The 71,522-nt window shown below is 34.8% G+C and overlaps 7 protein-coding genes across 11 annotated transcripts; 6 read left to right on the forward strand and 1 right to left on the reverse strand.

Moving 5' to 3' along the window:
* LOC109724087 (peroxisomal membrane protein 11-3-like) lies at positions 5,078-6,140 on the forward strand. The gene has a single exon (XM_020252754.1). It carries the CDS (start codon positions 5,141-5,143, stop codon positions 5,924-5,926), a length of 786 nt encoding a protein of 261 aa, XP_020108343.1. The 5' UTR covers positions 5,078-5,140; the 3' UTR covers positions 5,927-6,140.
* Positions 11,505-17,947, forward strand: LOC109724086 (lysophospholipid acyltransferase LPEAT1). Of its 3 annotated transcripts, none has more exons than XM_020252753.1 (9): positions 11,505-12,305; positions 13,015-13,134; positions 13,238-13,275; positions 13,784-13,848; positions 14,084-14,152; positions 15,286-15,419; positions 16,157-16,297; positions 17,105-17,168; positions 17,598-17,947. In XM_020252753.1, exons 1-9 carry the CDS (start codon positions 11,748-11,750, stop codon positions 17,615-17,617), a joined length of 1,209 nt encoding a protein of 402 aa, XP_020108342.1. In that variant the 5' UTR covers positions 11,505-11,747; the 3' UTR covers positions 17,618-17,947. The 3 variants fall into 3 exon arrangements, with proteins under 3 accessions (XP_020108342.1, XP_020108341.1, XP_020108340.1); XM_020252752.1 differs by having other exon boundaries at positions 11,507-12,305; positions 17,105-17,248; XM_020252751.1 differs by lacking the exon at positions 17,598-17,947 and having other exon boundaries at positions 11,507-12,305; positions 17,105-17,506.
* LOC109724426 (nicotinamide adenine dinucleotide transporter 1, chloroplastic-like) lies at positions 18,520-25,690 on the reverse strand. Its single transcript, XM_020253243.1, has 9 exons — positions 25,168-25,690; positions 24,953-25,048; positions 20,999-21,105; positions 20,171-20,219; positions 19,946-20,055; positions 19,618-19,712; positions 19,447-19,535; positions 19,234-19,328; positions 18,520-19,084 (listed from the first exon to the last, which is right to left on the reverse strand). The coding sequence occupies exons 1-9, from the start codon at positions 25,235-25,237 to the stop codon at positions 18,848-18,850; spliced, it is 948 nt and encodes a 315-aa protein (XP_020108832.1). The 5' UTR covers positions 25,238-25,690; the 3' UTR covers positions 18,520-18,847.
* On the forward strand, positions 41,182-43,881 carry LOC109723826 (anaphase-promoting complex subunit 11). 3 transcript variants are annotated; one of them, XM_020252311.1, is made up of 3 exons: positions 41,182-41,380; positions 43,040-43,375; positions 43,503-43,881. In XM_020252311.1, the coding sequence occupies exon 2, from the start codon at positions 43,080-43,082 to the stop codon at positions 43,356-43,358; it is 279 nt and encodes a 92-aa protein (XP_020107900.1). In that variant the 5' UTR covers positions 41,182-41,380; positions 43,040-43,079; the 3' UTR covers positions 43,359-43,375; positions 43,503-43,881. The 3 variants fall into 3 exon arrangements, with proteins under 3 accessions (XP_020107900.1, XP_020107901.1, XP_020107902.1); XM_020252312.1 differs by having other exon boundaries at positions 41,197-41,380; positions 43,099-43,375; positions 43,503-43,728; XM_020252313.1 differs by lacking the exon at positions 41,182-41,380 and adding an exon at positions 41,400-41,461 and having other exon boundaries at positions 43,099-43,375.
* On the forward strand, positions 46,041-46,673 carry LOC109724344. The gene has a single exon (XM_020253137.1). The coding sequence runs from the start codon at positions 46,077-46,079 to the stop codon at positions 46,578-46,580; it is 504 nt and encodes a 167-aa protein (XP_020108726.1). The 5' UTR covers positions 46,041-46,076; the 3' UTR covers positions 46,581-46,673.
* Positions 51,181-56,238, forward strand: LOC109723918. The gene is made up of 6 exons (XM_020252429.1): positions 51,181-51,378; positions 51,747-51,971; positions 52,085-52,143; positions 52,531-54,264; positions 55,324-55,453; positions 55,553-56,238. Exons 2-6 carry the CDS (start codon positions 51,872-51,874, stop codon positions 56,224-56,226), a joined length of 2,697 nt encoding a protein of 898 aa, XP_020108018.1. The 5' UTR covers positions 51,181-51,378; positions 51,747-51,871; the 3' UTR covers positions 56,227-56,238.
* Positions 61,927-63,423, forward strand: LOC109723752. Its single transcript, XM_020252228.1, has one exon. It carries the CDS (start codon positions 62,009-62,011, stop codon positions 63,119-63,121), a length of 1,113 nt encoding a protein of 370 aa, XP_020107817.1. The 5' UTR covers positions 61,927-62,008; the 3' UTR covers positions 63,122-63,423.

Consider the following 71,522-nt stretch of genomic DNA (forward strand, 5'->3'; position numbering starts at 1 on the left):
ATACCATTAACAATTTTTTTTAGACTTGTTTTGTTATGGTGACTAATAGTATCATTTTTTATATAACGAAAGGTTCAAAAAATTTAAAGATGCTTATAAATTTTTTTCCTCCTATAGTGATTTAAAATAAAATTGTGTGGTTAACTATATATTTGCATATAAATTTTTCGATATTCATGGTCACTAATTTTCTTGTTTAAATCTAACCATAATAGTTTATATATATATATATATATTTCTAATAGCCCAAAATAACACGGTAACTTACGTGACGTATTTTTCTAATTTATTTAATAAGCATATAGTATTTAAAAGGTGAGGAATGTTATGAATACGTAAAATAAATACCATATTCAATCTTTAATTTTAAATAAAATAAGTTATTTCGCAGATAAAATATGTTTTTTTTTTCTAAATTCTAAATACTAAGATTTCTAAAAAGGCAAAAAAAAGAAAAAAAAAACAAATTTATAACTTGTAACTATAAATAAAAAAAATTCATATCGAAAATATTATTAATGAATATTTTATTTCAACATTCAAATCCACTCCGACCCTACGACTGATTGAAATACGTCAAATTAATGACGCTCCATATCAATCCTAGTTACATTGTATCTGCCCTTTTTATTCCTTTGATAAAAAGAATTAAGCAATGATGTTCCTACATATTTTATAACTTACTAATCGAGCAAGATACTAATGTTCTTTAACTAATCGATTTTTTCTAATGATTAAAAATTTTTTGAAACCCTTTAAAATTTATATCTTACTTATAAAACTAGTGTAGTAATTCAAACGATGCGACGAATAGATAATTAAAAAAAATAAAAAGTAAAGATGAAGAAAGAGAAAATAACGATGAAAGAAACGACGATAAAATGTGAGATTCAGCCTGTCAATGAAGAAAGGTAACAACTGAAGGAAATGGAAGAGCAACAGGTTGGTCCAATGCAGATGTGTGATTCAATTCGGTTCAAACAAAAAAGAATTCGGTTTAGTTCAAATTAAGAAAGAGAAAAACATGTGGAGAATTTGAGTCTGTTCGGAAGTGCCCACACTCAATAATTATTGATTCGATTCAAGTAAAATAAGAAATAAATTCGATTCAATTCAACCAAAAAAGAAAAAAATATGTGAAAAACTTAAATCGATTCGAGATGGAGTCCATACCCAACAATAAAAAAAATATTATTGACAAATTTTGAAAACATAATATATAGATAAATAGACATAAAGGTATAGATATCCGGATAGCATTTTTCGATTTCTTTTGTTTGAGAAATAGGTAGCATGGTACCAACCGCCAAGTTCTTTGCTACTTGCGTCAGGGACGATCTGTATTTTTTGTTTTCAAAAATAATAACTTAAACTTGCCAATGTATCATCAAAAACATATTTGAGTAGGGTTGTCAATGGGTCGGATTCGGAGCGGATTTTCAAAAACTCGAACTCGAACCCCATTCCAAACCCGAAATCCGAACCCGAACCCGAATCCAAACCGGAACCCGAACCGAACCCGACGGATCTTAAAAATCTATATTCAAACCCGAACCTGACTAAAAATCCGAAACCCGAACCTGAGCGCGAACCCAAAAATCCGAATCCGAAATAATTATTTCTCTTTTCAATATTTCAAAATATATTATATTAAATTTAAAATTCTAAAATATAAATTCAAATATAACATCAAATATTTATATACATATTATATATAATGTAAAATAAATTCGAATTCGGATCAGGTTTGGATCGGGTTCTGGTTTGGGTCGGATACAGTCGAAATTCATATCCATATTCATATCCGTATCAGCTGAATTTTTAATTTTGACATCTATATTCAAAACCATATTCATTTAATATCAGGTAAATTTACTCTTTACGAATTTGGATTCAAAAAAAAAAATTCAGCTGATACGGATATGAATATGGATATGAATTTCGACTGTATCCGACCCAAACCAGAACCCGATCCAAACCTGATCCGAATTCGAATTTANAAAAAAAAAAAACCGAATATCCATAGCCACTGACATCCCAATATTTGAGGATCGAGATGGCACCAAGAAAATAAAAGGGAAAATTTCTTCAATACCCTTCCAAGTAGTTCTAATTTCATGAATATCCTTCAAAATTTTAAAACTTTATATTTGTCCTCCAAAAGTATGAAAAAGTTTCAAAAATACCCTCGCTGCTAGCAATCTGTTATATTGGCTTCAAAATACCAATTTTACCCTCTATTTTTAATTTAATCACCACTCTCATAATTTTTTTTTGAATATATGGAGACCCCCTCAATTACTACCCATTGTGAAATACCCTCATAAATTTAACTTTTTAATTAAAGTCTTCTTAAATTTTATTTTCTTAAATTAAATGATTTTTTATTATTAAATTAGAGATTTTATCTAATCCATTAATGATTTAAACAAATTTAATAATTTTAATAACTTCCTACTATATAAAATTAAATAAGTTTCTATTCAAAAAAGAAAATTAATAAAAACTTCAAGAATTTACTTAAATGACCTGTAGTTGATAGTTTTAATATAAATATCAAAAATAAGTGAAAAAACTTTAATTTTTAAACAAAAAAATAAGGGTAAAATGGTAATTTCATATTTTGAAATAAAATAAAAAATACTATGTTGACGGAAGTTAGCAAAAAATTAACGATGAGAGTATTTATGAAAGAAATATTGTATTTAGAGGGGTATTTGTGAAATTTTAAAAATTTAAAAAATATTTATGATATTTCATAACTTTGTGAGGGTATAAATGAAATTAACCCAAAATAAAAATTTCCGTTCTGATCGATGCACGCCACCGTTGGAAAGCGTGTCCTCTTCATCCTTAATTGGCTGACGTACGTCCGAATTGTTCCAACTCCCAAGAAAGTCCGGATCTCCTGTCAAAGGCATAGTCCACCAGACCACCACGTTGGTCGTAGACCTTCTTACTTATTTTTCTCCTTTTAAGATACTGTTTGTTATTAAAAGGGGAATAGTTTTTTTATAGAATTATATGCATATAGTTTTTTATAAATATATCGAATAGCTCAATTTTATACTTTTATCACTATAAAATTTTGGCTAAATTACAGAAAATTTTCCTGTAATAACCCGCTTTTTCACTTTTCCTTCCTGACATTTAAAAGCCTACACTTTGCCTCCTTGTAAAATGAAAAATGTTCACAGGAGGGTTACGGTGTGTAAAATGACCATTTTGCCCCTCGCCATTGTTGTCTTCTTCCTGAGCTTCCTCAGCATCCCCTTCGATTCGCCGCTATTTCCACCTCAATCGGCCACGATTCCTCTCCAATTTTTTCTCCACCTGCTCCCCTTCTCCTCCTACACCGTCGCCGCCCATCGATTTCGGCGACAGTAGGGAGGATACTAAGATGGGTGTTGATGAAGAGGTAGGCAGGGACAACGAGGGCGAAGGCGAGGCGGCGGAGGAGGACGAAGGAGATGTGGGTGAGGGCGAAGTAGTGGAGGACGGCGAGGCGGCGAGGCGGCGAGGCGGCGAAGTGGCGAGCCGGAGGGAGCGAAGCATCAGAGAAGAGGCAGAGGGGTATTTTCGGTATAAATAAATATTTTTTAACAGAACCTCTAACGGAACCCTAACGGTAGGGGTGAAGTGCACATTTTTTATTTTACAAGGGGGCAAAATGTAGGTTTTTAAATGTCAGGGGAGGAGAGTGAAAAAGCGGATTATTACAAGGGGGTTTTCTGTAATTTAGCCTAAAATTTTTTATATTTTTAAATATACTTATGTTGTTATGATTTATTAAAAAAATATAGTTAATATTTAATTCTGACTTTATAGGATAAAATATTTTTTTGATTCAATATTTCTATATAATTTTAACAGTCGAAACTTTTTGAGGTATATATCCGTAAGAGCAAAAATATCATTTTACTTATCTGCTGTTAAAAAATAAACAATACTCTAACGGTAATAAATCAGAGAAGCGAATATGAATATCACTGAAATTTTTCAAGAATAAAAATTAAAAATAGAATTTTATGAGAATATATTTGCCTTGAGATAATACTAATAACTCACAATAATTTTTATTTGAATTTGATTTAGTTTGAACGACTCTAACATTTATTATTGAAGTGCCCTCCAACGGTCTCACGAATTTTTTAAACCTGACACCCTTCAAGAATCAGGTGGAGTAGCATCTTTTGTTTTACTTCTTTGAATTCCTTTTTTTTTTTTTTAATCTTACATTTTAAGTTTACCAAACATGTCTTAATTCATCCAATCATTTTTTTTCTTTTTCAGTTATTTTATAATTTTTTAGGAATTTTTTAGCTCACCTATTTGAGACATGAATCAAAAAAAGATACATTGATATTGGTAATTATTATTTATTTTATAGAAATTAAATTTTGATTTTCATTCTTGTCTGGGATGAGAATGACGCAATCCATTTATACTTCAATTCGGTTTTAAACTCCGAATTGATTCATTCAAGAGTAAACCGTTTAAAACCTATTTGCATAAACACCTTCCTTGTTTCTTCCTCTATCACACTATTTTCTTAAATAAAACTCTCTTTCAAAATCCAAATATTCATTTCGATTTTCATTCCAATAATGAACTAAATATTTTTTTAATGTTTCATTACACCATTTTTCATTCCAATACAATTTAATTTAATTTTTTATATTTAATTTGAAATTCACCTGACCATAGGTGGTCAAATTTTATGTCAAATAACCAGCTTATAAATTATATAGTTTAATTAAATAATAATTTTTTAACAAAAATCTTATTAATTAAATAAAATAAAAAAAATTTAGTTACATGGCAAAACTATTATCATTAATTATTATTTACATTCGATTAAAACAGGTAAAAAAGTTAAGATAGTTTTGTTATATCCTTCTCTCCCTCTCTTTTTCTTTTTTTTTTCCCACCAAATTTTTAGGTTTTTCAATTTTTTTTAAAATTATTTTCTAGAGTGAAATTGGGCGGTCCATAGATGACGTGGTGCACAAGATCCAGCCAAATTATTGCTCACTGACTTTCCTGCCTCGCAGTTAACACACCTCTCTACCCCAAAACGTACCCCAAACCCCGTCTCCACTTCGCCGATCTCCTCTTCCTCGTCCTCGTCCTCGCGTCCATGGCGGATCAATCCCAATCGTCCCCAAACCCTAAACCATTACCTCCTCCTCCTCCGCCCCCGCGCGCCGCGGCGGCGGCGGCGGAGCGCGACTTCCTCCTCCACCTCGAGGCCTACCTCGCTCGCCGCGATGGCGTCGACAAGCTCCTCAAGATCGCCCGCTACGCCGCCAAAATCGCCCTCTCCTCGCCCTCAGGCGCCGGAACCCTAGCCCCGCGCCTCAAGGCCTTCGAGTCCAGCGTCGGCCTCAGCCGCAAGGCCTTTCGCCTCGGCAAGTTCGTCCAGGACGTCAACGCCCTCCGCTGCCCCTCCGCCGCCGCCCCCTCCGCGGCGGATCGCCTCCTCGCCGCCGCCGCGTACGGCGGCGAGGGCCTCTACTACTTCGTGGAGCAGTTCGTGTGGCTCGCCAAAGCGGGGCTCATCCCCGCCGAGCTCGCCCCGCGGCTCCAGAGGATCAGCGCGTGGGCCGAGCTCGTTGGGTACGCGGGGAGCATCGCGTTGAAGTTGAAAGAAGTGAAAAAGATCCGATCTACGATCGAATCGAAGACCCCGATCTCAAAGTCGGGGAAATGCGACGGAATCGAAGAGGAGGAGGAGGAGATGAAGAGATTGAGAGAGAAGTTGCTTCTTAAGCATCTTTCGATCGTCCAGGATCTCGCCGACGGATTAATGGCGCTTGGAGATGTGAGGGAAGCGAAAGGGTTTCTAGCGAGTCCTCTGCTTATGGCCTCAGCAGGTCTTCTTTCGGCGCTCATTAGCACTCACAAGAATTGGATAGCATGCTAAGGTACAGGATTTTTAGCTCTTTTAAACTGTTGATAGAGATAAAGCTCCTATCTTTTGAATGAATTGTCGGAGCCGGAGTAGAAACAATTACATAATCTCGTATAATAACTCATGTATATTGAATAATATTGGATGATTAGAGAAATATAGATGGGCATGCTTAAATAACATCGGTTTATGATTCTGTAGCTATGACATTACAGTGATTCTTTAACTCTGTGCATAAGTTAGGTGTTATATCAAAATCATAGCTTGTTAGGGATATGCTTGATTAGTTCTTCATGTTGCGCTGTTTGCGACCTGGAATTGTGGGGATCAAACTGTACCTATGTTAGTTTGTGCATGTGAGCTTTATTTACTGGCTTATAAGAGGCCAAATGAGTTTAATCACTTGGTTCTGGAAGTAGAAAGTAGAGAAAAAAAAATGGATGGATTAGTAAATAAAGTCAGGGCGAGAGCTTTGTAACTTAATGATCGTATGCTTACTTGTCGTATTGCTTTTGTGCTGCATAAAATTGGGTTGAAAAGAGATAAACAATTGGAGATAAGGCGCTATAGTTATGTCTCATTCATTTATTAACATGCACAAAATTTATCATTCTGTTTCTATTTCGACAAATTGGAGTAGGAATAATATGAGATCATTTTGTTGCGTATATAAGCTTGATAGAAAACTGATGTTATTTTGTGGTTTGGTAAAAGCGAGTCTAGTTAGCTTTTGTTGTTTTTCTGTGTTGTAAAACTAGACTATAGAAGTCATATGACCATTCGAGAAAATGGTAAGCATTACCTAGTTAATTGTGGATGTTCGTATAGTCTCTACTTGTCTATTTTGCTGGCGGCAGGACATTCCTGGCAAAGTGTTATGACCTATCCAGAATCTCAGTTAAGAAAACAAATAGAATTAATGAATGTAAGCATAACTTGTTATGTGAAAATGATAAATGAAACTGACGAAGAAACAGGAGAATTACGGGATCTTAAGAATACACAAAAGCTACTGCTTCAAACATTGACTGACGTAACGTGTTTCACAAAGTGTTTTTCTCTTTAATTTTGGTGCATGAATGGAATTAGTGGAAATACTAGAAGCAAAATATGATTGCTTCGAGAAAGTTAAATATCATGCCAAGAACAAGAAAAATTGCTAATACTTCAACAATCTGATGGAGGTATTGTAATTGTATCCACTCGGGTTTATATGAAAAATCGGAATCTGTTGAAAAATTCCTGTTGTGAGCAAGCTATGTATAGTTCTCAAGTCATTTCTTGTATTCCTTTTCTCTACTTCTGCATTTTATTTCCATCTACTAAAAAACAATTGTCTACTTCACTAACCACATAGTACTCCATATGCTTTTTCGGTTTTTCGTTTTTCATTTTTCTTTTTGAGTTTGAAAGGAGCCACAGAGTCGCTAATTACAAAAACCTTCAAGAGAGAGCACCTGAAATGTGAAAAGATTATACAGTCCGAAGCACCCTTGTCAATGCTACGTATATGGGTGCCTTGCTTGTTATAGTTACTGTGTAATTTATTTGACAGTTGGAGGAAAGTTTATGTGCTCTGCAATTTATTTACTTGCAAACTTAGAGCTATGGCATGCATCTTTCAAAGGGAATCATGAACTAAGAATGATCATATTTTGATAGAGCATGCATATGTTCATCTGTTGCAGCTTCTGTTCATTCTCTAGTTTCTGAAGTATTGTCTCCAGTTAACTGCTTATTGTTTCATACTTTCATTTAGAAAAGATGAATATTAGATCCTCATTGCTGCTTTGGTCACAGACAAAAATTGATATTATTAAGATGATTCAGTAAGCACATTACTGTCACACAGCATTCTAGAGGAGCAAAATGTTTCTTTTCCTCTGTAGTATTTTCCTTTCATTAGCTTTTGCTTTAGATGTAATCCTGTAAATGGAGAAAAAAAAAACACAGATTAATTAGTCTCATATGAGAACACTCCTAAGAATTTTATAACTTTGATAGATATTCAGTTTAAGGCATTTTAAGCATTAGAGGCAGAACTGGAATACATAAAAGTACAAGCCGCGTGATCGAATGCTGATGAGGTGATCTTAGTTATATAGACGAGTTATAATTCATTTTATCTCAAACTTCAATTATTATTTATCAGTATCAACAAGCGACCATAGTTTTGTCTCATTAAAAGGTAAAAGCAAGTCGCACGGTCAAATACGCAATGTCAATACTCCGCGAAAATGAACCTTTCAACATTTTCGCATGTTTAGGGTTTAGGGTTTAGGGTAGACTCCGTGTATGTCCACCTATGGAGGTTAAGAATCCCGAGCAAAAACAGATTATTCATTTGGATTCTCCTTCGCAAGAGAGTACTTACCAAGGACAGGTTGATCCGCCGAGGGTACGCAGTGGATAAGTTTTTGCGTGTTCTGTGCGATATTCCCAGAAACCACCGATCACCTTTTTCGGGAATGTGTCTTTGTCAGATATCTCCTAATCAGTGCCGGAAATTCTGATACAAGCGATTTGGAATCGGGGGATGTAAGGCGGCTTTGGACGGAAACAGCTAACATGCATAATGGCGAGTTGAGGACAAAAAGCCTGACCTATCTAGCGGCAATCTGGTGGGTGGTATGGACGAAACGTAATAACATTATTTTTCGCGATACGCGGCCCAACGCTGCCCGGGCCTTCGAACGTGTCACGTACTTGATCAAAGACTGGGCTAACGCACTTTGACTCTGACCGCGCACCCTGTTTTGGTACCTTATTGGGCGACCGTTTTTAGTAGTTTTTAGTAAGGTTTATCCACAGTTGTCTACCTTTTTTTTTTTTTTTTTTTTTTTTTTTTTTTTTTTTTTTTTTTTTTTTTTTTTCAGGACCCATCAGGAGGCCTTAGTTGCCTCCATCATGTATGCTTAGTTCATTTAGCCTAATGAATGAAGCAGGTAGCTTCGCTACCANCGATCGCGATGGTGACGCTGGTGCCGCTGAGGTTGGTGCTCGGGATCGTTGTTCTGGTGGTGTACTACTTGATCTGCCGAGTATGTACGCTGTTCTCCGTTCCGAATCGCGAGGATGGGCAAGAGGATTACGCCCACATGGTGGGGTGGAGGAGGGAGGTGGTGGTCCGATCGGGGCGGTTCCTCTCGAGGGTGATGCTCTTCGTCTTTGGGTTCTGTTGGATCCGCGAGTACGATTTGAGGTCGGAGGTATGAATTGGTGATCTTGATACCTAAAAGATATCTTTTTTGCATTGGTAACATAATGGCATTGCTGTTCTTGGAGAAATTTAGTCTCTTTTTCCCCCTTTTTCGTGGGAGATCTTGATTAGTTGCTCGCTTGCTTATTAATGTTGAGATTACAGAAGGTTTTTGTGCTTTTCATTTTTTTTTTTTTTTTTTTTTTTTTCAGGACCCATCAGGAGGCCTTAGTTGCCTCCATCATGTATGCTTAGTTCATTTAGCCTAATGAATGAAGCAGGTAGCTTCGCTACCATTTCTCAAAAAAAAACATTTTCGCATGTTCTCATGATAACGAAACGTCCTTCTTACCCCATCCTACCAATTACCTTATTATAGACCTTTCAACATCTTATGTATTAAGAAAATGAGTCTTTTTCTCAATGTCTAGTTGTCTACATCTTAGTGTGAACAAATATTTTATCGGGTCGACCCATTAACTGTCCATTAGCATATCTCGCAAAATTCAATATTGGAATATTCGAATCCGATTTTAATCCAAATAGTCACGCAATTTCAAACAGAAGAGGTAAGAATAAGATGTTAGTAAACTTAAAACATCTTCTAATTTATTCAAATTTAGGGCTAGAGATCAGTGAGCCGAGATGAGCTCAGTATGTATGTTTTTCTTGTCTTAAATTTTGAGAATACTTTTCAATACTATTTACTTTCTATCAACAGTTTATTCTATCAATACGTTTCAATTTTATCCGAGTCTTTTTATTTTGTTTAATTTGTACGTTTGAATACCAATCCATCAATATAATCTTATGATATTTTTTATATAAAAACAAAAAGTGCTTTTCTTAAATGAAAAGCTTGGGTAGAAAGAGAGCGTTTCCTCCGAGTAATAAACACAGTAGTGAAAGCGGCATATTCTTTCCCTCTATGGGTGCGTTTGTTTCGCGCTATCTTTTTAAAATTTCTAATAATTTAATAGGAATAAAAAAATATAACGGTGTTTGACTAAACACGTTAAGTAATATAGTTGGTAATATTAGATTTACTTGAAAATGAGATTCATCCTAAAATATTAATCTCATTTTCTTGAGGGAGGGTGGGTATCCTCATATTAATGGATTGGGATAATCATAATATGTCTAATCTCTTTTTTTCTTCCTACCCGCCAGCTAGTTGGTATTATTTTTCTTTACACTCTAACCTAATATCTTTCTCTAAACTTATTTTTTTCTCTCTAAACTTCAATTCTTTTTCTCTCTCTAAACTAAGCTCTCTCTCCCCCTCTTTTTCTAAAATCTCAACTCTCTCACTCCCTTTAATCTCGACTCTATTTCTCTTTCTATTTCTTTAATTATGCTCTCTCTCTCTCTCTAACCTATGTTCTCTCTCCCTTTTTCTAAAAAGATGTTGAAATTTTTGGCGGCATTATCTAAAATTAATTAAAAAAATAAATAAATTAATTGTATATTTTTTGTAAACTTAAATAATATAACTAAATAATATAACCGTGCGAACCAAATACAGGAATGCCATATTCTTAGTAATAGGATGAATAAGAATAAGATTCTCGGACATTTTTTTATTGCTAGTAATTTTTCATAGTGCGAATCAAACGCACCCTAAATACTTAATTGTTCAGTCATTACTAAGATATATCATCAGCATAATCAACTTATAATATACTTATAAACTATTTTATATTCTAAATTTTATTTGACTTTGTAAAGATGTTAATCCACATAATATTATTATTGTTTATATAAAAGAGAGATTTTATAAATATTCAAAAAATATATATTATTGTAAACTTTTAAAGAGCACAAATAAAATTAACTTTGTATTACACTTGAATCAGGGTATTATTATCAAATTTCACCGGATCAAGGGGGCGTTTGGTTCAGTGTAGAACAAATCAAAAAATTATTTTTAGATATGAAAAATATTTTTCTATTTATTTGATTCGACGTAAAATAATTTTTTCATAAAAATATTTTTATGGATTTGAAAAAAAAATAAAATTTTTATGTTTTATTATTTTTCAGTAAAAGTAAAAATAAAAATAAAAATAAAACCTCAAACTGAGTAAAATTTTTTTACATTCATTTTTCTCACTAAATCAAACAAATATTAATTTTTTCTAATTAAATAAATATTGATGAAAAAAAAATTTTCTACAAACTAAACGCTATAAAATATTAAAACATTTTATAAAAAAATATTTTTTACGATTTTATAATGAACCGAACGACCCGAACCAAATTTAATGGATTCTTTCTTTAATATCTCTTATTATCGCGAATCTTATCATAATAATAATAATTATTACTTTTAAAAAAAAAATACGAGATAACACAGGGAGATAACGATCTCCACCATCAGTTGCACGTAACGCGCCCGGCACGTCTCATCACGGCCCAATCAACGGCCGAGATCGGGACACGTCACCCGTTCCCTCGGCTCATCCCGTTCCCCCACGACCTTCGCGAACCACCCCCATCACCCATCACCGTTCCCTCGTGCCCATAGATTCCCTCTCTCCCCCCTTCCCCATGGCTACCCTTTCGAATCACCTCTAGGGTTAAGGTTAGGGTTAGGGTTAGGGTTTGGGTTTGGGTTTGGAGTTCCGCTCTTCAATGGCGTCCGAACTCAAGGTCCTCGGCGGCGGTGACGCTAACGGATCCGCCGACGCCCACGAGGACTGCCCCGGCCTCGGCGGCGGCGGCGGAGGAGACAGTGGGGCGAAGGACGAGAGGCCGCTCCTGAAGCCGAACCCCTCCTCCTCCTCCTCCAATGGCGGCGGCGGCGCCGCCGCCGCCGCCGCCGCCGCAGTGATCGCCGAGAGCGTGGAGGAGCTCAACAAGAAGTACGGGCCCTACGTGCGGCGGGACACGTACGGGACGATGGGGCGCGGCGAGCTCCCCGCGGCGGAGAAGCTCCTCCTCGCGATCGCGATGGTGACGCTGGTGCCGCTGAGGTTGGTGCTCGGGATCGTTGTTCTGGTGGTGTACTACTTGATCTGCCGAGTATGTACGCTGTTCTCCGTTCCGAATCGCGAGGATGGGCAAGAGGATTACGCCCACATGGTGGGGTGGAGGAGGGAGGTGGTGGTCCGATCGGGGCGGTTCCTCTCGAGGGTGATGCTCTTCGTCTTTGGGTTCTGTTGGATCCGCGAGTACGATTTGAGGTCGGAGGTATGAATTGGTGATCTTGATACCTAAAAGATATCTTTTTTGCATTGGTAACATAATGGCATTGCTGTTCTTGGAGAAATTTAGTCTCTTTTTCCCCCTTTTTCGTGGGAGATCTTGATTAGTTGCTCGCTTGCTTATTAATGTTGAGATTACAGAAGGTTTTTGTGCTTTTCATTTTTTTTTTTTTTTTTTTGAATTCTCTCAAATGATGAGGCTAGTTCCGAAGGACACGATTAACTCATGAAAGGTATCATTAATCTGTTGCAGAAGTTCATATCAAAGTTAGTTAGATTCAATAGTTTGAATAGTCCAAGCAAAAGCCTTCCAGATTCGAATTTACCAGTATAAACAATTATTTTTATTCATATAAAGTGTCGAATTAACTAACTTTTAGGTTGCTTTGATAGCACTTGCACCACCTTCAGTAGGCATGTTGCACTGTTCACATATTTCTTCTGTGGATCAGTGCCACTACTTTTCGAAATAGTGTTCACCTATGATGAGATTTATCATATTCTAGAACCTTTAGATTGCTTATTACTCCTTACTTTCATTCATCTTTTCATGCTTATTAAAAACCTATCTAACAACTAAAATTTTAGTAAACAGGTTTAGATGTGTGAAATAAGTTAATTCTAGCATCCAAGCATTCTCGTAGTGTGATTTTCCATCTCTTATTGTGTAAAAAGGCACTTATTTTTCTTTTCAGGATGAGCGCGGAGAGCTGTCTGAGGAATCAGAAAGACCAGGCGTAATTGTATCTAATCACATATCTCATCTGGATATTCTCTATCATATGTCTTCTTCCTTTCCAAGTTTTGTTGCAAAGGTAGTTTCCTATCATCCTCATTATATTTTGCCGCATGCTATCCCAAATTTCGATATCAGACTTTGTTCTTGCATGTTTTCATGTTAAACAAAACTGGATAAAGAGATCGGTGGCTAGGCTTCCCTTAGTTGGTCTTATCAGGTAACAAGCATTTTATTTGCTGCTCATAATTTATATTATTGTAAATGCGTCTCAATTTTTAACATGTGAATCATTAATTAAGTACGCCTTTTTTGTTTGAAATTTTATTTTGTGCATTTGTTGTATTTTTAGCCAATAGCTCAAGATTAAAATCTTTCCAGTGAATGCTCACTGAATTTCAGATCAGTTACGCTATGTACTGTTCGGGCAGTGCATAGTCATCTGAAGTGTACTTAGTTACTTTCATCTCCATCATGTGTCCTGCCGCTCTATAGAAGTTCATATTGACCCTTTATACTATCCCTTTGCCAAGTTATCATCTGGCATGAAGTTGTGATGCCCTCATTTACCATCTGGCTAAAGATAATCTTGCTTCCTTATATGGCCTTACTGTTTCATGCTGTGTTTGATGCGTTTTCAAGCTTATCTATCCTAATGCATATGTTGAGCATGAATGCATGATTGAGCTGGATGTATCTAACGGGTTTCTTGTTGCTTCTTTATGTAGCAAATGCCTTGGTTGCGTCTATGTTCAGCGAGAATCTAAAACTTCTGACTTCAAAGGTGTTTCAGGTAAATTTGAATTCCAAAAAATTGTAGAATCTTTCAGGTGAATTTGTGTTCTTTTGTGTTTATCAAGATTTTTTGCCCATCATGAGTTTATTCGTGTAATATGATATTACTAGAAGAAATATTAGATGCCTCATTAATTCTCACTTGGCAATGATGTCCTAATAAACTTATCTACTGTTTGGATGACCTTACTACAAAATAATCATGTACTAATTAGTGCCTTTACTGCCGGCAGGTGTTGTGACAGAGAGAATTCGAGAGGCCCATGAAAACAAGCTTAGTCCAATGATGTTGCTCTTTCCTGGTTAGTGTTCATTGGCAGCTCATTTAGTCATCTTTTTACGCTGTTTTAATTATTTCATTGTCTTGATTTGGTCTTTTTTTTCATTGATGTTGAACTTATTCATCTATTTCATTGACTACAAGTGCAAAAGTGATGGCATTCTGTGATGCTGCTAGAATGCAGCGTCACGAACTGGCTGCAATGCAGTTATTTGGTTAGCATAAATACCACCGAAATATCTTTGATGCTATGGAGAAGAAGACTAAATAATGAAATGCAACTATTCAAAGTTATAAAAGAGTCATGTAGCTTGCGGACAAATTTTGGGGTATTAGAACTCTAGCATTATCAATCCAATAAAGAAAGGAGTCCTCTAATAAAATCTATGTTGATATTTTGAATATTCTAGAGAATGCAGCTGTCATCTGAAATTTTAAATTTTCATGTTTGGTAGAATGAAACACCAACTTACTAAACAAATATGTTTTTTTTGTGCCAAAAGTGCTTAAAGTTTGATGGAGGTCATGCAGCTCAGAGGGAAGCAAGTCCGCATGATTCATTCAACTGTGGCATTTTATGGTGAATAATACATTTTCTCCAATATAGTATCAATTATAGGTTTTATTTATGTGAACGAGAAACAACTAATCTGAGTAATCATCTGGCATGATAAAAAGTTAATGGGTGGAGTTGAAGCCCATGAGCAATTGGTGATTGAAGATCGTTTATGTGTAGGAGATTTTTGAGGCTGACCATGAGCAATGAGCATTAAGTTTGAATACTTAGCTAATACATGAAATGTCCAAGCCAAGTAGTTTGCTAAATTAGACGGAATCTTGGTTTATGTGTATGGAATGTGCAAAGCACACCCATGCAAGTCTTATAATTGTTTCATTTGGTAGCACAAGTAATCCTGCCACGACCTAAAATTAGTGATGACTACGGAAAGGAACATTAGGTCCACGAAGTAACTATAAGATTTTCGCTCTTTACAAGATCTGTAGAATCTTGCCCATATCCATATAGGTGGATTATAAATGCATCACCTAAAAGGAAATATATCATCTTGATTCTAAATTACTCCTTTTATTATCTTTATATCTTCTCTTTTCCCGTTTAGATTGTGCCTTAACTACCAGATTTACAAATTTCAGAGGGCACAACAACAAATGGGGGGTATCTTCTTCCATTCAAGACTGGTGCTTTCTTAGCAAAGGTCCCAGTGCTTCCAGTAATTCTAAGATATCCTTACAAAAGATTCAGTCCAGCATGGGATTCCATATCTGGGGTAAGAATTCTATGTACATTCTGGCGGTGAACTTTTAAATAATAAAATTGCATTAGTCAAAGAATGAAAGAGATCATTCTCTATTGGCTTTTTATAATATTTTTTACATTCTCAGGTGATGTTATATTGAGCTTGTTTAGCAATATGTAAAGATATAGATAGATTTTATCCACAAACACTCAGAAGGATTGGATATTAATCATGCCAACAAAATAAGTAGTAGGACTTCCATTTTAATTGTCTAGTTTATTTAGTAGATTAAAAAGTTGGTTTTTATTAGTCATTTTCAAGGTTGCGTGAACGTGTGATTATAGTCAGACACCTCATTCAGTTTTGTTCTACTCTGATAGGCTAAGTTGTGAGTACCAAAATATTCTTTATCAGCTTTACTTGAGAAAATACTAGGTCAAAGGGGCTAATTATTACTGAACCAGTATTTATAATTTTCACATTAATGCTGAATTTTGTGTGTTTAGCCTTTCTGCATATTCTGAACCCCTAAGTTTTGTGCTAGTCAAACTTTTGTTGTACGCAGATAATCGTGGATCACAGATGATAGTTTTAAGATCAGAGCTGATAGTTTTAGTTTTTCATTGGGAGATATTTAAAGTTTGTGAACCCACACCATCAATTTAAATAGTTTTTAAAATCTTTGTTCGGTAGTATATCATGGTTTCTTATATCATGTTACCCTGTTCATATATCAAGTTTCATCTTCTTCCTTTTAAAACTTGCAGGTGCGGCATGTGTTTTTGCTTCTTTGTCAATTCGTCAATCATATTGAGGTGATCCGTCTGCCTGTATATTATCCTTCAGAGCAAGAAAAAGAGGACCCCAAACTCTATGCTAACAATGTCCGGAGACTGATGGCTACTAAGGTATGAATACTGATACTTTACTTTTCATCAAGAGAGGGACATAAGGAAATGCAACTCTCTTTCTGCAATATGATTTGAAAAGAGCTTTGGGATTTATTAGTAGGCTTGAAAAGAAAGTTTTTTTTTTTTTTGACGCATCTAATTTTTATATTTGTAACTTCGACGACTCAAGATATTGTGAACATATGTTTGAAACCTCTTTATTCTTAGTATTTCAATCGTCTTGATCAATAGTCCAAATCGTCAAGGCAGCAGAGCGATTTGTAGACAGGGGACCCTTTATTAATCTAGGTGGTGCTTGGGCGGTTAGGCAGATTGCCAAATAAATAAAGATTCCCACTTAAACAATTTATATAATAACTCTAGAAACATTCAGAGAATACTGTGCTTCATTCTTTTCCGATTATTAAGCAGTTATCATGTACCGTAAATGTTGATATTTTACTACTGCGAACTATGTAATATGTATCACTCTGTCATGCAAGTGTTACAGAATCATTTGTTAAAGAGAAATATCACTGCGCTATGAAGTACATATTTAATTCAATAATACAAAGCCTATAACTCATGATCCTTCTTATCCTCATCAGCAGGCCTTTGTCAGTAATATACTCATATAACTACAGCAAATAACTGATAAAATCTTATGTGCATTTCTATTGCTATAGTATAAACCACTTCTGTCGTCATGTGTGTGCATTTGTCTTATTACTGTCTTGATAATTCCGTTATTCCGACATGTCCGACGAAATGTGTAGTAGCAGTTATTTCATTCCTTATCTAATGTTTATTCTTTTTCTTCTGCAGGGTGATTTGATCCTTTCAGATCTTGGGCTGGCCGAGAAGAGAGTCTACCATGCTGCGCTGAATGGTAATTGTCTACCTCGTGTATTACATCCGAAAGATGAATGAAAAATCTCCTGACCTGGCGCACAGGATCAGTACAAAACAGTTGAGTTGCCTGTTACCGTGCATATTAACTGTATTAGCAAGTGTGATCTCTTTTCTTTATTTAAGAGGATGGTGTCGTTAGCATTTATTATGCTGTAAAAAAATCCCCTACCCATCTGGTCTAAATTGTTCGCAAATCGGTTGACAAGCGAATTCTTCAATATAGGCAAACCATGCTTTTACTTGTATATATGTTTGTACGGTTCTGGATAACTCTTTACGCCCAATCTTTCGATTTTCGACACCTTATAATGCTTTTGGATTGTTATCACTATCTTTTTTGAATCTGTTGGTGATTCTGTTGTATCTGCATCAGTTAAACTAAGTCATCTATTTGCCCTTCCTGCAGGTTTGATATGTCAAAGCTAGTTTGGTGTGTGTGCTCTGTATATTCTCCTTAGTTCTATTAAAAGAATCAAAAGAACAGGGAAAAAGAAGAAAAAAAAAAAAGAAACAGCATGTGACAATTGAGTTATTGTTCTTTTGGTACCCTTATGAGCCCTTCTCTCAAACATTCTTAGGGAACTTTCATGAGCGATGATAATGTGATATTCCTTAGTCGGAGAGTTCCAATTAGGGAGGGAAAATATTTATCTCCAAAACTTAGATTTTATTTTGCTGCTGAGGGGAGTTGTTGGTGAGATTATTCTGTCAAAGCTTATGTTTAATGCATTAAATTTATTTGATTTATTGTTGTTCTGAGCTCAATAATCTTATAGTGATTATTTTTTAGCTAAAATAGAAGCTTGTTGCTTTTTGCTCTCATAATCTCTGTGCTGTTATATCTGTGCTATAATAGGTTTGTGCGATACTGTTTTTCCTCCCAAAGTCCAAGGACCCTCGGTTGATCCGTAGTATCTATTCGGTGCTCCTATTTTACTATTTGGAGTCCTATTTATGATTTGAAGCATCTATTCGGTGCTCCTATTTTAGAAGTAAAGGAGTTGTCCTCTCTGTCACTGATCAATGAGACAGTTATAGATGACCTTAGATGTGCTAAGATGGACCCAGATATCTGGGTATTCTCAGGATAAAAATAACTAGGGTTAACAATCCAGTAACCTCCTGCTTGTGAATAAAAGCATTGTCCCTCACATGTGAATACCAAGTATTGGGGTGGAACCTAGAAATATACTTTTCCATTTTTTGGCAAGGAGTTGGAACTCTGGAATTTATATCTTAGTTAATCTAGCGTAGTTTGTGCAGGAAAAAACACAAACAAGACTGGTTAGTTTCACACAAATTCACAAAATCAATCTTTCATGCACAAATAAATACGAAATTACTTTATTTAGCACTTTTTTAAGTTATAAAATGAATTCGACCAGAGAGTAAATAAATCACGATCATATATCAAACATATTTTTCGTCATTATCGATATTCCTTTGTTCTCCGTGTAACCGCCAATCCTACTTCAATCCATATCACAGTTCAACAAATTTGGAGCTAATTTCCTTAATCATTGCTCTACTTCATATGATTTTTATCTATGCAAATATAGTAATGGAAACAAAATGTGCACCCAAGAGACGTCAATGAACAAAAACTTGGGCCCTGGCTCACCGAGACAGTTTCTTTTCTGGATAGAACCTAAAAGATTAGAGGGTTTGCGTGTGTGGTTCAGGAGGGAACAAATCGATCAGCGTTCTGTGGATCATCTCAAAGCTGGTGAAAGTAATAACAGCTGCTGGCGTGGTTCGCAGCAGATTAGTCGCACAGCCGCGGTAGAAACCAGGAATTCCTTCCGTCTGAAACACTTTCTTTATACAGTCGATTACGCCCGTATAGTGCGTCGCTGAATGGAACCCTTGTTCCTGGAGCCTTGAGCGAACCACCTAACATATGTGATAACATGCATACAAAGCAAGTCCGATTACTTTTGACTTTTTATGCGGACAAAGAGATTCAACTGGTACCAACTCAAAACTACGAAAACTCTTTATCTTTTATTTGGTGAAAACGCATGAGGTTTGAGTGAAATTACCTCGTGAGGGTATGTCAATGTCGATGCAGCTATTTTTGAGATAGATGAAGCAAGAGCAACATCACCAGCACTTAATGAATCAACCGAAGTGTTATCTGCTACAATAACAAATATCAGGATTGCAAGAGCAAACTCATAGCCAGCTAAGAGTTTTCAGTTTCTTTTAACATATAAAAAGCAAGAAGATTGATAGTCTTGCTAAATGAATAATACCTTGCTTTGCCAGGTAAAGTTTAATCTTCTCATAAGTTGGAAACTGGATAGCAACATGACTGATACCCGCTAAGGCAGGCACAAGACCACTGTTAAATTCACCATGTCAGCCACTAAACCAGTGTAAAAAGTAATATACTGAATGTTTTATTGTCTAAAAAAATAACAAACCTGTACAATCCCCGGATGCCTTCTTCACGGGCTATTCTCCTCAAAGCAGTCAGTGTACCTTTGTATACGTCTACTCCAAATCTCAATCCCTGAGTCTAATGAGAAAACAGACAAGAGTTACCACAACAGAAATCTGATGCCAAATAATTTTTGTTAATACTGCTGCATTCATCATTTTGATATACATGATTTCTATATACACAAATCATTTGATAATTGATAATAAAAAAAAAAATTTTGATGAGAACATAACTTTCGTCTAACATTCAAGGATTGGGAGGATATAAAAAAAAAAAATTTAAAAAAACCTACAGAGAATGACATATACCTGAAACCTTGTCTTCACAACCCAAAGTGGATTTGTAGCAATTGTTGTTGCAGCTCCAGCGCCAGATGCAGCAATCATGTTGGCACCTATAGAAAGTTGGTGGCTCCCATCTACAGAATCACAGAAGGTTTAACAAAACAGATATGTATTAAAGTTAATCTCATTGTAAGGTAAGTCTAAAAGATGTTTCTCAGCAGTGACCAAAAGATAATTGAATAGACTAACCACTTGAAGAAAGCAAGCTTTTGAGCTGCTCATACACAGTAAAATAGACCTGCGTATTCAGAGGCAATGAGTAGTCTTAGAACACAAAAGTAGCAGCCGCCAGTTTAACACAAGCTGTAAACTGACCAGCAGAGAGGATGCAACCAATCAAATGCTCTAGAAGTTACAAAACAGAAAATAGTATTTAAGCTGACCAGAATTATTAAAAAGAAAGAGATGCCCTTCCATCTTTTGTATCTATTGTTTTTCATACTAAAAAGTTGACTAAAAGTAAATTCAAACTAAGAAAAGGCTATAATTTTTTCTACGGCCATGTTAATTTCAGAGTGTTAGACTCAAAAAGTCTTGTTGTAATCAACTGAGCTCAGTTGATCATCTCACAATCCAAGATGCCAAAAAAGAGAAAAAAAAGAAGAAGAAGAAAGGTAGAACAATTAAATAGCTGGTGTTAACCAAGATGATATGCATCCAAGGTGAAAAAGATAAAGTAAAATATGAAATATCTCTTGGGAGAAAAGATTTTTGATATATTCTCCTTGACACTATCCGTGCTATGGTTCTTCTTTAGATAAACCCATGTCTGAGTCCAATAGATTTTATTAAGCTCAAGACCCCAAAGAAGCACACACTGTAACAAGCATAAGATGTTCGCTCAGTATCACACAGTGGCAGAGAAAATTTTCAATTTTGCCATATAGACTATTCTATTGGCACAATTCTTTGCAAGTTCACATGAAAATGAACAGGTCTGCTCCTGAAAACTAAGAAAAAAATATCTTGGCTGGCAGCAAAATATGATAAGAGTAACTACGAAAACAAGAAACTCACCGCCCAATTGGGAAGTAACGCCAATATAGTTGGTGAAAGGCCCCTATACATGCCACGCACGCCTTCCTTTTGGATTATTTGCTCTAAGCTCCCAATTATGAGACTTCCTGGTGATATAGACAGTTTGTGTAGTTTGTGTAAGTTACTTGTTATGTAACGGAGATTACTTAGAAAGAAAAAAAAAAAGATAAACATCTTATTTAACAATAAAAGCAGAGCATGACCAACACTCATAAGTTACAAGCTATAGCACAAGCACTGATTAGAATCTAAAAATTACACAAGAAGGGAAAGAGAGGACGATAGATGATCTCAAACAAGGTAGAGAATGACAAAAAAAAAAAAAAAAGAGAGTCTAAATAATTACCACGAAACCAAAATTTCATAAGACTCCCAAACTTAAGCAGTATATGCTCGAATTAAACTCACCATCTGTAACCATGCATTGTCCCCTGTGAGCTGAATATGCAATAGCCTGGAAACACTACTATCATAGAGAATGCATGGGAATATATCTAGCGACTAAGGATCCTCCTAAAAACCAGAATTCAGTGTATCACATATTGCAATCCATTCATCAAAAAATGGACAGATAGACCTCATGCCTAATCACTTACAGTGAATTTGAGCTTCCCAGTAAAGGTCAATTCAGTCTTCTCAAAAATTGCAGAAAAACCACTCAGTCGATAAATAGATTAACACTGGGTACATGGGTACATATAAAGTACAAAGCTTGCCTCCTTCAACGAGGAATGTTGACACATGTTGGAAAAGTGAAAATTTGCTAGTAGGAATGTATAATAAGAACAAAGATTAGAATCCTCCCACTGGAGGAGAACTATAAAAGTATTGGATTACAATCTGGTCCGACTTAGTAATATTAACTCCCTAATACAGCAGCTAGTTATTCAAAAGGTGGAAAGCCAACTATTTTGTTTATGGACAAAGGAGTCTCCGAGTCAAGTTCAGGTTGATAACCTATGAAAGCAAAAATCAGAACATGATGCTATTCAAATTCATTCAATAATTTTTCACTCCCAAATTAATAACTATCAAGAAAGCTCTAATATCTTCAGTAGTTAATTAACCACCATAAAAGTGTTGATAGACATTGTCTAATGATGATGTGGAGTAATAGACTTTTAGACTTTAATAGTGTGGGATATCCTCTTGGTTTCAAAAATATGTAGAGCATTGCCAATCACTAAAAGTAGAATTGGTAGGATCTCCTCCATTGAAGGTTGATAGAATGGTATCACCTCCTAAGGAATGACTGACCTCTTTTAGGGCGTGTTTGGTTGGCTTCTTTTTCACCCTGGAATCAGAATCGGAATGGGTGAATCCGTTTGTGGGAGTTTGGTACGCGGGAGTCCCATTCCGATTCCGATTCCGATTCCCGAGTGGAATGGGAATCCTCCAATCACCTTTTTTTTCAATCCCGCCTAGGAGGCCGGATTGGAAGTTGAATCCGGATGGAATAGATATTTATTCCAATTAAATTTATTTTTTCAACTTTTTTAATTAAAATATGAGTTAAAATTTAAAAATTAAATATATGATTTTATATTTTAATTTGAACTTAAATTAAAAATTAAGATTAAATCACGTATTTCGAATCTAACTTATGAATTTGAATTTAAATTAAATTTTAATTTATATAAAGTTTTATTCAAATTTTATTTCAAACTTAAATTAAATTTATGAATTCAAATTAAAAATTTAAATTGTAATTTTAAGTTTGAATTTGAATAAATCAAAATTTAGTTTCATATTTTGAATTATCCACTCAACTTCAAAGTTTAACTTTTTTAAAAAAAATAGATTTAAAATTTTGACATTATTTCAAAATTTTGATGTAAATTTTAATATTTAATTTTTAATATGAATTTAAATTAATATATTATAAAGATAATGTGAGTTGAGCTAGAATACTATCGGTAGCAAACGGGCTCCGTTGCCACTCATTTGTTTTCAATGATAGAGCCTCCAAATCGACGATCGGCACCGTTGAACATGATCTATATCACTTAAAGTGTTTAGAAATCAAATTTCATACATTTTCAATATTGTTCTCTTATTCATCAAGTGGACATAAAAATGAACGGTTGAAAATGAATATTCTTTAAAAAATGATGATAGGAGTCTTGTAGTCAAGATCAAGAGTATAGATCTTGATTTAAATAGTTTAAAGAATTTTCTAACAAAAATTCAATTGATTTGGATATCTTTACGCCGTTAAACAAGAAAACGCCTCATATCGACCATTAAAATTATAAATTTTGAAACTCTTTGATCATTAGACAAATGATGTCGAAAAGGTTTGAAATTTGACTTCTAAACACTTCAAGTGGTATAGATCATGTTCAACGGTGCCGATCGTCGATTTGGAGGCTCCATCATCGAAAACAAATAGGTGGCAACGGAGCCTGTTTGCTACCGATAGTATTCTAGCTCAAATCAAGATAATGTTACTATATTAATTTGATTACATTTTTTATATCCACCTGAACCAAACACCGACAATGGGAATGATTTATTCTGATTCCGATTCAGGTAATGAACCAAACAGAATTAGGTAATGAGTTATTCCGATTCCAGTTTATTTTGATTCCGATTCCTATTCCGACTCCAACTTCGAACCAAACACGCCCTTAGTGTGAAAGATGCCTTCTTTTCCCTCTTTCAAGTGAAAGGACCTTCTAAACAACTATATCCGAAAACTATCTTAAATTTTCATAATATTCAAATAAATATATCCTAAAACCACCTTAAATTTTCATAATCTTCTCTTCTCTTACAATATAGAAGTGGGGAAAGGGTTACCCTGTCTAATGCAGGTTTCTAATAAGTTCATGATACAATTCCCTGAAAGGAAAGATAAGGCATAAGTGATGCATTTGAAGTATGAAAGGTTTCCATGATCAAAACTTCCAGGTATCAGGGCCAAATGTCTAGTTACTCGCTCAACCATCCAACTAACCGATTGACTCATCTAATCGGCACCCAAGCTAGAGTGTTCGTACTTCATAGAGATGCCTTCTATGTATATTTTTTGTCTAATCAAATCCCTATTTCGCTCTTCCATATTCTCTCAATCTCTTCTGGCCTAATCTGATAAGAAACCACTACATATCAATAGTATCCTTGCTGGCGTGCATTCCATCTATTTCACCCATTTTCTTCTTCCTCCTATGGTTAAATAGCAAGACCCTTTCCTTTGATTCCCCCTCTTGTGCTTTTTTCCTTGTTTAGTTTCTCTTGTCAACTACAGCAAATTTTTGGTATTTCCTCTTTCTTTCTCCATTCTGCTTCTTACTTTTCCCACTTACTTCTCTGTTTTTATAAATGGAAGCTGAGGTACTGCCCTATTTTGCAGTCTTAAGCATTTACAAACAACATATCAATAGAGGATACTGGCAAACAAACTTTCAAATGCTCATAATAGCTATGCAATCTCATGTTCATGTGATCTACTGTCTGCATGTGTAGTAGTAGTTCATATAAAGTGGCAATTTTGAAGCTAAACACCATAAGATTTTCCATAATTGAGTTTTATTTAGGTTGGTGCCTTTCTTCTTTGCATCATAAATACACTAGCTAGATTAAGAAATGATGGAACTATCAATTAATAAGTAAACATGAACAAACTCCTAAATTTTGTGGTCTCCGACAACCAAACCCTAATATAAGGAACAAGAAACTGCATAGCTAACAACTGCAACATGATGAAACAATCAGAAAGTAGAATAGCTAGAATATACTATTTAGCATGTAAATTTCCTAAATTGCTTCTCTTAAAGAAAGGGGGAGGAAAACATTGATGNATAGCTAACAACTGCAACATGATGAAACAATCAGAAAGTAGAATAGCTAGAATATACTATTTAGCATGTAAATTTCCTAAATTGCTTCTCTTAAAAAAAAAGGGAAAAAAAAATAGAGCCAAGTTCTCACCTTTAACTCTGCTGCCCTCAAGATTAGGCAATCCATGGACTTGAAACCTCGTTTTGATCACGTCCAACGGGCAAACAAACGTAGCAGCAATAACCCCTACATAAGCACCCAAATTCGATCCATAATTCTCTCACTGCACCGAAATTCGAAACCAAAACACAGCAAAAGTCGAAGATATCAAACAAATCCGAAAGAAACAAAGCCTAAAAAGTCACCAGCGGAGGCACCGGCGACGGCGTTGCAGAGAAGCCCCCTGGTGGAGGGGCTATGAGTCTCGGTCGGCATGGGAGCAATCGAATCGAACGATCTGGAACACGCTAGTGTTTTGAATCGAATCTAGGGTTTCCTCTCTCGAGGCGGAGATCTCGGCGGGCCAGGGTCGCATGGCCAGAAAAGGGATCGGGGCAAGCCGAGAATCTAGAGGCGATCTCCAACCCACCCGTTCTCGTAGTGAAATTTCTAGGGTTTCCACGTACGCGAGCGGGAGAGAGGAGACGACGAAGACGAAGACGACGACGACGACGACGACGACGACATTGAAGCCCTAATTTTGGAAAATGAGGACGACGCCTCGCGCTCTCTCTCTCTCTCTCTCCTCTTTCTCTCTCCTCCCCTCGTTCCTTACGGCGATATAGAGAGAGATATCGTCGTCGCAGGCGGAGAAAATCTTGGGACGGGGAAAAGTATGCGCGGCTCCAATCCAATCGGGGCCGTTGGCGTTCCGTACGCCCCCGTGTTTGACGGTGCGGATGTGGTCTTACGCAAACGCGGGCGCGGCGGTTCCTCACCGCAATCTTTTATGCGACCCGGATGAGATCGACGCGTGGGGCCCACAGGTGCGGGGCCCACGTGTCAGTGTCACAATAGAGCGGGATATGTAACGCGATTTTTTTCCTCCCCATCTCCCCTCCCCCGCTGCGTCCTGTAGACCGGATTCTTAGAGGAATGAGTCCATCGTGGCCGTTCTTTTCGGGCAAGTTGTAGATTTTGACGGCGTTGATGGTCTGATATTGCGTGGATGGTCCAAAACGCTGGGAGGAATTGGTCCGTGCACCCGGTCTATCCACGCATACGGAACACCGCATTATCAAAATTTTATAGACCTTTAAAATCATACCTTTTTTTTTTTTATCGGAAAACATTATTTTGTATTTTACTTGGTACTTTTATTAAAAACATAGAGCTCAATTCCATCTAATAAAGTTTCATATACATCCAAATAAAGATTCAAAAAAGATAATTAAATACATGTCTATTATTGATATTTGCTACACTCATAAATTACAAAATATCATATGATAAATAAATTGAAGAAATATATTCTAAGTATATTTGAGCATACAAGCAGTGTTGCACAAAGGATTTAAGAATGTTGATCACCACATTTACCGGTGCATAAAGTGTAAGAATACACCGGGCGCACGTAGAAATTTCTAAATTATTGTTTGCTAGGGGAAGCGGATACGACACGTCAACTTCAAAAGGCCACAGAGCGTTGAGGAGACTTTAAAGATTTGGACACGTGTCATCCGATTAGTGGGTTTGAGTGGTATTTGATGAAGTTACCAATACAGCTGATCCAAACACGAGTCAGAGCGGTGGAATAAAGTTAATTAATTAAAAAATAAAAATGCATGGGAACCCCTCAACTATTGCTGATTCTAAATTCACCTCATTAGCAATTTTTTTAAAAATTGATATCTTCTAAATTATTTTTTAAAATTAAGTAATTTTAACTAAAAAATTGAGAATTTTATTATTATTAATATAATTTTGATAAATTTAACAATTTAATCACTTTGTAGTAAATATATATTATATACTATAAATAAAGTTTTCTATTATAATACTAGTTTCACTCTCAAAATAGATCTATACTTAAAATAACTGTTATATAAAATAATTTTTTAAAAATTATATACTAATGCAATTTAAGATTTGAAATTAATTTTAATTTTAATAAATCAAACTTTAACTAATCGACTATAATTCTTCCAATTTTTTTTTATCAAATTAGATGATTACAATCAAATAAAATTTTTAACTTAAACAATTTATTCTTTTCTAATCTACCTAAATTTAAGAGATAAACCACAAAATCTACTACCATTTTCCTTATTCCTATAACAAATTAGATAATCATAATTAAATTAAATATATTTATTTTACAAACACAGTCAAATTTTTAAAAATATATAAGTAATTTTTTTCTAATTTGTTTTTTTGTGTGAAGCTAGTTTTGCACGCGCACCTTAACTAGTAGAATTAAATTAATTTAACAAATAATAGCTAATTGGGCTATTTAGTTTAATAAAACTTTTAAGTCAAATAACTAGAATAATTTAAATAAAAAATAGAAGTTGAAGCGGTGTAGATTAAAAATATTAACATTGTCGAGTATGTACCGAAAGGCTCTAGCGCAAGTGGTAAAGTACTAGGTGGTTGGTACCAAAGATTTCAAATTCGAATTTTAGTTGATTCACATTTTCAACCAAGTTTATTTCTAAAAAAATAAATGAAACGAGTAGTATGTTATATTACTTTCAAACTATATATATATAGTAAGTCTCTTGTACTTTCGAAAGTACGGAGACCTTCGTGCTTGTAAGTTGTTTTCGATGATAGGAAATCCAATTCGACTATTGGCTCCGTTAAGTATAATCTACCCTATTTGAACTATTTAGAAACCAAATTTTATAATTTTTTGACATCATTTACCAAGCGATCAAAAGGTCTTAAAAATGACTATTTTAATGGCCGATGTGGCATGTTTATAAGTTTAACGGTGTAGAAGTATCCAAATTAGATGAAAATTTAATAGAAAATTCTACTTAACATCAATAGTAAGACTAATACTTCCGATTTAAAATTTGAGTCCTTTATCACTTTTTTATGAAATTTTCATTTTCAGCCGCTCATTTTGAAGCTACTCGTTTACTAGACAGACGAAATCAAAAAAATTATGAAATTTGGTTTCTAGGTAGTTCGAACAGCGTAGATCATGTCTAACGGAACCGATCGCCGAATCGGATGTCCTATCATTAAAAATAACTTACAAATACGGAGGCTCCCATATTTTCAAAAGCAGATGAGCTTAGCTCTCTCTCTCTCTATATATATATATATATGTTGCAAAATACCATAAAGTTAAGGGAGTCTCCACGCATTTTTTTTAAATAAAAATAAATAAACAGTCGAAATCATGAACTTAATTTTGCTTGTGGGGAAACAAAATGTGTCACGGTCACAAGTCACAACTTGCAAATTTGGATATGTTTTAATGGGCATATACGTCAACACTCCATCAACAAGTATTATATATATATATATATATATATATATAGAATTGAGCTCCTATATTTTTAAAAATACCAAGTCATTAGTGCTTGTAAGTTTTCGACCCTTGAATTAAGGGATGTGCGGTTAGGATGATGTGGACCCCCTAGGGTTGAGTGGGTGGTTGGTTGAATAGTATAATCTAACGGGTGAAAATGATCAAATGCGTAGATCTAATGGTAGAAAATTTACAAGCACCAAGTGTTTGGTGCTTTAACAAGCACTGTAGCCGGACTCTATATATACTCTATATATATATATATATATATATATATATATAGAGAGAGAGAGAGAGAGAGAGAGAGAGAGAGAGAGAGAGAGAGTTGGACTGGGCTACTATTAGTAGCAAAATTTCATTATTGCTACCAGTTTTTTAGCCTTTGGATCTATTGGCGTAAATGGGCCAGCATCCTGCCCTGTGGCGGGAGGCCATGTAGGCCGAGTCATGTTCGAAATGGCGTGAGGCTGGGTTGGGCCGAGTCATGTTCGAAGTGGCGTGAGGCCAGGTGGGCCGAGTCACAATCGAGACCCGTGGGCGCTGTTTCTATACGCTTTAAAGGGCTGTTTGGTTGGATGTAGTTGCAGAAACAGTGTAGTTGGAAATACATGCAGTTACAAATGCTGCAGTTGTAACTACACCTAGTCTGTTTGGTTTTATGCAGTTGCAACTGCTGCAGTTACATTTCTTCTGTTTGGTAATATGAAACTGATAGTTGTATTTGTGAATTTTGTCACCTTTTCAGATAGAGTGGTGAGATTACCTTCACTAAACATAAGATAATTGTATAAGTTTATTAATCATTTAAATTTACTATTTATAAATAAATAAGTAGATATATATAATATTCTTCAACTTATTAATCGACACATTTAAAATTTTTAATTTATTTAATTTTAATATGTAAATCAAACTTTAAAATTAACAACGCATCGGCGGCTCCATTTATTTTATCAAATTAATAATTACAAATTAGATTAAAACTTATTAAATTGAACATAGCACGCTATCCATCATTCCTAGTACAGAACAATGTTTAGACACAAGCTATATTTGAGTATTTTGAAGATAGAAAAGTAAATTAAAAAAATTAAATTTTGTGGCAAGGCAGCTGTTGTTTGTCTAAAAATTTATAGTATGGCGAGTTTAGTGATTAGACCGAAGTATTTTTGAGTCTCTTCAACCCTATAATAACGACTACTATTATGTTAAATTTATTAAATGAGGTCTAAATTATTTATCATTAAGATTTATGTAATTGTTAATTTGCTGGGTGAGTGCCTATCCGGTCACACAACGGTACTAGGCAAGTCATAGGAACATACGGCCAATTGGGATGTTAGTTTCGACCAACTACAGCATTTGAACCTTCCTTTTAGTTGAACTGCAGGGCAGGCAGTTGAAGCGTCAACTACAGCTAGAAGCAAACAAAGAAATTGAGCCTGAGCGCATTTGCAACTACACTGGAGTTGCATAGATGCGTGCAACCAACAGCCTGAAGTAAGTTGTTGGCGTAGTCTAGACGAGCGAGTCGAGCTTTTGGGATTAATGGTAAGCGCCAATAGATGGCTCGACAGGGAGGGTGGTACAGAGCCAGAGGTCACGGGTCGATTTCCTGATCTGCAAATATGTGGCAGGTGCTGTAAGGGGAGATATTGGCGTAAATTGGGCCAGTATCCACCGCCCTGTGGGCGGGAGGCCATGATAGCCGAGTCATGTTCAAAATGGCGTGAGGATGGGTTGGACCAAGTCATGTTCGAAGTGGCTAGTAGGCCAGTGGGCCGAGTCAGCAATCGCACCCGTGGCGCTGTTTCTGTACGCTTTAAGTGAATTGGTTGCATATTTTAACAGGCTCGAGCTTTGGGATTAATGGTTAACGCCACACGATCCGAATGATCAACTCTTTTTATTATTTCTAACCATTGGATTAAATACTATAACCCAGTGAAAAAGACCACTCAACCCTAGGGGCCAATCACTCTCCAGACCTAATATCATCCTAACACTAACACAATTTTATTCACAGGGTTAAAAAGCTTGAATAGTAAAAAGCAGTTGTGTTTAGCTATTAATAGTAAAATTCCAGCCTAATATATATATATTATAGTATATATAATATATATATAAAAACGATTCTCCTCATATTATTTTATCAAATAAAATTCAATTAATTAAAACTTATTAAATTAACATACACATCACATTCTATAAAAATTGTTAAAAAAACTAATATTAATTTTAAATAAAATAAAATTAAAAATTTAATTTATTGCGCACAAAGCTCTTTTTGTCTTAAAAAATTTTTATTAGTAACTAGTTTATTTACAATATTTTTAATTTACCTATAACATTATATTATTTTATTTATGTAGCTCATTTATTTTATTTTATTATTTATCATAGATTTATTAATTGTTATTTGTGGTGAGTGCTATCCGGTCACCAACGGTACTAGGCATCAGGAACATACGCCAATTGGGATGTTAGTTCACCAACTACAGCATTTGAACCTTCCTTTTAGTTGGAAACTGCAGGCAGTGAACGTCAACAACAGCTAGAACAAACAAAGAAATTGAGCCTGATCGCATTTGCAACTACACTGCGAGTTGCATACATGCGTGCAGCACCAACAGCCTAGAAGTAATGATTTTCGTAGTCTAGACAGCGAGTCGAGCTTTTGGGATAATGGTAAGCGGCAATAGTGCCGACAGAGTGGTACAACCAGAGGTCACTGGTGTCGATTTCCTGATGCTGCAAATTTGGCAGGTGCTGTAGGGGATATATTGGCGTAAATTGGGCCATATCCACCGCCTGTGGGCGGAGGCCATTGATAGCCGAGTCATGTTCAAAATGGCGTGAGGATGGGATTGGCGCCAAGTCATGTTCGAAAGTGGCTAGAGGCCAGGTGGCCGAGTTCAGCAACTCGACACCCCTGCGCTGTTTCTGTACGCTTTAAGTGAATTGGTTGCAATATTCTAACAGGCTCGACTTTGGGATTAATGGTTAACGCCAACGATCCCTATGATCAACAATCTTTTTTATTATTTCTAACCATTGGATTAAATACTATAACCCAGGAAAAGACCACTCAACCCTAGGGGACCACATCACTCTAACCGACTAATATCATCCTAACACTAACACAATTTTATCAAGGTTAAAAAACTTGATAGTAAAAAATTGTAGTTACTATATAGTAGATCCACGCCTATATAATTATTATATTATATATATATAATATATAATATTTAATATATTATATATATATAATATAATAGTATTAATATAAATATATATATAATATAGTCCGGCTAGGTGCTTGTAAAAGCCAACCAAGCACTTTGGCTATGAATATTTTACCATTAGATTACGTCTTTGATCTTTTCATCACATTAGATATACATTAACCAACCCCCTCTTAACCCAAGGGGCCGACATCATCCTAATCGTATATCTATTAATCAAGGGCTAAAAACTTACAGCACCAATAACTTGGTACTTTAAAAAAGCATAGGTAGCTCAATATATATATATATATATAGCAAGTCTAGCTATGGTCTTGTAAAATATCACAGCATTTAGTGGCTGTAATTTTTTACGTTAAATCTACTTCTTGGATCATTTTCAACCATTAATTATTAATTTCACCAACACCACCACTTAACCCATGGGGCCCACATCATCTAACGGCATATCTCTTAATTCTAATCTAAAAACTCACAAGCCCATAACTTTACTTTTAAAAGCATAGGACCTCAATTAATATATATATATATATATATATATATATTATATATATATATTAGAAGAAGAAGAGAGAGAGAGAGAGAGAGAGAGAGTTAGTTGTACTGCTACTATTAGTAGCAAAATCCCATAGTTACTACATTTTTAGCCTTTGGTCAACTCTTTCATTATTTCTAACTCATGGATTAAATACTATAACCCAGTGGGGACACACTCAACCCTAAGGGAACCACTCAACTCTAAGCCGACTCTAATATCATCATGACCTACAATTTTCATCCAAGGGTTAAAAACTTGATAGCAAAAAGAACGTTTAACTATTAATAGTATTCCAGCCTAATTCTATATATATATATAATATATATGTTGACTGGTTACTATTAGTAGCGCAAAATCCTAATGTTGCTACCATTTTTAGCTTTGGATCAAACTTTTTTCATTATTTCTAACCATTAAATTAAATACTATAACCTAATGGGGACCACTCAACACTAGGGGGACCACTCAACTCTAACCGACTAATAAATCCTAACCCTACAATTTTTCATCAAAGGGTTAAAAACTTGATAGCAAAAAAAACATTTATCTATTAATAGTATTCCAGCCTAATTATATTATATATATATATATATATGCTTTAGAAATACTTTTACAAGTATCACCCAAGTGATACTTGTGTGTTTTTGGCCCTTGCATGGAGAGATGTGAGGTTGAGATGATGGGGTAGGTGATGGTAGGTGTGTGTAGGGGAATAGTGTTTGATCCAAGGCTATTTTGTAATAAAAAAGTAGATCCAATGGCTAAAAACGTGAAAGCAACATGGGGATATACTGAACAATATCCTAGATCAACTCATATATATATATATATATATACTATATATATATATATATATATTATATAATATATAAATATACTAGTAAAATGTACGTGCAAATGCCCGTAATAATTATTAAAAAGTTTAATTTTTTTTAAATTATTTTTAATTTTAGCCGAATTTTATATGATTGCCTAAATATTTATCTAAAAAATTTAAAAATAATAAATCACGCTATAAGAAAGATATGCTTTAAATGATAAATAGTTAACAATAATCCTAATGCAAATATTATTTTGAAATTAAATAGAAAAATAAAATCTGTTAGAAATAAATTTTTGAAATTAAATAGAAAAATAAAATCCTTTATCTTAAAAAATATATTTTGAAATTAAATAGATAATATCTAAAAAAGATATTTAAAACTAAAATAAAAATATCTTTTATAGGATTTCTACTCGTAATCTTGTTATAGAAAATTACTTTTGAAATTAAATATAAAAAATTTATATTTTAGGATTTTCACATCTATAATCTGTTAATGAGAACTTACGTATTGATTACTGTTTTATTTCTATTTTTTCTTATATTTAAAATTTTTCGTACGGAAAGAAAAAATGGGCGCTAATTTTCCCGCGCGAAAAATGGTCTTGTCGACAGACCCAAATTGAATATATATATATATATATATATATTATACTTGAGCTAGAATACTATCGATAGTAAACGAACTCCGTTGTCACCCATTTGTTTTCGATAATGGAGCCTCCAAATCGACAATCAGCATCGTTTGAAACAATTGATCTTAAATTAAAACCACTTGAAGTTTAGAATTAAATTTCATACATTTCCGATGTAGTTCTCTTATCCATCAGTGGACATAAAATAAACGGCTAAAAATAAATAATTCTTTAAAAAATATGATAGGAATCTGAATACAAGATCGAGAGTAATCATCTTTTTAAATAGTTTAAAAGAATTTTCTAAAAAAAATTCAATTGATTGAATATCTTTACGCGTTAAACGAGAAAACTCTCATATCCGACTATTAAAATTACAAATTTAAAACCTTTGATCATTAGGCAAATGATGCCGAAAGATTTGATTTGATTTCTAAATATTTCAGCGGTATTAGACCATGATCAACGGTGTCGGATCGTCGATTTGGAGGACTCTATCATCGAAAATAAATGGGTGCAACGGCGCTTGTTTGCTATCGTATATATTTTAGCTCAACTCTCTCTCTCTCTCCCTCATCTCTCTCTATCTATATATATATATATATATATATATATATATATATATTGTGTGTGTGTATTGTGTAGAAAGAGAATTTTAGGGGAAAAAAATTAAAAAAGAAGTAAGAGAGAACTTGTATACCACATAAATGAAGATCATTTATTGCGAATTCAATTATTGTAGAAATATAAGCAAAGATCAAGAATGTTAATTGAATTGCTATTAATTATTAGATTATGTACTTTAGTGTTTGCATTTATTCTCAAAGTATTAGCTCTCTTATTTTGAAGTAGATGGGAATAAAATGTTTTCTTAAATTTTGTTACAATATTATGTAAGAATATAATATGTAATGTTTTTCTGCAATACATGCTTCTCTATTACGTAAATACCAACAAAAAAAAGAAAAAGAAAAAAAAAAAGGGGGCATTCTTCTCACAAAGTGTTCTTCTTCTTTTATGCTCTTTATTATGGCCACATAATTGCTCTCTACTAATTTTCGGAACAGAAACAAAGCGGCGGTCAACAATCAAACGCCGACTTGTCCAATTTTTAATTAAAACAAAGCATGATTAACACACTAATAAAGTGACAGACAATAAGTACGTGATGTCTCCGGTCTGAAAATTTTTCTGACTCGCTTCAAAATTATTAATTTTTTTAAAAAAACAAATTGTATTTGGCTACCTTATATGTATATATTTTTTTACAAATAGTCTTATCAATTTTATAATTATATTTTTAGATTTATTCCCGGTGCGCCACCCGAATAGGACAGGCTGGGGGCTGAGTAGTAAGTTGAACACGCTGAATTATTCATCGTATTCAAACACAGTGAATGATTCACCGTATTTAATGGTTATATCCATCCCGTATTCATATATGTAATACAATACACTAGATACGGTGAATCATTCACCGTGTCTAGATACGGTGAATAAATTACTGTATTCAACTTATTCCATACCTCGCGTAGCTCTTACGTGGACGCTGCGTGGCATGAATAGAACCAAAATTATTATAATTATAAAATTAGTAAGGTTTCGTTTGTGATTGCGGTGAGATTGCGTTACGTGCGGCGCGAAATGACGATGGAAAAATATCCTGTTTATTTCCGTATGTAATATTGCGTTCTGCATATTGCGATTAGTCGGTTACGATATATTTTTTGCGGTACTATCGAAGAACGCAGAAGTATATCCCTATATATTTTTTCTCAACTCTATTTTATCTAACAGCATTAGATAGATCTCAATACCAAACTAAGCCTAAGACTATTTATAAAAATAATATTTTTAAGGAGATAAAATACAAAAAAAATCCTAAAAAAAGTGTAGGTGCATCAGATACTGCTACATATCTTATCATATAAGGACTACAGCATTAGTCCGGCAATTTGCGGTGGAGTTTGTGTTAACAAACTTATACATGTCACCCTAAAAAATGAGAAAAAAAAGTATAGATGTCATGATGCTGTCATATAAAAATAAAAATATATAAAATTTATCTAAATAATAGACTATTTTAATTCAACTGTTTAATTTTTAAATTTTAGTACCAATCTTTTAGTTTATTAATTTAAGTTATTTGATTATTTTTCATGTACAACATTTAAATTAACCATTTAATTTTAATAAAATTTAAAGTTATATAAATTATATAAAATATATCAGTTAAATTTATAAAAATATAAAACACATTCAAATTTTAAAATTAAAAAATTACAAACTGACGAGTAAACCAAAGTTTTTAAAAATAAATAATCAATCAAAAAATAAGATAAAATAAAATATATTATTATATTATTAATATTTTGTTTTTTTAGCAATTATAGAGCACCTAAAACATGCCCCTCCCTTTACCACCTCATTAATGGCACTCACGTAAAGAAACGAAAAAACGCCCATTGCTTTCCCCTGACACGGTGAAGTGCGCGAACCCCATCCAATTTTATTTTTATTTTTATTTATTTATTTATTTATTTTCGCGTCGTCCCCCACTCCTCCTCCTCCTCCTCCTCCTCCTCCTCCTCTTTATTAATTAATGGAAAAAAACCCTAAAAAGTGATGAAACCCTAGATTAAGGGAAACTCCACCCCTCTCCCGTGCCCCATCCCCCTTTCCCCTTTCGCCCTCTCTCGCTCATCCACAGATCCGCTTCTCGCCCCCTCCTTTAATGGCGGATTTCGATCGCGCCCCGCACCGCAGCAGCGACCTCGCCCGCGGATCCGGCCACTACTACTACGACTACGACCGCGGCGAGCCCCGCGCGTACGGCTTCGGCGGCCTCGACGATCTGGTGCTTCGGCGACCCCGAGATGAGGCGGCGGAGGCGCGTGGCGAGCTACAAGGCGTACGCGGCGGAGGGGAGGGTGAAGGCGACGTTCCGCAGGGGCTTTCGGTGGATCAAGGAGAAGTGCTCCGAGATCATCCATGGCTGGTAAGCGAACGACGAGGAGGACGACGACGAGGAGTGGCATTCCCGTAATTTACCGAGGTATTGTGGGCGTTAATTATGGCTGCATCGTATCGTAGAGTTCTTCGGATGTATAATCTTTTGTAACGGTTTTTTTTAATCGATCGCCGTGCTCTCATTTGATTTTATCACCGTCTTAGTTTTTTTTCTTTTTTGAGTTTGAATTTAACATTTTGAATTGTATTTATTGGCGAAAAGGATTGAAACAAAGAGTTTTGAAGTATATATACGCGTTTCTGAAACAAAAAGTTAGAAAAATATAAGCACCACAAAAAGCACTTTAAATTTCCTATTTCTTTATTTACAATGAGATAGCTTTTCTTAAAAAAGTAGTAAAAAATATTATTTTAGTAATGTGCCTCTATTTTTGTACATAAAAAAAGGAGGTGTGAATTTTTATGAGGTAAAAATATGCTAAATTTATCTGAATTATGGATTCTTATCTGGATTATAGATTATTCTGAATTAATTATTTAAAATTATTTAATATTTTAATATTACTGTTTAGTTTTTTAATTTATTTCATTTTAGTTAGTCAAGCGATATTTTAATTTTAAAATAGTAATTTTGATTCTGAATCAAAAATAGCAAATTGTAAATAAATGATTATTATACTAGAAATGAACTTTTTGAAACCTTATCAAAAAGAGATCATTTTATAATTCCTAAATTCTACTAATTAAAATCATATCTTCTTTAAAAATTGGATGAACAATTGGGCCGCAACCTTTACCCAATATTTTATGTTGATTCTTAATTTTATTTTTTTTTTTGCAATATGATTCTTAATTTGTAGAATTTATTACACTATTGCTCATACACTAATTTATTCAGTGAGATCCACATCAATTTTCAAAAATATTATGTCCTAATCTTTTCACTCCTTTTTTTTTTGGTCCCTAATCTCTAGACCTGACAATCTCGACCCATACCCACGGGTTACCTGCAAATTTGCGGATATGAGTACTAACTTTTTCAACCAAAAAAATTACAGATAAAACGGTTGGGTACCATTAAATTGTGGCCAATGGCCATTTTGGATAACCCGCGGGTATCTACGGGTAACCGCACATATATCGTATAATTACAAAATATATTTTCTTAATTAAAAAAATATTTTTATTTATCCATTCTAAAAATTTTATTTTTAATTTCTTATCACATCTTTTATATTACGAAATTTTTAAGCTCTAAGACTTTAAATATTTTTATTGTATGTTATGATATTTTAAATAATGAGTTATGTTATATTTTCAAAACTTATCTATATATATTTTGAATTTAGAAAATATAAGAAAAAAAAAGAAAAAAAATTACGGATAACCCGCATACCCACCCATCCGCGGGCGGGTATGGATAATGATGTTGGCTATCAAAAAATTTGCTGGTAAATTTTACCCATATCCAAATTACTCGCGAGTACAATGATCCGCCCGTGAGTTATTTAATCCGTCCGTTTGCCAGGTCTACTAATCTCTTCTCTTATATGCTAATGATACTAATCTCTTCTCTTATATGCCCACTCATTAGCATTACGCTCAGTCTCATCATCTTCCTTTAGTGCCGTCCTAGATGCCTACCATTATTTTGACCTTGCAAATGATGCGTATTATTGTTTTTTTTTTTTTAAGCATTTGACATTTTTAGCGTCGAGTATTGTTGTTTTTCTTTTTAAGCATTTGAACATTTTTAACGTCGAGCATAATATGCCACTTAATTTTTCTAAAAAATTTGACAAAATTTAGTGTTGAGATTGACTGCAGGTTATCGGATGATGATCATGATCTATTTAAGTGGACATAACTTCATTGGAATCGATAAGATCTATTTTATCAAAATTAATGTGAATTTAAGATCTAACTGAAATAAAATATAAAGATTAGGTATCTAATAGTAAAAAAGAAAGACTTAAACATTTAGATTAAATGCATATTGGTCCCTACAAATATAGTAATTATAAATATATTTCTACAAAATTTAATTTTTATGTATTATTTTTATAAAAATTCTAATATTTTCAAATATATTTCTCTGATTTGTTATCCTTAAAAAATTGATTATATTTTTAATTTTATCATCACAAATATATCTTTTTAAAAATCACAACAGTATAATATAAGAGAGGTAAAAATATCAAATTATTTCGTAAATTAATTAAAATTAAGTATTTAATTTATGATTAATTAAATTTTTTTAACGACGGAAACGTGTTTAAAAATATTAGAATTTTTACAGAAATAATATATAAAAAAATTAAATTTTATAAAATATATTTATAATTTACTGTATTCGTAGAAACTTATATGTAATTAATCCTATATATTTTTGCTCGGTATATTTGGGCCAATGGATTATCAGTTAATAACTAACAAGTGGTGGAAGTGACTTTAATTTTTTTGTCAATAAAGTATGTGTTGTGAGGAGTTTGCTTTAGTTAGATCCATCGTTGGAAGAAAGGCTTTGTTCCCACTTTTTTTTAATTAATTTTTTATCCTTGAGGCAAAGATTACCATAGTATAGAATCGTGTCGAGAAATTTAATTGTATGGTACGACACAGGATATGTTGTGTTGTGTCGATGCGTGTATAATATATATAGGATGTCGTATGTCACATTGATGTGTATCTATCATGAAACAAATTGTGTACCGATCGTATTATGATAAAAAATATTTATTTTTTTTAGGAGCACTATATTTTAATTAATTGTGTATTATATATATCTTTATCAAATCTCTTGCATTTTGTTGAGATAATTATTTGCTAATCTATATCCATACTATTTATAAAAAAAGAGAGTTTGGTTATTTTTTTTTTCAATTTTTTTTCTTACAGTGTATTTCTGATCTACTGCAAAAAATTTCATCCATCTATTTTGTGATAACACACCAATAGTTGAAGACTTGGAGTAGAAGAAGAGAAAATCCAACGCGACTTTTGCCACCTGCATTAGGAGGGATTCTACACTGTCACACTTGTACCACGTCATCAATAACAAGCCAATCATATTTCTTCTTTCAAACAAAAATACAATAAAAATATTTTTTTACAATCATGATGGGACATATATTCTTAAAAAGATTAATTTGATTGGTTTGTTACGCCACGTCACTAATATACCCGTTGCATTCTAAAATTTTTCCTGCATTAGAGATAGTTGATTAAAACGAAAAAGATTTCGAGGAGAAGTATATATAGGGATGCAAACGGGGCGGATCTGGGGCGGGAGCCCCGCCCTGCCTCCCACCCCGCCCTGCCTCTCGCCCTAACTAGCAAAATTCCGCCCCGCCTCCAGTCCCGAATTCGTGACAGGTTAAAAAATATATCCCATAATCCGTCCCGCTTCATAACCCACCTCCCCCCGGCGCTCTGAATCCGCTATGCCAACTAATATTTTTTATAAAATTATAATATTATTAATATTTTATAAAATATAAATTAATAATTGTTAATAATATTATATATATAATTTAACAATATCAAATATAAAAATCAAAAATATCAATCACAATTCAAAACAAAATTCATAAGTTTCAAATACATTAGAAATGAGAGTACTATTTTATTTGTATTTTAAAATTTTTTGTAAATATATTATTTTTTAAGAATATTTTTTTAAAATATAAATAATTTTCGGGACGAATTCGGGCAAAATTTCTCCCGTTTCTTGCTCCGAATCCGTCTCGAATCGTAAAATTTACTCCGTTTCCTGCCCGAATTTATTTATTTTCTTCCATTTACTATCCCGTCGGGGCGGATCGGGGCGGGAGCTCCACCAATCCGAATCCGTTTGCATCCCTAAGTATATAGGAGATGTGTAATAACTTTTGGAGTAAAAAACTTTTGGATGAAAACATGCGTAGATATGTAGATATATTTCTTTGTCCTCTCTCGAAATTATTATAGAAATTATATCTTAACCAGACAAGCAAAATTCAGGCAACTTGTTATTTCTTATGAAAAAAGGGAAAAAAAAAAAAGAAATATGACACTTTCGTTTCATGCATTCTCTTGGGTTCATATTGGGCACAATCCCATGGATTAACTATATGCGGGATTGATCCCGTCTCTGGATTTTATTGGACGGTGCAAATTAATTATGCAAAAAATCAGCGGTCGGACGAACTTTCTACACACAGGGTTGTAGGAAATTTGCATACTGTTCACTGTATGACTCGGGCAATCAAATTCAAATTCAACTATATGCCATTTTGAAATAAGGCTCCTCAACTCTCTTTTTTTTATAATGAAGACCCTCTCAACTTTTTAAAATTATTTATTTAAACTTTTATATATTGTTAAGTTAAAAACTTTTAAAAATATAATAATTATAGTAGTAATGAAACATTGATTGGTCTAGTTTTACTTGCTAAAATATAATTGATTCTTTTTTACAAGAAAAAAAGACGTTATGAGGTTGCGATCAAGTTAAGCAAGTTGAGGGGTCTTCCAAAAACTCATATAGCTGAGGGGTCTCCGTGCATTTTTACCTTCCGTTGCCCAGTTCACGTGTACTTACTAGAGTCGGCAGCGAGAGATGTCTCGTCGCCGACTCCGGCTCACTTAACCGGCCTCCCATTCACCTGAGTCTAAGCCCGTTAACCCAAATCACGATCGTTACAATGATCGAGCTCGAACCCAACCCCGCACCCCGATCTCGACCCCTCCACTATTCCTAACCTCTCTCTCCCTCTCTCTCTCTCTCTCTCTCTATCTCTCTCTTCTATTTTTTTGAGAAAAGTTCACAAAAGCCCCTTGCACTTCGTCGTCTTCTCCGAATCTAGGACCTCATCTCCCTAATCTAAACCCTAATCTCGCGGGTGCGTAGTCCTTTCCCTTTTTCCACTTCTCATTGCTTCCTCTTAATTGGGGTTCGATGTAAAAGAACACGCACGCCAACTGTTCGATTCTTTGCCTCAGCGGACCATTTTTTTTTTCTTTTTGTTTTTCCCTTCAAGTTTAGTACCTCCATAGTTTGTAATTTGAATTCGATGGATTTAATGGTATTAATTTATGTGATTAATTTCTAGGTTAATTGCAAATAGTGGTCTCGGTATTTTTAGTAACCCGTCTTGTAGGTGATGGCGATTAGGGTTAAATTTGACAGGAAATTTGATAGGATTTACAATTAAGAACTTGTTAAAGGTATAGACACTGAAAGAAAAAACTCGACTTTGGACCCATAAAATTGCATTATTAGTATCATATGTTTACTTGGGGAGCATATAGTTCGATTGCTTGCTTTACTAAAATTTTTGTTTTTTATTACATTTTGGGGTTCATAGTACTTATAATACTGTTACAGAAACTGATGTAAATTGCTTGTCCCTTTTATGGAATCAAAACACATATTATTATTAATTTGGACTATCTACTGTTCTTTGTTCTTTGATACGTAATATACTAATATTGTTGCAATGCTTTCATACATTTTAGTAACCTTTTGAAGGTTTCAAGTGTGCTAATCCCCTCACTGGGACTCAAAAACCCATGACCTTAGCCTTAATCCTGCTGATTTTGATATATTGTGATCGTTTTGAGTTTGGCTGTTTTTTTCTTAATTATATTACGGTGTTTGATAGCACAAAAAATAAAGTTACACTTTATCGCAGTCTATACAGTTTTCAATGGACAAATTGCTCTTTACCTGTTTCATTACCACTATAAAAGTTCATCTAGCAGCATTTGGAATGTGTCTTCGCCAACTTGATATTGTATATTTTCTATCTTCATAGTAATTCTGTAGTTCTTGTAAGTTGATAAGCAACTCGTTCTTCTTGAAGTTTCTCTTGGAAGGAAAGTTCAATTTTTGACGACTTCAAGCACTGATCTTTACTATCCCTTGCATGCATTGGTGCATAGTATAGATGATAGAGAAAATAACATTAAAAAGCAGCTTTTAAAAGGAGGCACTACTTTGCATCAGATGCATGACTTTAATCACAATCCGGCTTTGGGAAGTCTAATTTGGGGAAGGAGATTCTAAATTTTGGAAAACAACTGATATTGAGTCTCCTTGAAGTTGTAACCTTATAGTTGGAGATCCACGCAATCAGCTAGATACTTGGTTAATCACATTTTTCGCTAGAAATGAATACAAGAGCTCACAATATAAATCAAACCCTTATCACATTTTTTTTTTTTTTTCTTGATGAACAAGGAAATGCAATTTAGTTAATACTTTTCTTGGTTAACAACAAAGGACCTTACCGTTGATCTGCTTCATTAATGCATGTACTTTTAGATGAGGAAATAGCACAATAGTGGTTTTTTAGCTAAGAGTGGAAATATCAGGTAAATTTACAAACAGAATTAAAGAGTTTCAGATTGTCTCATTTTCTGATTTATGGCATGGTGGTGTCAAATTCCTAATTAAGATTGCAGAATTTTTTTAATGGCTGTTGGCACTTACGCTGCATCTGGAAGGTGCTGAAGGATATAAACGAAAAACCTGATGGTGCTTGTTTTCAATTCTGTAGAAGCTTCAGTGGGGCGAATTAATTAGCTGCTGAAACATCTATGCCCTGTTCCCATGCAGAAAACATGAAGGTCAAGATTCTTCAATGGCATGCGGTGGCTTCCTGGACGTGGGACGCGCAGGATGAGACATGCGGGATCTGCAGGATGGCGTTCGATGGATGCTGCCCGGATTGTAAATTCCCCGGCGATGATTGCCCGCTCATTTGGGGCGCCTGCAACCATGCATTCCATCTTCACTGCATACTCAAGTGGGTGAACTCTCAGACCCCTGCGCCGCATTGCCCCATGTGCCGTCGAGAGTGGCAGTTCAAAGGCTAAGAGGACTAACATACGAGGTGAGGTCTAAATTTGATCGTTTCTCGCTGTCTGAGATACTGGATACGAATACTTTTGTTCAGTTCTATGTTGTCAGCTTTTTCCTCTAGCAATATTTTATAATGAGATTGTTATTCCTGCATACAGGTAGTTAAGTTGTTTTGGAGAAGTGTTTTACAGAAATAGCTATCAGAAGCAGCCCAAAAAGCCTTCTTATTTGCCACTTATCTGGATTTTGCTGTAAGCTGTTGTAATAGCTCATGCTGTAAGCTGTTGTAGTAGCCCAGGCACTATGACACCTTTTGACGTAAATCAGCGAAGATTTGGCAACTATCTTGTCTTCTCCTATGTTGATTTTAGATTTATTTCTATTTCTTTTCCCCCTTTTTTAAAAAATATTTGTGTGGGGTTGTGCTAATATTTTTTTTTTCTCCAAAACATGTATTATAATCAGGCTCTACCTTTGAATGAAATGCCTGCAGGGTTCTGAGTCGAAAAAAGAAGAAATGGTGATGAATTTAAATTATTGATGGCTCTCTCTCTCTCTCTCTCTGTCTCTCTAAGCGCAGTCAAATTGTTCTGTTTCTGAGAGGTGTTTGGATTTCAAAAAGAGAGGAAATTTTCATAAATCAGTTTTCTGGCTGGAAAAATATATTTGGTCTATTTTGTTTTCAAATATATATATATTTCTAAATTTTCTTTTCTAGATTTCATGATTTTTTTAAAGTTTTTATCCAGAAGAACCAAAACTATAAAAAAAACTAGTTTTCTATAATTATTTTTTAAAAAATAATTTTCTGTGAGTTTTGTGATGCTCCAACTTTTCAGAAGGTCACCCATCTTAGGACTAGAACTTTTTGTCCTAACACGCTTAACTTTTAAACTCTTGCGTCTAGTGACGGTTTAAAATGCTATAAGTCAGATTAAGAAGTTTAACCATATTATATTTTACATATAGAATTACTTTAAATACTGCGATCTCACAAAGTTTTTCAGAAACCAACTGCTCTCGTATTTTCTCAGGAATGACAGGTAGGAAAAGCCGGATTACAGCAAAGTTTTCGTTGCTGCATTTCAGTGTCCTAATTAATTCTCAGCTGCATGCATATAACTCCAAAATCCAGGTTTCAAGTCGCATTGAAATATATCACCAGAAAAACTGGCAAGCCAGTAGTCAATCAGCATTCGGACGATACGGAATGCAGCAACAACTAGTCTGCTATGCAACAGCTAAGAGTGTGTTTATTTTATCAATTTTTTTAAAAAAATAGATATAGTAATTATTTTAATATAAAAATAATTGAGACTGAAACTAAAATGCAATAGGAATTTTTATAATTCAGTCCTCCTGTTTTTTAGCTTGCACTAGTAATATTACGCGGTTGGGAGCTCAATCAAGTATGCTCTCTCTCTCTCTCTCTCTCTCTATATATATATATATAGACATGCTAAAATAAAATTTAAAATGTTGGTAGATCAATCTTATTGACTAAGTAAAGTATAGGAGAAAAAAAGAGAAAGAAATTAAGAAGCTTCCTAACTGATTCCTGCTTTATATAACAGGGGAATGCGACTCCCGTGTTTCCATTTAATTCTCAATTTTCCCAAATTACCCACCCTGGAAAATTCACCTTATCTATCTGGTTTAAACAGTAATTTTGGGGTTAACTTGCATAGGAAAATTAAAGGTTTAAAGTGGTGTTGAACATTACCAAAATTTTCGGAATGTTTATAGTTGCAAACTAGCCGCTCAGATTCAGTGTTGAGATTCGAACGAAAATTTACAAATTAGAATAAATTTTTAATATTCTGACACGAAATAAATTATATGCTCATCTATACAATTTTAATAGTTTCTTCATATATCTAAGGTTGTCTAAAGTTGGCATTGGAGTACAAGTCTACTACAAACTTAAACACTCCACTATAGTAGAAAAATTCAATATATATTTTTCTTTTTCACTCGTCATAAGTTTAGTTTTCTTTCTCATCACAGAAAAGTCATTTCAGAATTTAGCTTACAGGAAAACAAACAGTTCTTTCATAACCGCTATTTTTCGGTAAAAACGTTTATTTTGAATCGTTTATCCAAATATTCAAAATTTTGACTTCACTATCCAATCTTTTAATTTATTTAGCTTGAGTCACTCAACAGTATTTCGACTTCAAAATTTAAACTAATTATTTACGTTAATGAATAACAATATTGAGTTGAATATAATTTACGAATAAAATCTACAAAAACAAACAACGAATTCAAATTTTGAAGTGAAGCTGCCGTCGGCTTATTAGAATCAAGCAAACTAAAAGATTTGATAGTAAAATCAAAATATTAAAAATTTATACAGCTAATTCAAAATGGTCCACAGTTCGGAAACTTTTCACTAACCCTAGCTAAAGAAGTGAAACAACATCTGTAACATCAAGCAATTTACCTTGTTATTGCTTCACCATAGAAAGGAAGCATCCAATGGCATTTCTGAGAAACAACACTTAATTTGCGTGCTAAAACACACCTCTCCCTTACACTAATAACAAAACAAACCGTGTGTGTATCCATGTGCTCCACCTCACACTACAAAATATTTCTATAATAATAATACTAATAACATTAACAATAATATATGTTTCTCGTTAACGCGTACAAAGTTACATGTATTTTCCTCTCTCTCTCTCTATATATAACCCCTCTTATTCTTTCATTATATATCATCAATTGCGATGAGAAAGGTTAACACGGCGGGGTTCGGGGCACGCGCATGGCGGGTCCTGCGCCTGGCACTGCTGTGGGCGCGAAAGGGCGGCGCGTTCCTCGACCTCCGCCTCGCCCTCAAGCCCGCAGGGCGGCGGAGTGTCCGCGACTGCCTCCGCTACGGCGGTGGCGAGCGCGAATTCTCCTTCGACGAGACCCCCACGTTCCGTCTCAAGACCCCATCGGCGCGGTGGCAGCTGCTGCTCCCGCGGATCATCCCCTGCATTGCTCCTCCTGCAGCTGATCATCATCAGTTTGACGACGGCGGCCTCCGATTCATCGGTTATGGCGACGCGGAAAGTAGAGATCACGAAGAAGAGTATGATGATGATTATGATCATGATTGTGATCATGAAAATGATGAGAATGGGTTGGAATGTGAGATTGATTTGAGGGCCGAGGAGTTTATAGCGAGGTTTTATCAGGAGATAAAGCTGCAGCGTCAAAGATCTTGGATACAATATATGCAATGAGATGCTAAAGAAGTTTATGTTAGGTTTTTTTCCCTTTTTTTGTGTGCGTATTTTTGTATTTTCTTACAGTATATATACCTGATTTGTTATATATATAGAGAGAGTTGAACTGGAATGCTATCGATAGCAATCGGACTTTATTGTCCCCTATTTGTTTTCAATGACGGAGTCTTCAAATTGACTATTAGCGCGGTTGAATATAACCTATACCACTTGAAGTATCTAGAAACTAAATTTTATGTTTTTCTAATATTATTCTTTTGTCCATCAAGTGGACATAAAAATGAACGGCTGAAAATGTATATCCTCTAAAAAGTAACGGTACAAATTTTGTAATTAAGATCGAGGATATAGATTTGTTTTAAATAATTTAAAAAATATTTTAACCAAAATTTAATTGATTTGAATAGCTTTATACCGTTAAACGAGAAGACGCCTCATATCGGCCATTAAAATTATAAATTTTGAAACCCGGATAATTAAATCAATGATGTCGAAAAGATTTGAAAATTAATTTTTAGATCCTTCAAGTAGTATAAATTATGTTTAACGATACCGATCGTCGATTTAGAGACTCTATCATCGAAAATAAATGTATGGCAATAGAGCCCATTTGCTACTGATAACATTCCAGCTCAACTCATATATATATATACATAGATGATGGTAGAGGGAGAGAGATTTTGTGATGGCATGCATTTTATATAGTTTTTTTTTTTTTTTTGTTNAAATGTATGGCAATAGAGCCCATTTGCTACTGATAACATTCCAGCTCAACTCATATATATATATACATAGATGATGGTAGAGGGAGAGAGATTTTTTTTTGTTAAGGATAGTATATATTTATTAATTTGGATTTTGAATATGCTTTTAATTTAATTTGGTTATGTTTAATGTTTAAATTGATTAGTTTGGTCAACATAAAACAAATCAATTTGACTTATCATCATCAAGTCAAGCCTGTTAATCAACTTCCATTAATTATTGCAACACTTTGTTGCGTTTGGGCCAGGATTTTTTTCTTTTGTTCATGGGTTGTTTTGAAGGTAATAACTAAATTAAATTATATGTAGCCTAAACGGCAGAATATTTATTGGTCACACTCATACTCTTCCTAAAAAAAAATCACCTTACGGTTGGTTAAAAAAATACGATAAATTTTTTTTAATTATTTTTATATATAATATTACGTCTCACACATCACAATAAATTATTTATCAAAACATAAAAAATTAAGTATATATTGTTATATACTTTCGCACTATTATTAGCTAGTAATTATAGAGTGTTATTAACTCATATACGGTTAATAATTTTAAAAAAACCATGCTCTACCCACGGAATTCAAAGTAAAAAGGTTTATTATTAACCAAAACCTGTCTCTCGTCTCTTAGCCTTAGTTTGGTCTTTAAGGGCTACTTAACATGATTAGACGGAAAAAAAATTAGAAAAATATGCTTTTGCATTTTTCAATAAAATTGCAAATATTATATTGTATTCGTGAATATATTTATATTGCATTTTCTCATAATAATAGTATTGCCCATGTCTTATCGATTTTGGAATTTTTTGGATCTTAACCCGAATCCAACCTATTTAATTAGGGTTAATTACACTAATGGTCCCTAACCTTTACACTATTTTTTAGTTTGATCCCCAATCTTTTTTTTTTGCAATCAAGTCCCTAATCTTGATTTTATTTCAATTAAGTCCTAGTCGTTAGATAGCTGTTAAAATTGACGAAAAATGCCACGTCAGCACCATGTCAGTGCCACGGAGGCGCATATCAGTGCCCCGGAGGCGTCATGTCAGCGCCACGGTGGCGCTGTGTCAGCAAATTGCAAAAAAAAAAAAATTGGGGACCAAATTGAAAAACGATGTAAAGGTTGCGACCAATGGTGTAATTAACCCATTAAATTTATAAATTCAAAAAAAATTTTAATTTAAGATTTAAATTTTAAATTTAAATTTTGATTTTGAATTCAAATTTAAATTGGAATTCAAATTCCAATTTTGTATTTAATTTTAAATTTTAAAATCAAAATTTTGAATATGATTTTAAATTTAAAAGGTTAATTATACCAATGGTCCCTAACCTTTACACTATTTTTCAATTTAGTCCCCAATTTTTTTTTTTTACAATCAAGTCCCTAATCTCTTGATTTCATTTCAATAAAGTCCCAGCCGTTAGATAGCTGTTAAAGTTGACGAAAAATGCACGTCAGCACCATGTCAGTGCCACGGAGGCTCCATGTCAGCGCCACGGAGGCGTCGTGTCAGCATTACGGTGGCGCTGTGTCAGCAGATTGCAAAAAAAAAAAAGGTTGGGGACCAAATTGAAAAACGGTGCAAAGGTTGAGAACCAATGGTGTAATTAGGGTTGTAAACGAGCCGAGCTCGAGCGAGCTCGAGCCAGCTCGAGCTCGGCTCGTCGTCTTCAAGATCGGCTCGTGTTCGACTCAAGCCCGTCACGAGCTCGAAAACTCCGGCTTGTGATCGGCTCGCAACTTATTTGAGCTGGCTCGTGTTTGGCTCGAGCTCGTGGCTAGCATGAAGGGGAGGAAGAATCATAGCGGCGAAAGACAGCGGCGGTGAGGCAGGGGTGGCGGTTGCGGAGGAGGGCGAAGAGGAGGGCGTTAAGGGAGCGGGCGGAGGGGCGGGTGTCGAAGGAGGGGAGGGAAAGGAAGAGGCAGAGGGCGGCTGCGTGGCATGAGGCGCGGCCAAGGGCACGGATCGCAGATGTCGTGGACGAAGGCGTCCTTGCTATAGCAGAGAGGAAGGCGATGCGGCAATGGGTAGGAGAAGGAGAGGATGGGGGAAGAAACGGGGAAGGGAGAAGAGGATTGGGAGAGGCGGAGGTGCGGATGAAGAGGGCGAGGCGGCAAGGTGTGCGAGGAGAGCGTGACGAGGGATTAGGAATAGAAAGAGTAAAATTTATTTCATGGGCCTGGGCCATGAGTGAAAAAGGAGAATTCTGTATATAAATAGGCTATGGGCCTTTTTTTTTTTTATAAATAAGCTGAACTTTTTTTTAAAGTTGGACTAAAAAATTTAAAATTAATAATCTGTATTTTATATTTAATATATATAATATATAAAAATTATATTAATATAAAATAAATATAATCGAGCTGTTGTCGAGCCGAACACGAGCGAGCTGACCCTAGCTCGTGTTCGGCTCGTTTATTAAACGAATCGAAAAATCCAGCTCGTGTTCAGCTCGTTTACTAAACGAGTGAGCCGATCTCGAGCTCATTTCGAGCCAAACATGAGTTGGCTCACGAACAACGAGCTGGATTGCCACCCCTAGGTGTAATTAACCCATTAAATTTATAAATTCAAAAAAAATTTAATTTAAAGATTTAAATTTTAAATTAAAATTTTGATTTTGGATTCAAATTTAAATTGGAATTCAAATTCCGATTTTGTAGTTAATTTTTAATTTTTAATTTTAAATTCAAATTCGTATTTGGAATTCTAAATTCTAATTTAATTTCAAACTTCGATTTGAAATTTCAAATTCAAAATGTGAATTTGAATTCGAAGTTTAAATTCAAATAGAATTGAAATCAAATCTTAAATTCAAATTTAAATTTTGAATTCAAATTTAAAATTTAAAATCAAAATTTTAAATATGATTTTAAATTTAAATTCAAATTTTAAATTTAAATTTCGGTTTCAAAACTTTCATTATAAATGTAAATTGAAATATCAAAATCAAAGTCAAAATTTTAGGTTTGAATTCAAAATATAGATTCAATTAAAAGTTTAAATTTAAAATTTCAATTTCAATTTAAAATTTTAATTCAGCTTTATATTCAAATTCAAAATTCTAATTTCTTATTAGTTTAAAATTTTAATTTTAATATTATTTTTGAATTTAAATTTAAAATTTTGAATTTTTATTTTTAGGGACCTAATTGACATGCACAAGGTTGCCAAATAGACGCTGACGTGGCGATTCCGTTAATTTAACAGTTTTTTTAACGGTTGGGATATAATTGTAATAAAATCAAGAGATTAGGGACTCAATTGCAAAAATAAAAAATTCGGGACTCAAGTGAAAATTGATGCGAGTATTAGGGACTACCGGTGTAATTAACCAATTTAATTAGAGTCCGCGAGAAAGGTAGGTGTGGTGAGTTCGGACGAACGCATGGAACAGTATTCCGCCACGTGGAAATTATTGATTGGCGTTTTTATACTTGTAGCCAATAGGAAGCTTCCACGTTGCAAATAGGTGAAACTCGCTGTTCGGGTCCAACAGCGAATCTGAGTCCTCACTAATCCCCTCGCCTCCTCGGACGAAGCTAATTCTCGAACGTTCCCATACGGCTTTCTATGTAGAGGCACTTCATGTCCGTTCAGTGAAGATCACCAGCGGACAGATTTGTCCCCGCATATTAGATTTATATGCGGGAAGTCTGATGCGAGAAATCCCGCACTGAACCGTTCGGAATTTGAAATGGATCTCCTCCCTCGCCCAAAAGAGCCGTTGGGTTTTTGTTGTTTTTCTCTTTTTTTTTTCAAAAAAAAAAATCATTTTTTCGATTTATAGCTCCAGCAACTGTAAACAATTAAATGCCCCAATCCCCACTCTCTCTCGCTCTCTCTCTCTCTCTCCTCGTTAATGGTTTCGAACTCCTCCTCCTCCTCCTCCTCTCTCTCTCCTCGTCCCCCACGAATCGCGGACGCAAAACCCTAACCCTAGATCGAGCTCCGATCGTAGTGAGTTGGGCGAAGAAGGACCCTGGATCTCCTAGGGCACTTTGGTTGATCCTCTCCCTTTCTCGAGGTTAGTGAATCTTTGCTTAGGGGGCTCCCCTTGGGAAATCGGTTAGTAGAGTTTTGGGACTCTAGGGTTTTGTAGCACGAGACGTGCCGAAGGAGTAGATGGTACTTGTTTTTGCTTGTAGTTTTGTTGATTGAGGCGAAATGGTTTGGAAATAAAAAAAAAAAAAATGAAGTTTAATGTTTTGTTATAGTTAGAACTAGGTGTTAATCCCTTTTTTATAAAATTTTCTGGCTAGATTAGCATACCATGCTATTATTGTTGGATTTTTCCATTGGTTTTTCTGATTATATGTACTAGATTGGAGAAATATTAGGTGTATGATAGTGGATCAGGCTCCTTGTGGTATGATTAATTTGTGGCCTTTGTAGGGATTTTATGGGCCTTTTTGGTGATTCTGAAACGGGTCGCACCTTTTCTTTGCAAATGTGGAGGAGATTACGACAGTGTAAGTAAAATAGGCTGGGACTGAAGTGTACTGAAGTGTGGACTGAGAATGGGAGCGGAAAAGGGAGGCTCGAAGAGCGGCGGATTCTTCCATTTGTTTGATTGGAACAGGAAATCTCGAAAGAAACTGTTCTCAAATGTGTCACCTGGTAATTTTTATTCACTATGATCCTTTATTTTAGTGTAAGTTTGACGTTGATTTATCAAGAGGGGTTGTGTTTAGCTCTATCATTTTTCCTTATGCTATGGTTTGATCTTTCAGAGGGCACGAAACAAGGAAAGAGAAGTGAAGACAATTTGCCGACTACTCGGTTTTGTTTGGTGAGTTTTCAAAGTTTGCAGTCTACTGGAGCTCCTCAGAAGTGCTGTTGTTCTATTGGAGCTTTTTGCGGAAGCGCTAAATCCTTTCGTATTTAAATTCTGTCAGCAGATTCTCACATGCTAGAAGCTTAAGCTTCAAACTGACGTTTGTGCTTTTGGGTTCAGATGCTGCATCTAGATTTTTAGTTTGGCTCCAAAGCCGTGCCAATTAGGCATCAACTATACTTTTGGGCCTGCTTGGCTCTGCTAGAGATTTTGTTCAATTGCTATTCAAGGAGAGTGCCCTGGCCAAATAGGCATGCGGCTGTTACTGTTTTTGGGTCACATTAGTACAGTTTATTATAGTATCCATTAGTCAGTCCTGTTCACTTATACTGTTATTTCCAGGTTGACGAAGGTGATAACATCGCTGTATCAAGCATCAAAGGAAGTAGCGATTACAGCTGTGCATCTTCTGTTACCGACGAGGATGGAAATGGGACTAAAGTACCTGGAGTAGTCGCCAGGCTTATGGGTTTAGATTCAATGCCTGTATCGAATGTTTCAGAACCCTATTCCACTCCCTTTTTCGACCGACGATTGCTTCGAGACAGCCATAGCCTCAAAAGAAGCCCCGAATTCAGCAAAAATGACCCATTCAATCATTTGATTAAGAGGGGTGAAGGTTATATTAGGAAGCCAGTGGAGTCGAGGGCTCAAAAGATGCCGAGCAGCCCAATAGAGAGGTTTCAGACAGAGATCCTACCTCCTAGGTCTGCGAAATCCCTACCGATCACTCATCACAAGTTGTTATCACCAATAAAAAACCACGGATTTTCCTCTGCCAAAAATGCTGCTCAAATAATGGAAGCAGCGGCAAAGATCCTCGAGCCGAGACTCCAAGCTAGTAGTGCTAAGGGGAAAGCCTCTTCATTTGGGTCATGTTCGGTTCCTTTAAAAGTTTGCGATCCAAAGGAGAGTATGATAGCCTCTCAGAGGACGTCTAGGCTGTTACAGTTAAGTAAAGCGCCTGTTGATACAACCGATGTCCGGTTCTCTAGAGGCCAACCACTGAATAGGACTTGGAATAGCCCAGAGGACATTGTCATATTCAGGCCCTCTCCTGATCCGTATGAAATTAATGTAGGAAATGCAAAGGGTAAGGGAAAATCTATCAATTTAGCAGTCCAAGCAAAGGTTAATGTCCAGAGAAGGGAAGGTTTAAGTTTAAGCACACCAGGTACGAATAGAGGAATTCAGAAGGAGCATGAAGAATGTAGATTAAACCAACTTAGTCGCAACCAACCCAACATTCAAAAGAATAAGCAACAAAAGAAGCAATTGGCCGGCAACGCTTCCGGTGTCCTTAGGCAAAACAATCAGAAACAGAATTGCCCACCAAACAGAAACAAGCTAGGTGCGAACAAGTCCGTTGCTAGTCAGCAAGGGAGAAAAGTTTCATCTCTAGAGGCCTCTTCTGGAAAGCACAGGAATGTAAATAAAGTTTCCGTGAATTCCAGAGTTGGTTACAGGAAAGATGTTGTGGAGACCACTGTCCCAGAAAGGGAGGGATCTTCATCAATTAATAAGGACTTCCCTCAGAAGAAAAGGTTGATTGCGAAGAGCTTTAGTGGTGAGAAGAGTACATTTGTGGAGAACTCATTTAGTAGAAATGAAAAACGTATCCAACCTAATGTGATGATTGATGAGTATACAAAGTGGAATAGGGATGATGGACATTCTACAGATGTTGTGTCCTTTACATTCACCTCTCCGTTGATTAAGCCATCAACTGGATCCAGATTGTCCTCTAATGTTGAACAAAATGCTATAGATACAAAAGGTAAAAGCTTATCGTCGATGGGATTTGATGTTATTAATGGTGATGCCTTGAGCCTTCTCTTGGAACAGAAGTTGAAGGAACTTTCATCTGTTGCTGAGTCATCACATAACTTCAGCAAGGCTGGGAGCTTTTCGCCCTTTGGTTCTTCTTCACGAGAACCGCAATTTTCTAGTTCTGATTTTGTGAAGACTGAACAAGGGAAGTTTGAATTTGGCCCTTCCAAAGAGAAAAATAGTATATTTGACTATTGCCTTTCCTCAGCGAATAGTCAGGTCTTCGGGATGAGCCACAATTTACAGGTATGCTGTGCTTTGCAAAATTTTTTATCATTTGCGCAAAGATATATTTCTTTAAATCTGTGATTGTAACTATTGCCACATTCATGGAATCTGTATTTAAACTTGTTTGGTTCAGGACAGTGATCTAGCTCTTAACTGCTCTTAGAAGGCTGTTAATCTTCCCTGCACTGGAGCATGTAAATTTATTTTAATTCAACTACGGATCTTGAAAATGCATCTTATGATCATTAACTGCCTAGATAGAAAATGACTGAGACTAAGCATCTGTGGCAAAAATCTTGTCAAAATTTAGGCATGATTCTAAATTCTATCATAGTTTGGAGTTTGTCCAGAATGAAGAGGAAGCATAGTAAAGACACCCAGTTGCCTACATGGTTCAAATTTCTAGATTGGATGATTGTGTATAACTCGATTCTTATACATATCATTATAATGGACCAGTTGACAATCAGTGGATTACTCAAGTGTGCATTGTAATGACTGTAGTGTTGCTCTGTTTCATGTTGTTGAGTCCTATATTCTTTAGATTTTTCCTTAGTTGTTAGACTTTTCTGACCAAAACCCCAAATTTTTTGAATCTAGAATAATTAGCAAGATCCTAAGACCACATGTCCGCATGACACTGAATTTGAATTCAATATATATCGACTACAACACATGAAATTGCTCTCTTTTTTTGAATCTTCATTTGCCATTTTAATTAATAAATATTGGCATTTACTGACTGTATAAATCCGTTTGTTTGACCTTTGATTTGATTCAGCCACATGGGTTATTATCATATTCATTGCTTTCATCAATTGATAATCTGAACCTCTTGAGACAAATCGTTAGTTTAAGTTTTTACAGACTTGTTCTAAGGATTGCTTTCTTGATGGTGTAACTTGCATTTTGCTATCCTAGGACTGCTATATTGAAACTTTCATTTTATCTTTATTGCTTCTTTTCTTCTGGAGGACTCTAATTTGAAGGAAGTAAAAGATAATTTTTTTGAAAAAGATGTCAGATGAACTTAACTGATTGCGCTTCCTTCTAAATGTCTCTCGGGTAACAAAACAGGGAGATTGTAACAGTAGCTGTGATGCTCGTAAGGAACAAGACGACCACCATCTTAGTCCCCTCTCTATACTCGACACAACCTTCTCAGTTGAGAGTTGCCTCTCACTTGAGAGCTCAGGCAGCAGTGATGGTAAGCTGTGAGTCACGTGGTTATTTCTCTCTTCTTTTCTTTTTTTTTTTCTTTTATCTGATTTATCTACTTAAAATTTATTACTTTTCCTATTGCAAGGGATGAAGAAATGCTCTTCCTCAGTCCAAGCTCAGAATATTACTTGCTCAAGCAAAGCATCATCAACTGAAGCTGAACTGGATTTATCCGATTCAGCTTCTTCTGCTTTCCAAGATACCTCAGATATCCCAGATACTCTTACCAGTAGTGAAATTAAAACAACCAAATTTGAGCTTCAGTACATCAAGGAGATACTATCCAACACAGAATTGGGATCGGACGATCTTGGTTCATTGTTTATGCGCCTTAATGCTGGCGAAACTTTGGACCCTCTCCTCTTTGATAAGTTGGAAAGTAAGCGAAGTAGAATTACAAACGGAAAAGAGATTATGGATAGTAAAGCCAACAGAAAGCTGTGGTTTGATTGTGTTATTGAATGCTTGGAATCAACGCATGGCATCTACTTCGAGGCAGGATATAAGGCATGGAGCAAAGGGATAGTAGCAACAAAAAAGGGTCTCGAAAGAGAAATCTTCGGCGAGATTATGGAATGGAAGAGCATGGGGGATTGGATGGTGGATGATCTTGTGGACAGAGACATGAGCACCCGGTTGGGTAAGTGGGTGGATTTTCAAAAAGAAGCATTTGAGACTGGTGTCGACATTGAGGGGGAGATTTTAGGCTCTTTGGTTGATGAAATTCTTGGAGATATCTGCATCAAAGTGCAGCATTGATTCTTCACAAGTGTAAGTTGATTGCTTCTATTGATTCCAGTTATTGTTTCGTTGGCATGTTTCTGATTTCTAATTCTTATCTTTCCGTCCATTTATGTTTCAGAAAAAGGTGAGAAGGGTACTGAATTAAGGTCGAGTTCAGATCAGACTAGGCTGTAAGGTAGCTGGGTCAGGTTTGGACCAGCTATCGGCCGTTCAATTTGGCCAAACGCAAGTTTTTGGATGGTCTACGACAAGTTATTGAAGAGCCCATATAATGCAGACTATCTGAAGATCAATGGTGTACTCAAGATTTGTATGTGATTGTTTGTTCTCCATCATACACTGTAATAGCTATTTACATAATTAATTTTTCTGATCAGTTTAATGGTATGAGCATATTCAATGCCCTTAGATAGGGCATCCGAGAGATCAAATTCCTGAGAGAACTCGACGGCGAAACTGAAGCTTGCCGTGAATAACCATTCCGCGACCATGTTGTTCTATCCATGAGTCATGATTCAATGACTCGGACCTATGTAATTTGGTCGGTACTTCGCTGCGCTTTACTGCTTATCTTATGAAACTATGATTATTTGTTTAACAGAGATGTGAAAGGAAAAATTATAGGCATGAAATCGGTAAATTGTACAACTAATTAGGTACTTTTTGCCAAAGCCTGAGTTTTCTGTAGATTGTGTTGTACTCACTATCCCAGACTCCCCAGTGTTAAATATTCAATTGTGTGCATGAACTAATCAAAGCATCTTATATCATATACTTTATCATATTATTTTCGGGGCTATGTAGTAATACTTTTTAAACTGACATACCATCCAAATCTCTCTTAATTTTGATATATAGTCGATCATGTCAACTCTGGTAAAGTTCCGCTTGATCATCAAATATAGACCACGATTATGGTTCGATAGTCTTGGCTCAACCTCGACGCCAATTTTTTCAAATTTCTAAAAAAGTTTGAACACAGTGATGAGATTAGATTTGATGAATAGGTTAGGGATCAGAGTCAAAAAAAAAAAAAAAAAAAAAAAAAGCCTAGTAAATGCGTGATACGAATGAAATATAATATTAGATAAAAGTTAGAGCCCAATGATGCAATTAATAATGTTTTTTTTTTCCTTTAATGTGATGTTTACAATCGCGCACAAATTAATTGCTTAATTAATAAGTGGTGGACAGCATGATATAATGATGCTGGCTTTTTTGCGAGCCCACATCTCCGCACGCAGCTGGAGATTATCTTCCCCCCCTCGGCTTTATTATTATTATTATTATTATTATTATTATTATTAGTAGATCTTGTGTGCTATTAAGAACACAGAGGTCTTCGTGCTCCTAAGCCGTTTTCGATGATAGAGTTTTCGAATCGACGATCAGTTTCGTTAAACTTGATTTAGCGTATTTGAACTATCTAGAAAATATTTTTTATAATTTTTCGGTATTATTTTCCTAGCAATCAAAAGGATTCAAAATCAATAATTTTTAATGGTTGATGTATACCATTTGCAAGTTTAACAGTATAGAAGTATTCAAATCAGATGAAATTTTGATAGAAAATTTTGTATACTATTTACAGCAAGATCAATATGTTTGATCGAAAATTTTAATATTATATCACCACTTTTTACGAGATTTTCATTTTCAGCCGTTGATTTTGTACCCTTTCGATCGTTAAGTAAATAATATCGAAAAGTCATAAAATTTATTTTCTAAATACTTCAAATATGCTAGATCAAGTCTAACGAAGCCGATCGTCGATTCGGAAGCTCCATCATCGAAAACGGCTTAGGAGCACGAAGACCTCTATGCTCACCTCTGTGCTCCTAATAGCACACAAGACCTATTTTTATTTTATTATTATTATTATGCTTTTTGTTATTAGGATTTATACTATTATTTTTTCAGTTAGATCCCGACAGTCCAAACTATAGAATAAGTCAGTGATGTTGAATATGAATATTAAAGATATAATTATTTGACAATTTAAATTTCTGAAAAATAATAATTATCTCATATAATTTAGCATAATAATATTAGAGTAGAAGGTTTTGAGTACAAATCTCACAAAACTCTGTATTTCGTGGACTTATCAAAAAAGCCTCGAGTTGATACATAAAAATAATTGCTGAATGTAAATATTAAAACTAATATTTTATGATAGCTTAAGTTCTTAAAATCAACATTACTTAAATGGAAAAGGAAAATAAAAATAGTTGGAAGGTGGGGTCTACGTCTGTACGTCCATCCACACTACAATACCAGAGAAATATTAAAATCTTTTTTACATGATTTTTAAAATATTATTTTTTTAATATTATTTTTAGCTCCTCATGTGCCTAGTGTGCGTCACATCAACAACATAAAAAGAATTATATGAGTCCACCCGTATTATACTTTTCATGAAAACATTAATTTCAACGTGTCACAACGTGATAACATATTAATTTAGGCAACATTTTTAATTCAAAATATATATATATAATTTTAATAAATCAATGCTATATGTACATCTAAAAATTAGTGTAAATTTTACAGTTGTACTGTCAAATTATAAATTATTTTCACACTAATCTAATTATCGTTCCACACTATTTTAATACTTAAAATCCCAAAAAAAATTATCTAAATTACTATACTAAAATTCTTATTGGTTAGGACTTAGGAATTGCCCTTAAAAATAGGGAAAACTTCAAAAACCCCCCATGTGGTTTCGTGCTTTCTCACTTTAATATCCTGTGGTTTAAAACGTATCAATTTGCCCCCCTGTGGTTTCATTTTTATCTTTTTGTTATCAATTTTATTATTATTTTTTTCTTAAATCAGTGACAAAGTTAAAATTAAAAGATACTAAAGTGAATATTCGATAAATATAGATGGTTATCTGAAGTTTTTTGTATATAATTTAATGAAATATTAACGAAAAAGCTTTCGAAGATAAAAATGAAACCATAGGGGAACAAATTGATACGTTTTAAACCACAGGGTACTAAAGTGAGAATGCACGAAACCACATGGGTTTTTTTGAAGTTTTTCCTTAAAAATATTTTTCAGATTTATCTTTTCTTTTTCTTTTGTATTTATTAGTGTTTTAATCACTACACCAAGTCAAACCATTTTTCATGTCTTATTTTTTTTATTATTATTATTTTTCTTCCCTCCAGTTTACGTGACGTGCGGTGTACCAAAAGTGAGCAGCAGATCTTTCCGGATCGGCTGCGACGACGTGTCGATTTATGGATGTGCAGACAGCAGCAGCGTCACATTTTCCTTCCCCTTCCCTTTCGGCGTCCGGCTGCTTCGCCGACCCCGCCTTGTGCAGTCTTCTTCCCCTCCCCCAAAGTTTTAGAATGGAACTCTTATAACCGACTGTTCCTATCGCAGGTGGTAAAAAATTTGATGATTGGTATCCGAAGTCTCAAGTTTAAATCCTAATTGATTCATATTTTCAGTTAAGTTTATTTCTAAATGAAATAAACGAAACGGATAACGTGCTTACTACCTATCTCTCAAAAAAAAAAAGAAGAAAAAGAATGGAACTTTTATAAATAATTACTTATATTGTGTCATTGAGCAATCAAAATACTCTTCTAAAATTCAAATATTTTATAATATTTTTTCAAATAAAAAAATTAATTTTATACAGATTTCTATAAATATAATAAATTGTAAATATATTTTTACAAAGTTCAATTTTCATATGTTATTCCTCCAAATATCTTAATATTTTTAAATATGTCCATGTCATTATGATTGGTTAGTAAAAATTTATTAACTATAGAGAAAATAGATAATCATAATTAATTAATAAGGTGAATTGATTTTTTATCTTTATTTAATTAATAGTTGGAACTTTTGGAGGGACATATTTGTGATGGCAAAAAGTTGTTTCACTTATAAAATAAGTAGTATTTTAACAGGAACAAATCATAGAGATATTTAAAAATATTAAGACTTTTGTAAAAAAAAATATAAAAATTAAATTTTGAAGGGATATATTTGTAATTTATTATATTGCATGAAGCTGTATGAAATTAATCCTTAAAAATAAATGATGTGATGTAAATGTTGCATAGCAGACTTTATTCTTATCTTCCTCTTCGTCAGCAATATTGTGTTCGTCTGTCACAAATTTTTTTAATTTTTAATTTAAATATATCTTATATAATTCTCACAATTATAAATATATTAAAATAAATAAATAATTTAAAAATTAAAGTTAGAATATTAATAACTGTTTTAATTTTAAGTAATTTATAGTTTAAATAAAAGCAATATAATTTGTGTAGAACTACTATACTATAAGAAGTATAAAAAATTTGATACTTTCGATTTTTTAATCTTTAAATAAAAAATTATACGATTAAGATGATTACACTCTCTTCTAGAATTGAATACTACTCTTAAAATTAAGTGATCCCTACAAAATAATAATATTAATTTAAAAATTAAAAATAATTAAAAGAGCTTTTTTAAGGGCGAAAAAATGAAAAGCTCTACAAATATAATTTTAGGGAAAACTTCAAAAACCACTCCTGTGGTTTCGTGCATTCTTACTTTGCTACCCTGTGGTTTAAAACGTATCAATTTACCTCCCTGTGGTTTCATTTTTATCTTTTCGGAAGCTTTTTCGTTAATATTTCGTTAAATTATATACAAAAAACTTCAGATAACCATCTATATTTATCGAATAGTCACTTTAGTATCCTTTAATTTTAACTTTGTCACTGATTTTAAAAAAAAATAATAATAAAATTGATAACAAAAAGATAAAAACGAAACCACAGGGGGGCAAATTGATACGTTTTAAACCACAGGGTAGCAAAGTGAGAATGCACGAAACCATAGGGAGGGTTTCTGAAGTTTTCCCATAATTTTATAAAAAAATATTTGCGACAAAGAAGAACGCTGCTCCGGTGACATACCTGTACAAGCCAGGTGTAAATAGCCGTTATCTTTAACGGACGTCCGTTTCCGCGACAGTTAAAGCAATTTATTTATTTATTTATTATTTGAAGTGAAATAAACAGGCGGCGGGAAAAAGAAAGATTATTAGAATTAAAAGAGTTAAAATTAAAAAGTAAAACTTAAATACCCCTGTGGTTTCTCAATTTCTTCCTTTAGTATCCTATAGTTTAAAGTGTATCATGTTAGTATCTTGTGATTTCTCATTTTTTTTATTTTAGTATCTTTTGGTTTAAAGTGTATCAAGTTAGTACCCTGTGGTTTCGCATTTTCTCACTTTAGTACCTTATGGTTTAATATTTTGTTAATTATATATATACAAAAAACTTCAGATATTCTACCTAGGTTTATGGAATATTTATTTTAGTACCATTTAGTTTTAACTTTGTCACTAATTTAACGAAAAAAATATTCAAAAATGGATAATAAAAAGAAAAAAAAATGAAATTATAGGGTGCTAACTTGATACAAAAATGAAATCACAGAGTACTAACTTGATACACTTTAAACTATAGGGTACAAAAGTGAGAAAGTGCTAAATTACATGATACTAATTTGATACACTTTAAACTATAGAATATTAAAATAAAAAAGTACGAAACTAAATAGAGGGTTTTTAAAATTTTCCCAAATTAAAATAATGGCACCCCCAATAAATAAGAGCAAGATCAGGGGCGTTTGCGATGCGACAGTTAACTCTTACCCTTCGTACTCTTCTCCTCATTTAAAGCCCACCACTCCCTCCACCCCCCTTCCTCGTCACCCGCCATTCTCTCTCCTCTTTCTCTCTCTCTCTCTCTCTAGCAACAAAAAAAACCCTATGGAGCTCCACAACCCTAGCCATGGCGCCGAGCTCCTCGACCATAGCAATGGCGATGGCGGGGGCGGGGGCGGGGGTGGGATTGAAGACGTCGACAGCTCCTGCTCCACCCCCTACGTGAGCGCCCCCTCGAGCCCCGGACGCTGCGGCGCCTCCGCGGGGTGGTTCTACAGCGCCCCCGCGAGCCCCATGCACTTTGTCCTCTCCTCCCAACCCTACTCCGCCGCCGCGGGCGGCGGCGGCGGCGGCGGAGGTGACGACGCCGACTTCGAATTCGCGGCGAGGTTCGCGTCCCCCGGGGTCGAGCCCCCCGGATCGATGATCTCCGCCGATGAGATCTTCCTCAACGGCCAGATCCGCCCGATGAAGCTCTCTTCGCATCTCCAGCGCCCTCAACGCCTCGCCCCGCTCCTCGATATCGACGCGGAGGAGGAGGAGGACGACCCCCTCGACAGCGCGTCTTCGGCGGAGGGGGCGAGAGGGCGGGATCTGAGGTTGCGCAGCGGATCCGTCCATCGGAGGGCCCGATCCATGTCGCCGCTCCGAAACCCTAGCTTCCACTGGCACGAAGACGAAGAAGCCGAAGGCGACGGCCGGCCGAAGGTTGCGGAAGCGGATTCGGATCAGAAGCGCGACGAGGGGGCGACTCCCTCCGCCTCCTCGCGCTCCTCGTCGTCGTCGTCGTCGTCCTCCTCCTCCTCCCGAAGCTCGAAGCGGTGGATCTTCCTCAAGGACCTCCTCTACCGCAGCAAGAGCGAGGGGCGAGATCGGGGCCCTGCGAAGGATAGGTTCTGGAGCTCCATCTCCTTCTCCCCCTCGTCCAAAGAGAGGTCGAAACCTTCAAATCCTCCGCCGAGGCCGAGGGCCGCCGCCGCCGCCGCGGAGCCAAAGAGGACGCCGAGGGCAGCGGCGGCGGCGGCGGCGGCGGCGGGGAAGAGGGCGTCGGCGCACGAGCGCCACTACGCGGCGAACCGGGCGCACGCGGAGGAGATGCGTCGGCGCACATTCTTGCCCTATCGCCAGGGACTCTTCGGATGCCTAGGGTTTTCCTCCCGGGGCTACGGCGCCTTCCACGGCCTCGCCAAAACCCTAAATCCCGTCTCCTCCAGGTAACGGAGCGCGGCCCCCCTTATACTGCAGTACTTGTATCATCCAGTGAAATTGTGGTCTTGTATAGTTTTTTCTCTCTCTATCCACTTTAATTGCTGTTCTATCTATTGATCTGTTGTCAATGTTGGAAATTTGTAGCTTTTTTTTTTTTTTTTGGGTGACAAAAAAAATTAGTAATTGCGTGCGTGTTGTGTGATTCTTGTTGACAACCCTAGTGTCAGTTTCTTATCTTGTTAATTTGCTGATAAATAAATTAATTAAAACAAGGTAAAAAGTGTAAAGGGATCCGTGGACTTTTGAAATAAGCTCCATTACTATTTATTCACCTTTTTTTTTCAATTTAATAATTTTAGTCAATTAAATTAAATATTTAGTTAAAGTTAATTATTTTGTTAGCTTTTCATTGTAATTATGAATGAAATTCATGCTCAAGGTAAAAAATAGTTAGAAGTGTAAATTTTGACCAAACTATTAGTGACTTGAATAAAATATCTAATTTAGTTGACTATAATAACTTAAATCAAAATAAATGTTAGTGACTGCCGAGTGTTCTAACTTAAATCAAAATAAATGAAAGTGACCGAGGAGTGAATAAAATATGTTAAAAGAGTTCAAAAACCTATTTCGAAAGAAGCTGTAGTTGAGGTGGTCTGTGTATATACTTTTACCTTAATATAATGCATGTGATTATGACCCTGACATGCACGTGATATGTTGGAAGGTTGTTTGATATGATTTCCAATCATAATTAATTACTGGAATATTCTTAATTAGTTTTGGATTAAGTGACAATAATTGTTTGTATTTTTGTGATATTGTCTTGATTTTTAAGTTTGGGGGGTCTTAATTGGGTCCTAGTGTGGCTCGACTGCGTCCTTAGCCTGACCCATTTTCACAACCCCGAACGGTGGGCATTTATTTCACATTTCACAATGCTTGTAGATTCTTGTATAATTGGATCTAGGTGAGATGTTATTGTTGGACAACTAATGCCTATGGCAATAATTGAAAGAGGACCGAACCTTGGCCCATTGGGTTTAGCTAATAATTGTGAGTTTCATAATTGCGGAATACGGTGTCACTGAAGCTCACAACAGATTGTCTTCTCGACTTAATTGTATTTGTCAATGAATAGTGTTAAGTTTGGACTGTGGAGTCCAACAATGGAGCATTGAATAGCCGTGTCGACTCACTCTAGCCGATGTGAGTGAGTCGGCACTGTTTGGATCACCAGTTTTGGAAAAAGAATGAATTTTACTAGGTCAATGTCTTATCTTAGGCTTAATGTTGTGTTAACCATTCCACCACCACTTTTCCAAGCGACAATATAATCCATGTAGATGTTTTCTTGTTTCTGTTCTAAAGCTTTCTGTGAACTGACTTAGTTGACGAGAAGTTTGCCACATAGCAGAATGTTAAGGCTTTCATTTGTGGAGGTTAACTGAAACATATTTCTGGAGGTTATGGTCAATGGACTTCCACAATAAAAAAAAAAAGAAAAAAAGATTAGGGGTGCCATTGTGCTATTCTGCTATTATGCCACGTATTGAATTAGATGTTTTTATTTCTATATAAAATTACTGTAGTAAAAAGAAATTTTTTAAACCAGTAAAATGGTTGGTTTAAATTTGGTGATGTTGATTGTTACTATTTTTAAACTGTGTACCAGCCAATCTGATCGCTCTACTTTACGGATGGCAAATTATCATGAGGCCAATATTTTAGAGGGAAATTGCTTTACAGGGTGATAATACACTAATAATATATAGGAATAATGTTGTAGGGATCGAATCTGTAGCTGTACTCATTTAGGAGACATGCAACGGTTATCGATAGGTTCTTGAACTCTCTTAGGGCCCATTAAATTTAACGTCTGGCTTCTTTTGTTCGTACTAGTGATGAAGAGTTCAGGAACAGGTCATTGAAGTCACTGGAAATGTAGAAAATGTAGGAAACGTTGGAAATGTAGGAATTGGACACACCGCGTTTGCGGATGCAATTGTGGCGCGGTTGATGGTGGGTGGTCCTGCATACATTCTCTGTTCCACAAATTGAGTGACAGACAAAAACACAGAATCGTGAGCCTGCACAGCCTTGGTAGTTGGCAGAGTAATGGTTTCTTTTGGCTGGTGCAGTTGTTCTCTAGTTCCTTGCTCTTGCGCTTTTATAAAACTTTTTGACCACAGACCCATTTCGTCGCTGATTAGCCTAGAATAATGGTCTTTTTTTAGGAGCAGTGTTTTTACAACTTCGTGTGTAGAATTTTCTCTGCATGGGACCATTCTACCGCTCATTAGTAACGACATGTATTCGACCATTCTACTACCGATGATCGGTGGGATCGTCCCATATACAGAAATCCCACATGTGGGGCCGTAGGGAATGAATCCCTGTTTCTTTTTTGAGTAATGCTATATGCTTTCTTGTAATGAATGCCTTTGTTTACTGTTCATGCATTGGCGTGCATATTGCTAAGACTCTTTTGTTGCTTTCATACATACAAATAGTGTAAGATAAAGCATGGGGCTTTTATAGACATGCTATATTCTGGCCTTTTAAGTTATTTTTTTTAGAATAAGATCAATTAACTTCTAGGACATGGAATATATGGATAGAGGTACTATGCTATCGAAAGTGTAGATGATTTAATACTAGGGCCGGCAAACGAGCGAGCCGGCTTGCGTTCGACTCGTGTTCGGCTCGATATTCGACTCGCTCGAGCTCGACTCGAAATTAAATGAGCCGAGCTTGAACAAAATAAAAGGCTCGAAATTCATTTCAAGCCGAGCTTGAGTATTACTCGGCTCGTTCGAATTAGGCTCGAAAAGCTCGAAAGCTCGAAAAAAAATAAAATAAAAATAAAAATATTATATTATATATAATATATAAATCATATATAGATATATATATATATATATATAATATGAGTGAGGCTACTATACTATCGAAGCACGAGCCTTCGCGTGCTTCAGCTCGTTCTCGATGTGCGACTCTCGAAATCGTCGATCGGTCTCCGTTAAACTTGATCTATAGTATTTGGAGTACCCTTAGAAATCAATTTTATTATTTCGATATCATTTGGCCTGTGATCGAATAGCTCAAATCAACCCAAAATTTTCAAATGCCAGAGTGAGCCGTTTGCACAGTTTAACGATGTAGAAAATCCAAATCATAGTGAAATTTTTGATAGAAAATTCTTTATAACTATATAAACAAATATCAATTCTTGCATATTAACATTTTAAGTCATAGTATTACATTTTTGTAAGATTTTTATTTCAAGCCGTGAATTTGAGCCCCTTCGTTCAACTAGCAATGATATAGTAAAATCATAAAATTATTTTCTAGGTACCTTCAAATACTCAATCAGTTTTGAACGGCAGCCGATCAACGATTCGAAAAGTCCGCAACATCGAAAACGAGCTGGAAGCACGGAAACTCCGTGCTCCGATTAGCATCAGTAGCCTCACTCTATAATATACTATATAGTATATATATATATTATATTATATATATAATATAGACGTTGAGGCTGGAATCCTATCATTAGGCAAACGGCCTCTTGGCATGCCATTTGTTAATCGATGATGGAATGCGCTCAATAGTTCGATGCGGTTGTACGTGCGCTGTGGCTATTTCTGACTATTGAGATTCCTGCGTAGCACCCGCTCTTGAACCATTGCATCTTTACTATCATTGAAGTATCTAGAAATTGAAATTCAAAAATATTTTCGATATCATTTACCTAAACTTACTCAAGGTTTCAATTGAATTTTATATGTCGATTGTGAGGTGTTTTCTTCGCCCTTTATTCGGTGTAAAACTATCGCAATCAATTTGAATTGTTTGTTAGAAACATTTTTTAAAAGCTTTTAGAACAAGATCTCACTCTCGATCTGATTACAAAACTTATCAATTCACTTTTTTAGAGGAATTTACTTTTCAGGCCTTCATTTTTTACGCCCACATTGATGAACGAGAGAACCAATACGGAATCAACATGAAATTTGAATTTCTAGATTACTTACAATGTATAAAATCATTTTTCAACAGTACCCGATCGTCAATTTGAGGCTCATTATCGAAAACAAATGGGCTGGCAATGGAGCCCGTTTCTACCGGATACGTATCCAACGTCATAACTCTAATATATATAGTATATAGAATGTGTTTTAATTCAATAAGGCCTTTTAATTAATTCGCCGGTCATCATAATGTTGGTCCATACAATAAACACGCATAATACAACCGTGCAATTGAGTGCCCAACTCTAATTTACATAACACGCAGTCTCTCTTTCAGACTTTTAAAACTATTCTGCACATAAACCCCTGTCTATAACCATTATAACATGTCAAATTCCAAATTCCCAATTTTTTTTCAACCTCTCTCTCTCTTCTCTCTCCTTGACTTCACCAATAGACAGTCACCCTAGCCTACATTTTCTTACAATTATTTGTATTTTGAACCTATTGAAATGTTGGACAAAATTATAGTTGTTATATTAAATAATATAAACTATTGATTCATAATAATGTTGAAATTTCAATCGCGTTTAGAGCTCTGAGCTCGCTCCGACTTCGAAATTAGGCTCGCTCGAGCTCGGCTCGAATTAATTTCAAGCCGAGCTTGAGCCTAGATTTAGGCTCGAAATTAATTTCAAGCCGAATTTGAGCTGACATAAACTCGCTCGAGCTCGGCTCGTTTCCACCCCTATTTAATACTTTCGACTTTTTGGTCTTTAGGTCAATGATTGTACAGTTGGGATGATTGCGGTCTCCCCTAGGGTTAAGTGGTGCTCATAAGGTAGGTAATAATATTAATTCAAAGACTAGAAATGATCAAAGAGGTTGATTTAAGGATTAAAAAGTCAGTAGCATCAAGTTTTTTATATTTTTGATAGCACAGTAGCGCTACTCACAATATATATAGCAAATATCGATCGGTTTAAGTAAAATATATATAAATAATTTTTCAACATGTGTTTAATTGATTGACAATTAAGACGATGTCTTCGCAACAAACATACTGAATGAAAAGTTGTGGGTGATTAATCTCGTTTTGTCGTGTTCATAAGGCGGTTTTCTGAATTCGTCTCGTTTTTTTCCCCCCTTTTTTGTGTTTGCTAGATCCAAAGCAATTTATTTTTTTTGTTGGGTGGTGATATTTACTTAGGGTGGCTGATAAATTTCATCTTAATCCAATTGAAGAACCTTAAACAATAATATGATAAATCAACAGAATGTATTCCACAGATGTAGTGAATTTTTTTATGGTCTGAGAACCTGGGATTTGCTTGTTCTGACTTGTTCTTATACACTTTTGCCTTCGAATGTTCAAAATCGATGTTAGTATAAATTACCTCGAATTCATTTGTCCATTTTTTCTATTACATATTTCACTCTTACTGCTTGTTAGAGTTGAGAAAAATTTTCCTTCGTGACTCCTAAATTTAAGGAACGAGATGAATGAAAAAATGATAAATTTATTTCATATGAAAAATCTTATGGAATTTGCGTAAGCAACAACTTTTATATACGAGGGTGACGAGTAAAAGGGAAATAATATTGGAAGTTTGGACATTAAATGCAAATCTTAAAAAAGTTCAGGATTTCAAAATTTGAAATTAAAAAAACGGCTAAATTACAAAAAAAACTTTTTATAAATATATTTTTTCTTACTTTTCCTTCCTAATTTTTTAAAAATTTATATTTTATTCTCTCAATATTTCAAGTTGTAGCATTTAGCATCTCTTTGTCAGGATTTTATTATTATGTTGTTTTTTTTTTATAATTTATACTAAAACTATTTTTAAAAATAATAAAAAAATATTAAAAAGTTATATATTTTTTATAGAAGAAGTAATGATAATTTGGTTATTTTGTTCTCTCCGTTGGTACTGTATTTTTTGAAAATATTTTTGAATTTTAAGTGGGAAATTTATATTTTTGAAAATTAAGAAGAAAAAGTAAAAAAAATGGATATTTTCATGAGAATTTTTTGTAATTTAGTCTTAAAAAAAAAAAAAAAACCAAATCTACAATCCAAAGAAGTTGTACTTTCCTATAATACTTAATCTAAAGTTTGTAGAATTTACTAATTACTTCTCGGTTTCTTAAGCCAAAAAAAAAAAAAAAAANAAAGACAAGATAAGTGGAAAGGAGGTTGGATGGGAGAGGTAGAATTACAATCTAGTAAGGGTTATAACCCTAGCATTCCTCAAAATTAAGAGTCTGAGGATGAATATGATATTCCACTCAAAGTTTGGGGATTAGGGATTAATCGTGCAATTTACTTAATCAACTTAGGAAAATATTTCTTGTATATCCAAAAGTGGTGTGGATGTTACAACCTCCATTGAAGAGTTGATAAAAATTTTAACAAATTTTAGTAAAAATAAAAAAAAAAATTAATGTGATAAGTAGCATTTTAATGGTCTTGGAATAGATTGACGGTAAAATATATAACTTTAGAATGTACCAGTAGCATTACTCATTAACTTAACTTATTTAGCAAAGAAAAGTCCAGGCCCAGTCCAACAAAATATTGGGCTGAATCTACTGCAAAAGCCCGCCCAAATTTTTTTGGGCCTTAATTTTGAGATGGGCCCGATTCAATAAATTTATCGTATACTCAGCCCAATCCAGCCCATAAAATAGGTCTGAGATGCACTCTATTTATTGTTTTTGGAAAGAAACGAAGTAGGGAACTGGAGTAGAATTTTTGGACACATTTCTTATGTACCTGTAGGTACTATATCGGATTTGAATATGATTTCGGATCAATCTATATTGACTTACTACCTCCATTATGTTTTTGCTAGTAAATACTGCGGTTTGTAGTTTTGGATCTTCCAAATCATTTCTAGAGTAGAATACCTCATTCAAGAATTTTTTTCGATCCAACTTGTGGGAATCGATAGAAAAGGCAAATCCCCTATGATACACCAGATCCGGCTCGGTTATTGATAGAGTGAATAGATCTGCCATTTCTTGAAACACATCGAAAATTAGAATCTTGTTCGAGAATGAAATATTATTGGAATTGTGCATATCTGATTTATCCTTCGGAACTATATCACATCCCGAATATGATGAAATAGGATGAATTGAGACGGGACCCCGTTCGATGGGGAGCTCACACAGCAAACTGTAGCCCCACTCGCACGGCAAACTAAGTCTTCATTACACGTAGTACGATTCATAAATTATTATCTTGACATAGTACAAATGGTTGTCCATGTATATGTTGGCACTCATAATACTAGGACGTTTCACGTCTGATTGATTTATACATGCAGCTCAAAAATATCACATATCTACTGGCACACCGGGACATCACAGAAAGTAGAATTGAAACGCACGGAATATGGGCAGTATGTATTCTATATATGCTTGAAATTGAGATGCCCCCCTATTAATTATATGGGGCAATTTCATGAATACTCTTCCCAAAATTTAAAATATCATGGATGCCCTATGAAGTTTAAAATATCACCAATACCCCTGTAAACAAAGAAAATTATCATTAATATCTCTACTGTTAGTTATGTTAGCTTTACCATAGTTATTCAATGGTTAAAGATGGGTTAACTTTTAAAATAACTTATTTACCCTCAAGTATCTTTTAAATAAAAATGTATTGAGACCCCCTCAACTATATGCCATTTTGAAACAGCCCTCAACTTTCATTTTTTAGTTGATATCCCATTAACTTTTTATTTTAAAAAAAACCTAATTTCAGTGTATGAAAAAATGAAAATTTTTTTGTTTTATTGATGATTTTACCAAATCTAATGGCTCTATTTATTTTTTATCAAATAAATAATTATATATAAAAATTTAAATGAAAATAATGTTAAGGAATTATCCGATCTTCTTTAATCTTGAAAGCTTAAAATATTTTTTTAATCAAAATTATTCTCGATAATTTTATCTGCATGAAGTGTATTAAAAAAACTGAAATATAATATTTTTTAGCTTTCGAACAAAATTCTCTTTTTATTTCAATCGACAAACAATGCATGCATATAGCTATGTGATTTACTTTTGCTTAAATAGGAAAAAAATAAAATCTATAATTTATTTCAAAATTACTATTACTAATTAGGAATGTGAATTGATATAGATACGCAATTTTATCTGAACTCGATTTAAAATAGGGTAAGTTTAATCAATGCTGAATAAGGATAGTTTTTAGTTATAGGTACCAAAAAATAAAATCCCATCGTATGTAAATTCAATTATAGTTTTGGTCTATATTTAAACTGAACCTGAACCGAAACCCAAAACTAAAAACAAAGCCAGAATCAGATAAAAACATATTATATTTAAAATACAATTTTTATATATTTTTTATTAATTAATATATATTGATAATTTAATTTACTATTTATATATTAAAT

This window comes from Ananas comosus, linkage group 18 (assembly GCF_001540865.1).
Source record: "Ananas comosus cultivar F153 linkage group 18, ASM154086v1, whole genome shotgun sequence".
Lineage (NCBI taxonomy): Eukaryota > Viridiplantae > Streptophyta > Magnoliopsida > Poales > Bromeliaceae > Ananas > Ananas comosus.

Excerpts from the sequence above, each read along its gene's own strand:
- LOC109724087 (XM_020252754.1), top strand. The coding sequence starts at position 5,141 with ATGGCGGATCAATCCCAATCGTCCCCAAACCCTAAACCATTACCTCCT.
- LOC109724086 (XM_020252752.1), top strand. The coding sequence starts at position 11,748 with ATGGCGTCCGAACTCAAGGTCCTCGGCGGCGGTGACGCTAACGGATCC. Across the intron at positions 12,306-13,014 it reads AGTACGATTTGAGGTCGGAG|GATGAGCGCGGAGAGCTGTC; the intron begins GTATGAATTGGT and ends TTTTCTTTTCAG. Across the intron at positions 13,276-13,783 it reads CCCTTAGTTGGTCTTATCAG|CAAATGCCTTGGTTGCGTCT; the intron begins GTAACAAGCATT and ends TTCTTTATGTAG.
- LOC109724426 (XM_020253243.1), bottom strand. The coding sequence starts at position 25,237 with ATGCCGACCGAGACTCATAGCCCCTCCACCAGGGGGCTTCTCTGCAAC. Across the intron at positions 19,329-19,446 it reads ACTTTACCTGGCAAAGCAAG|ATAACACTTCGGTTGATTCA; the intron begins GTATTATTCATT and ends TTATTGTAGCAG. Across the intron at positions 19,085-19,233 it reads CATTGACATACCCTCACGAG|GTGGTTCGCTCAAGGCTCCA; the intron begins GTAATTTCACTC and ends CACATATGTTAG.
- LOC109723826 (XM_020252311.1), top strand. The coding sequence starts at position 43,080 with ATGCCCTGTTCCCATGCAGAAAACATGAAGGTCAAGATTCTTCAATGG.
- LOC109724344 (XM_020253137.1), top strand. The coding sequence starts at position 46,077 with ATGAGAAAGGTTAACACGGCGGGGTTCGGGGCACGCGCATGGCGGGTC.
- LOC109723918 (XM_020252429.1), top strand. The coding sequence starts at position 51,872 with ATGGGAGCGGAAAAGGGAGGCTCGAAGAGCGGCGGATTCTTCCATTTG. Across the intron at positions 54,265-55,323 it reads GGATGAGCCACAATTTACAG|GGAGATTGTAACAGTAGCTG; the intron begins GTATGCTGTGCT and ends GTAACAAAACAG. Across the intron at positions 55,454-55,552 it reads GAGCTCAGGCAGCAGTGATG|GGATGAAGAAATGCTCTTCC; the intron begins GTAAGCTGTGAG and ends TCCTATTGCAAG.
- LOC109723752 (XM_020252228.1), top strand. The coding sequence starts at position 62,009 with ATGGAGCTCCACAACCCTAGCCATGGCGCCGAGCTCCTCGACCATAGC.